A 72,089-nucleotide genomic window follows, 5' to 3' on the forward strand; every position below is an offset into this window, starting at 1 on the left:
CTCGGCTGCTAATACTTGAGAATATTCTTTGGCTCCCCTTGTGTCGAATCAATAAATTTGGGTTCAATAGTCTACCCTCGAAAACTGTTGCGATCCCCTATACTTGTGGGTTATCAATGGTCCTTAAGCTTTGAAGCCATATGCACCTTGGGTCATGTTTGCCATCGAGCAACTCATCAGTACTCTACCCTCGAAATTTTTTGCATGATGAATGCCATCCGACATAATTATCCATCATTGGTCCATTGCCTATGAGTTCATTTCATATTGATCTTTTCTAAGTTACTTTTCCGTTGCCACTGTTATGATTGCAACAAAACTGCTACTGTTACTTTTGCTACCATTACCGTTACTTCCATGCTACTTTGCTACTAAATACTTTTCTGCAGATATTAAGTCTTTCATGTGTTGTTGAATTGACAACTCAGCTACTAATACTCGTGAATATTCTTTGGCTCCCCTTTGTCGAATCAATAAATTTGGGTTGAATACTCTACCCTAAAAAACTGTTGCGATCCCCTATACTTGTGGGTTATCAAGACCTTTTTGTGGCGCTGTTGCCGTGGAGCATAGTTCTATTCTCTGAGTCACTTGGGATTTATATTTGTTGTTCACTATGAGGAATTTGAAACATACAAGAACCAAGATTTTTTTCCCTGTACTACAAGGGAGGGTAAGGAACTGCCATCTAGCTCTGCACTTGATTCACCTTATGTTTTGAGTAAGCTTGCGACACCTACACCTGCTATTGATTCCGATATGTCGCATGGTATTGATGATGCTACTTCTGCCATGAATGATGCTACTACTTTGCTTGATAATACTGTGCCACTAAGTGAATATCTTGATGAACAACTAGCTAGAGCTAAAAATATTGAGTATGCTGAAGATGATGATATTTCTGAAACTGATGAAATTATTGAAATTGAACACTTTGAAACACTTGTTAAACCTAGCTCTCCTAGATATGAATTGCCTATTATGCCTGAGGGTTATGTTATGGATGGAGAGGTAGCTAGGGACTTTCTTGCTTGTAAGGATATAAATGATCTTAAGAAATTATTATGCAAGTGGAAAGAAAAATCTTTGAATGCTAGAATGCAGTATGATCCTAAGTTTTCTACTTTACCTATCTTTGTTACTGATAAGGATTATGAATTCTCTGTCGATTCTGAGTTAATTACTTTGGGTGAATCTGATCCTTTCCATGGTTATGAATCTGAAACCATTGTGGCACACCTTACTAAATTGAATGATATAGCCACCTTGTTGATCATGAGGAAAAAAATTCGCTATTACTATATTCTTAAGTTGTTTCCTTTCTCACTAAAGGGTGATGCTAAGATATGGTTTAATTCTCTTGCTCTTGGTTGTGTGCGTAGTCCCCAGGATATGATTTACTATTTCTCTAAAAAATATTTCCCTGCTCATAAGAAACAAGTTGCTTTATAGGAAATATTTAACTTTGTGCAAATTGAAGAAGAGAGTCTCTCACAAGCTTGGGGAGGCTTCTCCAATTACTTAATGCTTTGCCTGATCATCCTCTCAAGAAAAATGAAATACTTGATATCTTTTACAATGGACTAACCGGTGCTTCTAGGGACCACCTAGATAGGTGTGCTGGTTGTGTTTTCAAGAAATGAACTTTTGAACAAGCTAAAGTGCTATTGAATAATATATTGAGCAATGATAATGACTGGACTCTTCCTTAACCACCTCCTAAGCCAACTCCGAAGAAAAGATGTATTCTATTTCTCAGTCCTGAAGATATGCAATAGGCAAACAAATATATGAAGGAAAAAGGTATTAAAGTGAAGAGGTTAAGAATTTACCACCTATTGAAGAAATGCATGGTCTTGATAACCCGACATGGGTAGTAGAGGTAAATTCTCTCTATAGATTTGATGACGGTGACATTCCTCATAATAAGTCTGCTAGTCAATGCTTGGATGAATTTGATAACTTTATTGTTAAACAAGAAAACTTCAATGCATATGCTAGTAGACAATTGAAACGTAATGCTTATATGCTTGACTACTTGGGTGACTATATGTGTAGAACTATTAATGATCTCAAGATTATTAGTAAGCGTGCTTCCATGGTAAAAACTCAAGTAGAACAAGTTCTCAAGGCACAAAATGATTTGTTAAATGAGTTGAATAATAAGAACAATGATCATGTTGTTAGAGTTATGACTAGAGGAGGTAAAATGACTCAGGAACCTTTGTATCCTGAGGGCCATCCTAAGAGAGTAAAACAAGACTCTCACAGAATTAATACTGATGCACCTAGTCCTTCTAAAAGGAAAAAGAAAGGTGATAGGACTTCGCATGCTTCTAGCGAACCTGTTATAGACACACTTGAGAATCCAAATGATATTTCTATTTCTGATGCTGAAACACAATCTGGTGATGTACATGAACCTAGTGATAATGTTAATGATGAAGTTCATGTTGATGCTCAACCTAGTAATGATAATGATGTGGAGGTAGAACCTGCTGTTGATCTTGATAACCCACAACCTCAGAATAAAAGATATGATAAGAGAGACATTATTGCTAGAAAACATGGTAAAGAAAGAGAACCATGGGTTCAGAAACCTATGCCTTTTCCTCCTAAACCATCCAAGAAAAGGGATGATGAGGATTTTGAGCGCTTTTTTGAAATGCGTATACGTTTGACTGATGTTATGAAAATGTCTCCTTATGCTAAGTATATGAAAGATATTGTTAGAAATAAAAGAAAGATACCGGAAGCTGAAATTTCCATCATGCTTGCTAATTACACTTTTAATGGTGGAATACCAAAGAAACTAGGAGATCTAGGAGTACCAACTATACCATGCTCCATTAAAAGAAACTGTGTTAAACTGCTTTATGTGATGTGGGAGCTGGTGTTAGTGTTATGCCCTTCTCTTTATGTCGTAGACTTGAATTGAATAAGTTGACACCAACTGAAATATCTTGGCAAATGGCCGACAAATCAACTTCTATACCCATCGGTATTTGTGAGGATGTACCTGTCGTAGTTGCAAATGTTACTATCATAACGAACTTTGTTATTGTTGATATTCCCGAGGACGACAGTATGTCGATCGTCCTTGGTAGACCCTTATTGAATACTGCCGGGGTTGTTATTGATTGCAACAAGGGCAATGTCACTTTTCATGTTAATGGTAATGAGCATACGGTACACTTTCCGGAGAAACAACCTCAAGTGAATAGTATCAATTCTATTGGAAGAATTTCAACAATTACTATTGGAGGTTTTGAATTCCCAATTCCTACTGTCAAAAAGAAATATGATATTCTTATTGTTGGGGAAATGCATATCCCCATTGAGGTAACCTAGTGCTATACTAAAGTTCTCCGGTTTCATGTCATTCGGAAGAAGTTTGTAAACAAGACTTGATCAACCTTGTTAATGGATTCCTTTTGATGGGCATGAGATAGATGAATTTAGTAAACACAACTTTCTGTACCCACTTTGATGCGGAGCATCCCTCGACTACCTGCACTGACACTCCATCACCACCGCAAACACCGAGAGGACCAATGACAAGAGCACGTGCACACAACATCGAAAACAAGGTCACTTCTTTCCTCTCCGAGTTTCGTTCGGTTTCACATGAGAATGAGATTCTACCTCAAAGAGATACGCTATGCATCCTTAGGTACATCGGAGATCAACATGAGGAGGCAAGGATGGAGAACCAAGCTTCCATGGAGCAAGAGAAGGAAGGAGAGGTCGAGAAGAATGAAGGATAGGAGCTCCTGGACACCCCGGGTACCCGGACGGAGGGACCCCGGGTGCCCGAACTCGAAGACAAGGGGAGGTCCGAACCCCCTGGACACCCCGGGTGCCCGGCCATCTCGGCCCCGGGTGCCCGTTCACTGCTTGGGCTGCGCCCCAGCCGCCGCCGGGTGCCCAGCCCCCCACTTGGGCCTCGCCCAGCCCACCCCGGGTGAACGGCCTGCACAGCCCCAGCCACCGGCGGCCACCCCGGTTGCTTGCGCCTAGGAACCCGGGTGCCCGGTCCTTCTCCCTCCGGAGCCCCTGACCGGTCCGGGTGCCCAACCGGTTCTCCCCCGGGTGCCCGGACTCCTCCTCTGTGGCTACGCATTTTAGGGACATTTTGGTCCTTTCTACCCCTCTTTCTCCAAGTTTCGTCCCTAGCCTTTATATACTCTTTACCTAGCTCATTTGGAAGGTTAGAAAAGTATTAGATAAAACATTGTGAGCTTTGCTCCTTGTATTCCCTCCTATTGGAGATCAAGACCCCTCTTGGGAAGAATCCTTGTGGATTACAAGACCTCCCAAGGGAGTAGATCATCATCAAGACCTCACCTCCTCTAGGAGTGGGAAGAACTTTACCTAGTGCTTGTCTCCTTGCATTGATCTTGTAATCTTGTGGATCTAATGTATGCTACTCTAGTGGATGTGATATTTTGGTTTGTTTGAGTGATTTGTGCCTTGTGTTCTTGAGTGTTCTTCCTCCTTTTCCCCCTCCAAGTGTGAAAAAGATCCCCTCTAGGGTTTCACCCTACAACATCTTGGTATCATGAGCAAGGTTGATTCACATCTTGGAGTCCCATCCCCCTATTTGCCAGCTTGATTTTGTTGTTTTTCGTCCAAATTTGAAAATCCCCACAAAAATAGCCACAAAATTTTTCCTTGCAATTTGTTGGATCTTGTGAGATTTGGTTGTTTTAGTCCATGGATTTGATGTTTGGCAAGTAGATCTATCCCCTCCCCAACAATCCCCACCCTTCCCACCACGAAATCCTCAGAATTTTGCATTTCCCTCAAATTTTCCGCCCAAATCGTCGACCACCGGGTGCCCGCACCTCGAACCACCGGGCACCCGCACCCCTGGGCCATTTTCCCCTGACCACCCCGGGCACCTGCACCACCCACCCCCGGGTGCCCGCACCCCCCCCCCGAATCAGCCCAACTACACCACCAATTTGACCATAACTTCCAACTCCCAAGTCCGTTTTTTGTGTTCTTAAGCTCGTTTGGAAGCTCTTGACATCCCCCATCCACTCATATCATTACCACCACCATTAACCTCCATCCAAAAAATCATCACAAAAACACCCACCTTCCGCATTTGACCGATTTTGAGTTGCGATTTTCATTTCCTAAGGTGTTTCGGCTACTTAGGAGCGTGTGACATTGCTACCTCTTGAGCACTGCGTTGGTTTTCCCTTGAAGAGGAAAGGGTGATGCACCAAAGTAGCGTAAGTATTTCCCTTAGTTTTTGAGAACCAAGGTATCAATCCAGTAGGAGGCTACGCACGAGTCCCTCGCACCTACACAAACAAATAAATCCTCGCAACCAACGCGATAAGGAGTTGTCAATCCCTACACGGTCACTTACGAGAGTGAGATCTGATAGATATGATAGGATGATATTTTTGGTATTTTTATGATAAAGATGCAAAGTAAAGAAAGTAAAATAAAAACGGCGCCAGAAATAGCTTGTTGACGGAAGATTAATATGATGGAAAATAGACCCGGGGGCCATAGGTTTCACTAGTGGCTTCTCTCAAGAGCATAAGTATTTACGGTGGGTGAACAAATTACTGTTGAGCAATTGACAGAATTGAGCATAGTTATGAGAATATCTAGGTATGATCATGTATATAGGCATCACGTCCGACACAAGTAGACCGACTCCTGCCTGCATCTACTACTATTACTCCACACATCGACCGCTATCCAGCATGCATCTAGAGTATTAAGTTCATAAGAATAGAGTAATGCTTTAAGCAAGATGACATGATGTAGAGGGATAAACTCATGCAATATGATATAAACCCCATCTTGTTATCCTCAATGGCAACAATACAATACGTGCCTTGCTGCCCCTACTGTCACTGGGAAAGGACACCGCAAGATTGAACCCAAAGCTAAGCACTTCTCCCATTGCAAGAAAGATCAATCTAGTAGGCCAAACCAAACTGATAATTCGAAGAGACTTGCAAAGATAACCAATCAAACATAAAAGAATTCAGAAGATTCAAATATTGTTCATAGATAAACTTGATCATAAACCCACAATTCATCAGTCTCAACAAACACACCACAAAAGAAGATTAGATCGAATAGATCTCCACAAGAGAGGGGGAGAACATTGTATTGAGATCCAAAAAGAGAGAAGAAGCCATCTAGCTAATAACTATGGACCCGAAGGTCTGAGGTAAACTACTCACACATCATCGGAGAGGCTATGGTGTTGATGTAGAAGCCCTCCGTGATCGATGCCCCTCCGGCGGAGCTTCGGAACAGGCCCCAAGATGGGATCTTACGGGTACAGAAGGTTGCGGCGGTGGAATTAGCTTTTTGGCTCCGTCTCTAGTAGTTTGGGGGTACGTAGGTATATATAGGAGGAAGGAGTACGTCGGTGGAACAACATGGGGCCCACGAGGGTGGAGGGCGTGCCCAGGGGGTAGGCGTGCCCCCCTACCTCGTGGCTTCCTGGTAGCTTTCTTGACGTAGGGTCCAAGTCCTCTGGATCATGTTCATTCCGAAAATCACGTTCCCGAAGGTTTCATTCCGTTTGGACTCCGTTTGATATTCTTTTTCTGCGAAACTCTGAAATAGGCAAAAAACAACAATTCTGGGCTGGGCCTCCGGTTAATAGGTTTGTCCGAAAAATAGTATTAAAGTGAATAATAAAGCCCAATAATGTCCAAAACAGAAGATAATATAGCATGGAGCAATCAAAAATTATAGATACGTTGGAGACGTATCAAGCATCCCAAAGCTTAATTCCTGCTCGTCCTCGAGTAGGTAAATGATAAAAATAGAATTTTTGATGTGGAATGCTACTTGGCATAATTTCAATGTAATTCTTCTTAATTGTGGTATGAATATTCAGATCCGAAAGATTCAAGATAAAAGTTCAATATTGACATAAAAATAATAATACTTCAAGCATACTAACTAAGCAATTATGTCTTCTCAAAATAACATGGCCAAAGAAAGTTCATCCCTACAAAATCATACAGTTTAGTCATGCTCCATTTTCGTCACACAAGAATGCTCTCATCATGCACAACCCCGATTACAAGCCAAGAAATTGTTCATACTTTAGTAGTCTCAAACTTTTTCAACCTTCACGCAATACATGAGCGTGAGCCATGGATATAGCACTATGGGTGGAATAGAATATGATGATGGGGGTTATGTGGAGAAGACAAAAAAGGAGAAAGTCTCGCATCAATGAGGCTAATCAATGAGCTATGGAGATGCCCATCGATTGATGTTAATGCAAGGAGTAGGGATTGCCATGCAACGGATGCACTAGAGCTATAAATATATGAAAGCTCAACAAAAGAAACTAAGTGGGTGTGCATCCAACTTGCTTTCTCACAAAGACCTAGGGCACTTAAGGAGGCCCATTGTTGGAATATACAAGCCAAGTTCTATAATGAAAAATTCCCACTAGTATATGAAAGTGACAAAACAAGAGACTCTCTATCATGAAGATTATGGTGCTACTTTGAAGCACAAGTGTGGTAAAAGGATAGTAACATTGTCCCTTCTCTCTTTTTTTGGGCCTTCTCTTTTTTTATGGCCTTTCTCTTTTTTATTCGTCACTTGGGACAATGCTCTAGAAAATGATAATCATCACACTTCTATTTATTTACAACTCAATGATTACAACTCGATACTAGAACAGAGTATGACTCTATATGAATGCCTCCGGCGGTGTACCGGGATAAGCAATGAACCAAGAGTGACATGTATGAAAGAATTATCAACGGTGGCTTTGCCACAAATACTATGTCAACTACATGATCATGCAAAGCAATATGACAATGATGAACGTGTCATGATAAACGGAACGGTGGAAAGTTGCATGGCAATATATCTCGGAATGGCTATGAAAATGCCATAATAGGTAGGTATGGTGGCTGTTTTGAGGAAGATATAAGGAATTTTTTACTAATCTTGAATACCTAGCATATTAGGATTATTTAAGCAAATTACCATGCTATTTAAGACTCTCAAAATAATCTAAGTGAAGCATGAGAGATCAATAGTTTCTATAAAACAAATCCACCACCGTGCTCTAAAAGATATATGTGAAGTACTAGAGCAAAAACTATATAACTCAAAAGATATAAGTGAAGCACATAGAGTATTCTAATAATTTCCGAATCATGTGTGTCTCTCTCAAAAGGTGTGTACAGCAAGGATGATTTTGGTAAACTAAAAAGCAAAGACTCAAATCATACAAGACGCTCCAAGCAAAATACATATCATGTGGTGAATAAAAATATAGCTCCAAGTAAAGTTACCGATGGAAGTAGACGAAAGAGGGGATGCCTTCCGGGGCATCCCCAAGCTTTGGATTTTAGGTGTCCTTAGATTATTTTGGGGGTGCCATGGGCATCCCCAATCTTAGGCTCTTTCCACTCCTTGTTCCATAATCCATCAAATCTTTCACCCAAAACTTGAAAACTTCACAACACAAAACTCAGCAGAAAATCTCGTGAGCTCCGTCAGTGAAAGAAAACAAAAGACCACTTCAAGGTACTGTAATGAACTCATTATTTATTTATATTGGTGTTAAACCTACTATATTCCAACTTCTCTATGGTTTATACATTATTTTACTAGCCATAGATTCATCAAAATAAGCAAACAACACACGAAAAACAGAATCTGTCAAAAACAGAACAGTCTGTAGTAATCTGTGACTAACGCAAACTTCTGGAACTCCAAAAAATCAGCCAAAATAGGACGACCTAGAAAATTTGTTTATTGATCAGAAGCAGTTGGAATCAATATTTTATCACGTTCTGGTGATTTTTAACAATTAGTTTCGTGAACAGAAAGTTTCTAGAATTTCTGCAAGATCAAATAACTATCATCCAAGAAGATCCTATAGGTTAAACTTGGCACAAACACTAACTAAAACATAAAAACACATCTAACCAGAGGCTAGAACAAATATTTATTCCTAAACAGAAGCAAAAAGCAAAAAAACTAAAAACAAAATTGGGTTGCCTCCCAACAAGCGCTATTGTTTAACGCCCCTAGCTAGGCATAGTAGCAAGGATAGATCTAGGTATTGCCATCTTTGGTAGGCAACTCTTTAATAAGACATATATCACCCTTAGGAGTTTCTTTATTTTTATTAATTATCAAAATTTTAGGCACAAGATCAAAAAATTCATTTGTAACAATTGGTTCCTTAATGATACCAAAAAGATTGGGATGAATACTTATAGATTTGAGATCCGCAGTTTCCTTACTAGAGGATTCACCCTTATTTTTAGGAACATACATAAGCTTGGCAATTTTTGTTGGAGGACTTGGAGTATTCTTTACGAAATAAAAAGCGGTTCCCAAGTTGGTAATGATAGCCTCAAGTTTATCGATTCTAGTGGAATCTTAATTTATTCTTTCATTAACTATGGGTTCCTTCTCCTTAATATTTTTCAAAGTGACTCCTACTTTAGATCCATATTGGGTAATTTGGTTGTGGATCTTTTTATCCAAATTTTCAATTAACTCTACGGTAGCAACTTTATTTTCAATAATTTCAAGTCTTTGCATTACATGCTCCAAAGTTAAAGTAGTTCCATTAACCAAAAGAGGTGGTTAGCCAAACAAATCTATCATAGCATTATAAGAGTCAAAAGTATGGCTACCCAAGAAATTCCCTCCGGTAATGGTGTCAAGAATATATCTATACCAAGGATTAGCACCTACATAAAAATTGCAGAGAAGAACGGAAGTAGATTGCTTCCTGGTAGATCTATTTTGGGCATTGCAAATTCTATACCAAGCGTCTTTTAGATTTTCTCCCTCCCTTTGTTTAAAATTGAGAACTTCATTTTCGGGAGACAACGGAGAAGATAAAGGACTAGCCATGACGACAAGGCAAGCAAATGAAAAAGAGGCGAACAGAAAAGAGAGGGTGAATAAAACGGCAAGGGTGAAGTGGGGGAGAGGAAAACGGGAGGCAAAAGGCAAATAATGTAATGCGGGAGATAAGGGTTTGTGATGGGTACTTGGTATGTTGACTTTTGCGTAGACCTCCCCGGCAACGGCGCCAGAAATCCTCCTTGCTACCTGTTGAGCACTGCGTTGGTTTTCCCTTGAAGAGGAAAGGGCGATGCAGCAAAGTAGAGTAAGTATTTCCCTCAGTTTTTGAGAACCAAGGTATCAATCCAGTAGGAAGCTACGCACGAGTCCCTCGCACCTACACAAACAAATAAATCCTCGCAACCAACGTGATAAGGGGTTGTCAATCCCTACACGGTCACTTACAAGAGTGAGATCTGATAGATATGATAGGATAATATTTTTGGTATTTTTATGATAAAGATGCAAACTAAAGAATGTAAAATAAAAACGGCGCCAGAAATAGCTTGTTGACGGAAGATTAATATGATGGAAAATAGACCCGGGGGCCATAGGTTTCACTAGTGGCTTCTCTCAAGAGCATAAGTATTTACGGTGGGTGAACAAATTACTGTTGAGCAATTGACATAATTGAGCATAGTTATGAGAATATCTAGGTATGATCATGTATATAGGCATCACGTCCGAGACAAGTAGACTGACTCCTGCCTGCATCTACTTCTATTACTCCACACATCGACCGCTATCCAGCATGCATCTAGAGTATTAAGTTCATAAGAATAGAGTAACGCTTTAAGCAAGATGACATGATGTAGAGGGATAAACTCATGCAATATGATACAAACCCCATCTTGTTATCCTCGATGGCAACAATACAATACGTGCCTTGCTGCCCCTACTGTCACTGGGAAAGAACACCGCAAGATTGAACCCAAAGCTAAGCACTTCTCCGTTTGCAAGAAAGATCAATCTAGTAGGCCAAACCAAACTGATAATTCGAAGAGACTTGCAAAGATAACCAATCATACATAAAAGAATTCAGAAGATTCAAATATTGTTCATAGATAAACTTGATCATAAACCCACAATTCATCGGTCTCAACAAACACACCGCAAAAGAAGATTAGATCGAATAGATCTCCACAAGAGAGGGGGAGAACATTGTATTGAGATCCAAAAAGAGAGAAGAAGCCATCTAGCTAACAACTATGGACCCGAAGGTCTGAGGTAAACTACTCACACATCATCGGAGAGGCTATGGTGTTGATGTAGAAGCCCTCCGTGATCGATGCGAACTCCGGCGGAGCTCCGGAACAGGCCCCAAGATGGGATCTTACGGGTACAAAAGGTTGCGGCGGTGGAATTAGGTTTTTGGCTCCGTCTCTGGTAGTTTGGGGGTACGTAGGTATATATAGGAGGAAGGAGTACGTCCGTGGAGCAACGTGGGGCGCACGAGGGTGGAGGGCGCGCCCAGGGGGGTAGGCGCGCCCCCTACCTCATGGCTTCCTGGTAGCTTTCTTGACGTAGGGTCCACGTCCTCTGGATCATGTTCGTTCCGAAAATCACGTTCCCGAAGGTTTCATTCCGTTTGGACTCCGTTTGATATTCTTTTTCTATGAAACTCTGAAATAGGCAAAAAACAGCAATTCTGGGCTGGGCCTCCGGTTAATAGGTTAGTCCCAAAAATAAAATAAAAGTGAATAATAAAGCCCAATAATGTCCAAAATAGAAGATAATATAGCATGGAGCAATCAAATATAATAGATACGTTGGAGACGTATCAGACATCGACATCACCGCCTTTCATCATCGCCTCCAAGTCATCTTCATCGCTAACCGTAAGAAAGGATGGTAACCTCGACGACACTTACCCTTGCTTTTGCATTGATAGCCCGAGCCTTTTTGCATTGCTTACCCATCGAGACTAGCGAGTTGAGAATTGCCGGGCCACGCTATTGTGCACCGTAGTGATCTTGTTATCGTCTTAGTGCCATAAGTGTCTCCCGTGCATATCTTACATACTTGTCTCATATCATACTTGGCTCGAGCATCAAGCATCGAAAAAAAGATAGAAAAGCTTTTAAGCAAAAGAGGAGAAACAAAGAGCTTGTAAGCAATAGCATTGAGCCATTTTGCATAGTCATATCATCTTGGTCACTGCATACAAAGCATAGTTGGCATTGAAGATGGCACATTTCTCTCATAGGTTGCTGCACAAGCGTATCTTGCCTATTTGAGCAATCGAGCTAGCGTCTCTCTAGCATTCGCACAACAAGAGCATTTTCCGTGGTTGCACATTTTGAGCTCACCCTTGGTTGTGTGGATCCCATCTACCTTCCGTTTGTGTGTTCCTAGTGATCTCTTAGGGTTTGATCTATTTTCTTTACTTGCATTTTTGTGAACCTTCTCAACCTTATCGATATCTTGACTAACATTTGCATGACATTTTGCCACCATCCTAACCAAGCTACTCCATAAGCCGTTTACTTGTAGGTGTGAGAAACAAAATCGGTTCCAATTCTCCTATTATGGCATTACATTGAGTGACACTTGTTGCATCCTCAATCTTCGGAAAAGGTAACTTCGGTATTGTTCTCTCATTTTCCTACTCACCCTACTTGGTTATGATGGATAGGCCAAGTTCGTCGGCGAACCCGCTTTTCGAGGAGCAAGGTGGTGATGCCGGCTATGTCACCAAGGGCGACTTCTTCATCGCACAATGAGCTCTCCATCAAGAAAGTGAGGCCTTGGGTGAACGCCTTGACCAACTCGCCGCAGACCTTCGTCAATCAGAAGCAAGGAACCGCGACTACATCAACGACAAGTTCACTACACAAATGGAAGAATTCCGCAACATGATCGTGCGGCGCCCGTCTTCCTCATCCTCGTCAACAAGACGGCACCACTCAAGCCACCGTTCAAGCCGGCCATCTTCGGCCTACTCATCTTATGATACAAGTCCTCCCCGAGATCGGGTCCCTCGACGTGATGTTCCCCAAGACCGCCAAGCTCCAGAAAATCCATCCCATGGCAATGGCTTACAAGACCGAGTTCGAGCACGTGAAAGGGCGCGACAACAAGCCCAAGAACCAAGGGAGCAAGAGCAAATACCTCCGCAAGTGCCACGTCAAGAACCTAAAGTTGATGATGCCATCAGTCAAGCACAAGCATTCGAAGCACAACGCGCACTACGCGAGTCCACTAGAGCCGTTGAAGAGCGCAACCGCCATGTGCGAGAACAAGAGGAAGCTCTTCGTCGGGAGATACAAGAAGAAGCCGCGCATCGCGAAGAACAACAAGAAAGGCGCAACCAAGCGCATATTCCTCGTCCTCCTACACGACAAGAACAACACCCAGTGGAACAAGTGCTTGAAGACCCTCCTCCATGCCAAGAGCGACACCTCGAGGAACGAGCATTTGAGGACTTTCCTCCATGGCAAGAGCGACATCGAAACCGCTACTACGATGAAGAACTCTGCTACGGCAAGCTCAAGTTCACCATGCCCAAGTTATCCGGAAGCAATGATACCGAAGATTACCTCTCATGGGCCTTGAAGGTGGACAAGATATTCTGTCTTCACAACTACGACGAGGAGAAGAAGATCGCCATGGCCTCCCTCGAGTTTCAAGACTACATCCTCATTTTGTGGGAACAAGTGATCGAGCGACGACATACAAGAGGCGGACCACCAGTCACAACTTGGATGGAAATGAGGTATGTCATGAGAGCTCGCTTCGTGCCTACACACTACACCCGTGATCTCTTCAAGAAGTTGCAACTCCTCAAGCAAGGCACAAAGACGGTGGAAGAATACTACAAAGAAATGGAGATTGCCATGATACGAGCCAATGTCAAGGAAGACGACGAGCAAACAATGGCACGCTTCTTGAACGGCCTCAACCACCCTGTCAAGCGGATTTCCGACTTCCAACCATACTCAAACCTTCTCGAGCTAGTCCACCATGCAACCAAGGCCGAGTGACAAGTGCAAGATGACTTCAAATACGCCAAGTACTCGTCCAAGACCTATGGCTCCTACTCTCAAGCTCCCACGACTTCGGCAACTCCTACCTCAACTAGAGCATCACCAAGTACTGGCAACAAGTCAAGTTCCAAGCAAGCTACACCTTCCTCGTCTCGCTCTCCGGCAAGCACCTACAAATCCAAGACTCCCTCATCTTCAGTGGCACCGAATGACCCCATCAAAAAAAGTTCTTTCAAGTGCTTCACATGTGGTGGCCGAGGACACAAGTCCTTCGAATGCACCAACAAGCGGACCATGATCTTCAACAATGATGGCACATATGACTCGATGAGTGAAGAAGAAATGGAAGCCCTTGAGCATGTGGCCATGCACCGGCGCGTTAACAAAGATGTCAGGACCCCAATTCCAAGTCACATCGATCTAGCCGGTAACACCTCATATCACTTTGCGGCCTCACACACGGTATTCCCACGGGTGTCGCCTTACCATGGCCCGGGACCGTTTGCGCCTTTTGGCTCACGTATATGATAGTGTCGCTAGCATCCATATGACAGAGAACCCGGGCCGACATGACTAGTTGTGAACCCCAAGTGGCACTAACTTACAGGGACAGGCATACACGAATCAACATCGAGCATGTCCGTCAGCAGCGTACGAATCCGGGCTGTAGCACTGGGCTAACAGGACTCCGGTGAACCGGGCTGTAGCAGGCTAGGCAGGACTCCGGATGTCACCGCGTGACATTTCCCCGAAGGGACAGACACAGGAACGAAGTGAATCACATGTCGGCCAGTCAAGTGTTCCCGAGCAGTAGTGCTGGGCTAGCAGGACTCCGGTGAACCAGGCTGTAGCGGACTACTATGGCTCATGGAAGCACAAGACTACATTTCCCCATAATAGAGGCTACCAAGGATAAACAACTAGGTTGTCGGATCCCACACATACCAAGCATTTCAATCATACACACAATATGCTCGATATGTGTAAATACAACATGGCATCACAACATAACTCTATGACTCAAGTATTTATTCAATAGGCTCCGAGGAGCGAGATATTACAAACATGGGTCTCATGACCCAACATTCAGAGCATACAAGTCAAAGCACATGCGGAAGCGTAACATGTCTGTGTACAGACATCTACAAATGAAAAAGGCTGAGAAGCCTGACTATCTACCAGATCCTGCCGAGGGCACAAGATCGTAGCTGAGGTATCAAGCTAAACGTCGAAGTCCACACGGAACTACTAGCGAGACCGACGTCTCTCTGCAAAACATAAAATAGGCAAACGTGAGTATAAATGTACCCAGCAAGACTTACATCAGAACTAGCTAGATATGCATCATTATCAACAAAGCGGGTGGTGGAGTTTGACTGCAGCAAGCCAGCTTTGACTCAGTGGCTATCCTAAACTATGACTGCAAGTAACTCTTTTGAGGTGGCGCACACGAGTCCACATATTCACCATATCAATACACCACTATGGATCCACTCCCGTCTCCCCACGAGAAGGCCATCCATAGCACTCACGCTTATCTTGCGAGTTTTAAAGTATCCACTTTCACTTGTCTATGAACTGTACAGGCAACCCAGAAGTCCTTTACCGCGGACACGGCTATTCAAATAGATCATTTATAACCCTGCAGGGGTGTACTTCTTCACACATGTTTCCACCACTTAGCGTCTGCACACGACATGTGCTCGACAGACTTCAAGCGAAAGCCGATGTGGGTGTAGACCACGACCTAACTAACAACACAAGTCTCTAGTCCAGGTTTATCGCCTATTCGGGTTCCATCCGCGAGGAGATCCGGCCGGGGTTTCGCTCACAGCCCCAAACAATGTGTGCAGGGTTCCCGAGACACTAAACGGGCGCTCGATACACCGTGCCACAGTGTATCTACCACATCATAGCCCACCCCTAGGGTCAGTGCTACGCACGGCCTCCAACACATATCCTACAAACACCAAAAACTAGTTGCAACTCCTGGACAGAGGACAGGGGTGGTTAATAAGTCGAGCGGGGTCATATTTCAGGGCCCAACGTGTGGTAGTAGATGTTCATGGATCACAAACACATAACTCAGTTCCTGAGGACAGTTTCAATGAGACAACCCACCATGTACTCCTACATGGCCTCTCACCGCTACCTTTACCAAATCGTGTTCACACACTTAGCTCACACACAGTAGGACGTGTTCATCACCATTCCAATTCATCCCCGATGAATCAGACCTGACTCAACTCTAAGCAGTAGCAGGCATGACAATCAAGCATGAATGAGTAGGCACATCAGGGCTCAAACAACTCCTACTCATAATAGTGGGTTTCATCTATTTACTGTGGCAATGACAGGTCATGCAGAGGAAAAGGGGTTCAACTATCGCAGCATGTAACAGTTGAATCGTTGTTGTCCTAATGCAGTAAAATAGAGCAGGAGCGAGAGAGTGGGATTGTATCGGAATGAACAAGGGGGTTTTGCTTGCCTGGCACTTCTGAAGATAGTATAGTTCTTCATCGGTGTCATCGAACTCATCGTCGGAACGTCGTCTACTAAGAGGGGACACGTACCGGCAACAGAGAAGGAAAACGATCAATGCAATGCAACAATATGATGCATGAATGTGACATGGCAATATGCTGTGATTTGAGCTAATGCAACTAGCAATGATTTAAATGGAGTTGGTTTGAACGCAAGATTCAAATTCAAACTCCACATAAGGCATTTCAAATGCCATTAATTCAAATTGTCATATACAGTAGCTTTAGGTTTCTTAAACATGCATGAAAATTCCATAAACAGATTCTTTGGATTTTTTTGATAAATTTTCATATATAATTTGTTTCATTTGGAGTTACGGTTGATTTTATATGATTTTTAGAAGTTTTGGATATTTTCTAAATTAAATAAATCATTTCTGATTTATTTTAAATCCCATAAAATATTTACTGTGTCAGCACAACGTCATGCTGACCTCAGCAGGTCAACATACCAGGTCCAGGTCAAATCTGACCAGTGGGACCCACTGGTCAGTGACCCAGTGTCAGTTAGTGACACAGACAGGTGGGTCCGGTCAACAGCCACGTCAGCGAGGTCAAAACTGGCGCGTGGGGCCACTGTGGTTAGTTAATCCTAAGCAAGAACTAAACCAAGTTTAATTAGGCAGCGGGGCCCGACTCTCAAAGTCACTAGGTGTTAACTAACTGCGTCATTAGCCCTAACTAACCTACCACGTCACCGGATTAACTCCGGCGATAACCGGAGCGCGGCGGCGATGCCCGTCCGGCCAACTCCGGTGTCGGCTGGACGCGCGGCTGGGCGCATTTGAAAGCTTGCGATGCAGCGCATCTAATGGTGGCCGCGGTGTGTGCTGCTACGGCGTGCAACAGTGGCGGTGACGAGCTGGGCGGCGGCCCGAGCTCGGGTGTCGACCGAATCGACGAAACGGCGTGCGGGAGGACCAGCGGTTTGCACCTATGGGATCTACGAGAGCACATGAACCCAACGGAGGCACGCACGGGACCATTTGGTCACCGGAGCCTCGTCGGCGATGAGCTCGTGCGACGGCGGCAAGTGCTCGGCCATGGCGAGGCTGCGGTTAGAGGACGGGAACAGAGGGGGCGAGCACGGGAGGAGGTGTAGGAGCTCACAGGGATCGGTAGAGAAGGTCAGCGGGCTTGGGGACGCGTCGGAGACGGCGAATCAACGGAGAAGGGCGCCGAAGCCGAAGCTTGAGGACGAAGATGATGGCGGCTGCTCGGGGCCTCCGTGCTTCCTTCCTTTGGTGCAGAGGTGAAGCGCGAGGTGGCGGAGGCTCTGGATAGCTGAGGGGAGGCAAGGCGACGGCGGTGGGCGCGGCGGACGTCGTCGGTGGCGACGGCAGCGCTCGGCTGTGGGGAGGAGAGCGAGACAGAGGAGGGAATGAGGACGAGCGGCGGGCGAGAGGGACCGGGGTGGCGCGTGGCGGCTTCTGGAGCCTCTCCTGCGTCGGCAGAAGCAGGAGGTGGCCTCGCGCGTGGACGCGCGCGGCGAGCACGCGCCCCTCATCCTCCTGGCGGGATGTTGGGGGTGACTGGCTGCTGTGGGTGGGCTGGGCCGCCAGGTGGCTGGATTGCCAGGTGGCTGCATAGGAGGTAAGCGCCAGGTAAGGTTTTCTCCTCTCTCTAACATTTCTTTTATATTTTCTATTTTCTGTAGTTTGTTAGATTTGATCTGAAGCATCAAATCATTTAGAACTTTCTGTAAAATTTTATGTGAGCTCAGGAAACTAGTCCAAGGCCACATGCAACTTACAAAAATTATTTGAACTTTATCTCTTATATAACAGAAATAAGTCCAACTCAAATATGTTATTGATTTAATTCAAAGGCCCAAAATAAATATTTTAAAGCCTCCAAAAATATTGGTTTGAATTTTATCCTTGCCAATATTTTTCAAGGTTTAACAAGAACATTTTCTTGGGCTTCTTTGAGAAGATTTTAATGTTGATCATTTTTAAGAGGTTTCTGAGGCTTTGAAAATTCCTCAATTCAAATTTCATTTTAATTTAGACATGATGACATGAAGATCAAGCAAAGACAACAGGGGCTGAGCTAGGGTTGTGACAGAAGATGAAGATGATCAAGTGTTTGGTGACAATGATTCAAGTCCCTCTCTCGTGGTCTCCAAGGTCTTGATGCTCCAACACCATCAAGATGAAGACTAACGGTGCCACATATTCCACACCAAGGCCGGCATCAACGGGTGTTCCGTGAAGGTCATCATACATGGAGGAAGTTGTCACAACTTGGCAAGCGAAGAGCTATGTTCCAAGCTGCAATTGGTCAAGAAGAAGCACCCTCATCCCTACAAGGTGCAATGGCTAAGCGACTCCGACACTATTCAAGTGGAGCATACGGTGAAAGTTTCCTTCAAGATTGGGGCCTACGAGGACACCTTGGAGTGTGATGTAGTTCCTATGTCTGTGTGCCATCTTCTCTTGGGACGACCGTGGCAATTCGATCGCGGAGTTATCCATAATGGAAGAACCAACCACTATAGCTTCAAGATGAAGGGCAAAGAGTAGGTGCTTCGACCAATGTCACCAAGCCAAGTGATCGCTGACATGCAACCATCCACCCATCATGGAGATCCTAGTGAGAGAGTGACCCACCAAAAAGAAAGTGAGCGCCACAATCCAAAATTGAGCGACTCTTCGCCAAGAGAGAAAAACTTAGTCCTTCTAGCCACAAAAAGAGAGATGAGAGAAGTGTGTGAGAACCCATCTAGTGTCATCCACTTTGTCCTCCTATGCAAAGATGAGGTGGCAAAAATAACACTCCTAATCCTCTTCCTCTAGTGTTTTCTAACTTGTTGCAGGAATTCGAGGATGTCTTCCCGATGAGCTACCTCCTGGTCTCCCTCCTCTACGTGGCATCGAACATAGGATCGGCCTCATCCCCGGAGCACCTCTTCCGAACAAGGCTCCCTACCGCGTCAACCCCGAAGAAACTAAGGAGATCCATCGGCAAGTACAACAACTCATCGAGAATGGCCATGTACGTGAAAGCTGAAGCCCTTGTGCCGTTCCGGTTATACTTGTGCCCAAGCAAGATGGTAGTTTTCGCATGTGCTCCGATTGTAGACCCATCAATGCCATCACCATTCGTTATAGGCATCCCATACCTCGCCTAGATGATATGCAAGATGAGCTTATGGTGCTACCATTTTCTCCAAAATTGATCTCAAAAGTGGCTATTATCAAATCCGCATAAAAGAAGGTGACGAATGGAAAACTGCCTTCAAAACTAAATTTGGCTTGTATGAGTGGTTAGTTATGCCTATGGGTTTATCGGAAACTCCCGGTACTTTCATGCGACTTATGCATTTTGTGCTTCATCCTTACATTGGAGTGTGTGTTGTGGTCTACTTCGATGACATACTTGTTTTTAGCAAATCCATCAAAGATCATGTAAATCATGTTAGGGCCGTTTTGCAAACTCTTCACAAGGAACGTCTTTATGCAAACATGGAAAAGTGCACTTTTGGAGTTGACAAGCTTGTTTTCTTGGGTTTCGTTGTTTCCTCAAAGGGTGTCCATGTTGATGAGTCTAAAATTGAAGCAATTAAAACTTGGCCACAACCCACTAATTTGCAACAAGTGCGTAGTTTTCTTGGCCTTGTGGGTTTCTATCATCGCTTTGTGAAAGATTTTAGCTCTATTGCCGCACCTTTGCATGCCTTGAGTAAGAAGAATGCACCCTTTGTTTGGGGAACTTCGCAATCAACCGCTTTTGATGAGCTCAAATCCTTGCTTACTCATGCTCCGATTCTTGCTTTGCCTAACTTTGACAAAACTTGTGAGGTCCATTGTGATGCTAGTGGTAATGGAATTGGTGGAGTTTTGATGCAAGAAAAACGAGCTATTGCATATTTTAGTGAAAAACTCTCCGGTGCTCAACTCAATTACCCCATATATGACAAACAATTGTATGCTTTAGTGCGTGTGTTGCATGTTTGGGAGCATTATCTTAGACCGCATGAGTTTGTCATACATACCGATCATGAGACATTTAAGTACCTTAAAGGTCAAACCAAGTTGAATAAACGTCATGCTAAATGGAGTGAATTTATTGAATCTTTCCCCTATGTGATCAAGTACATTAAGGGCAAAGAGAATGTTGTGGCGGACGCCCTTTCCCGCAAATGCATGTTACTTACTCAACTTGAATTGAATGTAGTTGGATTTGATCATATCAAAGATTTGTATGAGCATGATGTGACTTTTGCTATTCCGTATGGTAAGTGTGTGACGCATACTTCTTGGAAACGTTACTATATCAAAGATGGTTATCTTATGAGAGCTAACAAACTATGCATTCCCGAGTCTTCTCTTCGTTTGTTACTTTTGCAAGAGGCTCATGGAGGTGGACTCATGGGACACTTTGGACGCAACAACACTTTTGCCACGCTCTCCAAGAACTATTTTTGGCCCAAGATGTTTCGCGATGTCACCCGCTTCACCAACCGGTGCCCTACTTGTTGCAAAGCTAAGTCACAATCTCAATCCCATAGTTTACATATGCCTTTACCTATTCCACATCAACCTTGGGAAGATATTAGCATGGATTTTGTGCTTGGATTACCTAGGACTCAAAATGGCAAGGACTCCGTATTTTTTGTAGTGGACTGATTCTCTAAAATGGCTCATTTTATCCCATGCAATAAGATAGACGATGCTTCACATGTTGCCAATTTCTTTTGTAGGGAAATCTTGAGGTTGCACGGTGTGCCAAAGACAATTGTGTCGGATCGAGACATCAAGTTCTTAAGCTACTTTTGGAAGACACTATGTGCCAAGTTCGGAATCAAGCTACTCTTCTCCACGGCGTATCATCCTCAAACCGATGGCCAAACGGAAGTCACCAACCGGACGCTTGCAACTCTCCTATGCGTGTTTTTGACAGAAAGACTGTAAGGGAACCCCTACAATATAATTGGTGCAACAAACCCAAATTGCAAGTACCATGCCTTGAACTTTGGTGGGCGGGAAGGCATCAGCCCCTTCCGACCACTAGGCTATGCCTTAGTCTGCTCTCCTACGCGTGTTGATAAAGAAGAACATCAAGAGCCTTCCCATCACCGAGTACGCCTACAACCACGCGAGACACTCTACCACCGGCAAGTCCCCCTTCGAGGTTGTCTACGGCTTCAACCCTTTGTCGCTGTTGGACATTCTCCCTCTACCGCTTCAAGAATGAGCAACCATGGACGCTAGCGCAAGGGCCACCTACCTCAAGAAGATGCATGAAGAAACACATTCCATGATCGAGCGCCAAGTACAATGACTCACCTCCAAGCTCAACATCAACAAGTCTCCGATGGTGTTCCAACCGGGTGATCAAGTATGGATACATCTCCGCAAGGACTGCTTCCGAAAGGAACACAAGTCCAAGCTACTCCCGAGAGCCGACAGACCATTCGAGGTGCTAGCACGCTACAATGACAATGCCTACAAGGTCGACATACCACGTGACAAGTACAACGTAAGAGACATCTTCAACGTCAAAGACTTGGCCAAGTACCATGGTGATGAAGAGCATGATCCGTGGACGGATCTCTCCCATGGGGAGGGGGGAGGGAGATGATGCGGAGCATCCCTCGACTACCCGCACCGACACACCATCACCACCGCAAGCACCAAGAGGACCAATGACAAGAGCACGTGCACGCAACATCGAGAACGAGGTCACTTCTTTCCTCTCCGAGTTTCGTTCGGTTTCACATCATAATGAGATTCTACCTCAAAGAGATACACTATGCATCCTTAGGTACATCGGAGATCATCGTGAGGAGGCAAGGATGGAGAACCAAAGCTTCCACAGAGCAAGAGAAGGAAGGAGAGGTCGTAAGAATAAAGGAGAGGAGCTCCTGGACACCCGGGGACCTGGACGGAGGGACCCCGGGTGCCCGGACTCAAAGACAAGGGGAGGTCCAAACCCCCTGGACACCCTGGGTGCCCTGCCATCTCGGCCCCGGGTGCCCGGCCACTTCCTAGGCTGCGCCCCAGCCGGCCCCGGGTGCCCGCCCCCCCCTGGGCCTCGCCCAGCCCACCCCGGGTGCCCGGCCTGCACCGCCCCAGCCACCGGCGGCCACCCCGGGTGCCCGGCCTAGGACCCCGGTTGCCCGGTCCTCCTCCCTCCAGAGCCCCTGACCGGTCCGGGTGCCCGGCCGGTTCTCCCCCGGGTGCCCGGACTCCTCCTCCGTGGCTATGCGTTTTAGGGACATTTTGGTCCTTTGTACCCCTCTTTCTCCAAGTTTCGTCCCTAGCCTTTATATACTCTTTACCTAGCTCATTTGGAAGGTTAGAAAAGTATTAGATTAAACATTGTGAGCTTTTCTCCTTGTATTCCCTCCTCTTGGAGATCAAGACCCCTCTTGGGAAGAATCCTTGTGGATTACAAGACCTCCCAAGGGAGTAGATCAGCATCAAGACCTCACCTCCTCTAGGAGTGGGAAGAACTTTACCTAGTGCTTGTTTCCTTGGATTGATGTTGTAATCTTGTGGATCTCATGTATGCTACTCTAGTGGATGTGATATTTGGGTTTGTTTGAGTGATTTGTGCCTTGTGTTCTTGAGTGTTATTCCTCCTTTCCCCCTCCAAGTGTGAAAAGATCCCCTATAGGGTTTCACCCTACAACACACTTTTTATTTTCTGCTATTTAGAATAAATATAGCAAAAATACTATTATTTGTCTCTTTTCTGAATTATTTGTGCAATAAAAAATGTCCCGAAAATAAAAGTTCTCCAAATGCCCTGAAAATTTAGTATGATTTTTTAAAGAATATTTGAGAATTTTTGGCACTGAAAACACACCAGGGGGGCAGCATCAGTGGGCCACAAGCCAACAGGGTGTGCCCCCTAGGTGCGCCTAGAGGGCTTGTGGATCCCACGTGGGTCGCCCTCACTTTTTCTAGCATCCATTTGTCGGCATCCTAGGAACGGGGGTCCCCATACTTGCCTGCCTACGGTCCACGGCGTGGCTCCACCGGCGGCCCTGTACGACCCATCTTCACCAGCAAACACTCAACACCCTCGTGAGGACAACGCAAGACCTCCTAGGGAGCAGCCTCACTAGGCTGGCTCGCGAGGGGCGGAGAGATCAAGGCAAGGGACAACTCGCGAGGTTCCTGTGACGCAAGCCATGACGACTAGAGCCAGGCGGGCGCCAGCGCGCGCAGTGTCCTCGTTTCCTCTTTGGTGCTAAAGGGGCAAGCGCAGGCGAGGTGTCCCGAGGCATCAGGCAAAGGTTTCCATATCGGTGCAACGAGAACATGACCAGTAGGACGGCAGGACGGAGGTCACCGTGGAGCCCAAGACGGCGTCACCACCAGAGCCTTTGGCAGGCGAAGACCACCTTTAGTCACGATAACTTTTACTAGTTGTCTCCCTTCAAATTTCACCGTTGTTGGCTCCCTTCCCGCTCAATATTTGGGGAGAGGACGAGGGCCTCTATAAATAGGACTAGCCACCACAGTAGGAGGGACTCAGCGAAGAGAGGGATTGAGATCATCCTCACCCACACAAGTTCACCAAGCACAAGAACACCTCTCCTCAAGAGGCTGTTCTTCCCTTTGTACTGTTCATCCTCAGCCCAGGAGGCAATCCACCACACCACACCGGAGTAGGGTATTACACCACAACGGTGGCCCGAACCAGTATAAATCTCGTGTCTCTTGTGTTGCGTGTTCGTTGAGCTAGGCCTTGAGATCGCGGTGAGGCTGAGGGCGTGATTAGGTAGGAGGAGATCTTCGTGCACACCCCAGTGTTCGAACCTCAAGGGTTTTGCCGGAACCCGAAATCTGACATTTGGCGCGCCAGGTAGGGTTGCGCCGAAGCTTTCCTCCCGTTGATCCGCGTTCTGCCGCTTTGTCGCATCCATGGCGGACGCTCGTCGAGCCCGCGCTGAGCGTTGGGCCGCCCTCGCCGCCCGCGTCACTCAGACCGCTCCTGTCGGCGGGCCTCCCCGTCGTTCCCCGTTGCCTGCCGCCAACCCCGTCACCGGCCCGGCGGGGAACGAGCAGCAAGCATCCTCGCTGCACCCTGATAATCCCCAAGTGCAGGGAATCATCGTAGCAATTTCCAAAGGTGGAAGTGATAAGTATGGAGTGTCGAACCCACAAGGAGCTAAAGGTAAGATCAATATTCTCTCAAGCCCTATCTGCCACTGATACGACTCTACGTGCACCAAAAGCTTGCTTCCACTAGAAACGAGAAGTAAAACTACGTTGTGGGTATGAAGAGGATAACTTTCTATGATATCGGAGAGCTAAAATATAAAAGTAGGTGCTGTTATCATAAAGTTAGAATATATTACTAAATATTATAAATTGCGAGTGTGGAATAATGGTGGATCGGTGTGCGGAATTTTCCTAGGCAATTGTTAACAAGACCGGTAATCACTATTGCAGTTTCACATGAGGGAGAGGCATAAGCTAACATACTTTCTCTACTTGGATCATATGCACTTATGATTGGAACTCTAGCAAGCATCCGCAACTACTAAAGATCATTAAGGTAAAACCCAACCATAGCATTAAAGCATCAAGTCCTCTTTATTCCCATACGCAACAATCCCTCTTACTCGGGTTTGTGTTTCAGTCACACACCAACCCAATATAAGCGAATCATGAACGTATTGCAACACCCTACAGCGGAACCCCTCACGCTTGCGCGACACGGAGGGCACCATAGGACAGCATCAAAGTAAAACATACAACTCATACCAATCTAGATCATCAATCAACCCATAGACAAAAGATATCTACTCAAAACATCATAGGATGGCAACACATCATTGGATCATAATATGTGGCATAAAGCACCATGTTCAAGTAGGGATTACAGTGGGGTGCGGGAGAGTGGACCGCGTAAAAGAGATGAGGATGGTGATGATGATGTTGATTAAGACGATCACCGTGGCGATGATTCCCCTCCCGATGGCACTCCGGCGCCACCGAGAGAGAGGAGGAGAGGTTCTCCCCCTTGTGCTTCCTCCTCCATGGCCTCCACCCTCTGGTCCTTGGCCTTCATGGTGATGATGGCCCCTCCGGGATACTCCTCCATGGCCTCCGGTGATGATCGCCCCCTCCGGCAGGGTGCCAGAGAGGGCCTAGATTGACTTCTCGTGGCTACAGAGGCTTGCAGCGGCGGAACTTCCGATCTAGGTTTCTTTCTGGAAGTTTGGGTATATATAGAAGAGTTTTGCGTTGATTTCACGTCAGGGGGGTATCCGGGCTGTCCACGAGGCAGGCGGGCGCGCCCTAGGTGGGTGGGCGCGCCCCCACCTTTGTGGGCAGCCCGGGACTCTTCTGGCCTGCTTCTGGTACTCCGTGGGCTTCTTCTGGTCCAAAAATGATCTCCGTCAAGTGGCACGTCAATTGGACTCCGTTTAGTTTTCCTTTTCTGCGATACTCTAAAACAAGGAGAAAACAGAAACTGGCAGTGGGCTCTAGGTTAATAGGTTAGTCACAAAAATCATATAAAATATCATATAAATGCATATAAAGCATCCTAGAAGGATAGTATAATAGCATGAATACTTCATAAATTATAGATATGTTAGAGACGTATCAGCATCCCCAAGCTTAATTCCTGCTCGTCCTTGAGTTGGTAAATGATAAATGAAATAATTTATGAAGTGTGAATGCTAGCAAGTGCTTAAGTTTGATCAATGATAATTCCAATCACTTTTTCTAGCATCATTATATGTCATAACAATAGCTCATCTCATAAAACTTCTCATGATAAAGTAACAAGCTATTCACATTTTAAAGTATAGATCATAAACTTTCTTGAAACTAACAAACTATATCCTCAGTCATCAAACAATTGCAATTCATCTTATTTTCAGGAAGGGTCTATGTCAGAGCTTTGATTTAGCAAACTCCACATACTCAACTATCATTTAATCTTTCACAATTGCTAACACTCACGCAATACTTGTGGTTATGGAGTTTTAATCGGACACAGAGAAAGATAGGGGCTTATAGTTTCGCCTCCCAACCTTTTACCTCAAGGGTAATGTCAACAATAATAGCTCATGCTAACTTACATACAATTAGATATATATATATATATATATATATATATATATATATATATATCAGGATCCTTCCAACATCCTGTGCTTGCCAAAGGATAAAATGTAAAAAGGAAAGGTGAAGATCACCATGACTCTTGCATAAGGTAGAAGGTAAAAGCAAAAGATAGGCCCTTCGCAGAGGGAAGCAGAGGTTGCCATGCGCTTTCAGGGTTGGATGCACAAAATCTTAATGCGAAAGAACGTCACTTTATATTGCCCCTTGTGATATGGACCTTTATTATGCAGTCCGTCGCTTTTATTTCTTCCACATCACAAGATCGTATAAAGCCTATTTCCTCCACACCAATCAATCATACATATTTAGAGAGCAATTTTTATTGCTTGCACCGATGACAACTTACTTGAAGGATCTTACTCAATCCATAGGTAGATATGGTGGACTCTCATGGCAAAACTGGTTTTAAGGGTATTTGGAAGCACAAGTAGTATCTCTACTTGGTGCAAAGAATTTGTCTAGCATGAGGGGAAAAGGCAAGCTCAACATGTTGGATGATCCATGACAATATACTTTATTTCAGATATAAGAAAACATAACCCATTACGTTGTCTTCCTTGTCCAACATCAACTCTTTAGCATGTCATATTTTAATGAGTGCTCCCAATCATAAAAGATGTCCAAGATAGTATATTTATATGTGAAACCTCTCTTCCTTCAATATTCTTTCATGAATTTTTCAAGTGACCAATTCTGCGTTTGCTAACTTTCAATAAGTTTACTACCTATACTTATTATGTGTGAAGTCATTACTCTCCATGTTATAAGCATATGAAACATATATAAATTCAGATTTATGACATTCAATTTATTCAACCATTTACTCATAGGATATACATGAAGCACAAGAGTAAATGACAAACTACTCCAAAAGATATGAGTGAAGAACACTGAGTAGTCAAATAATTAACTAGCCATGGGAGAATTATTTTTCATTCAATATTTCAGATCCGATGATTTTATTCAAACAACAAGTAAAATTGAAAATACGCTCCAAGCAAAACACATATCATGTGACGAATAAAAATATAGCTCCGAGTAAGGTGTACCGATAGTTTTGAAGACGAAAGAGGGGATGCCTTCCGGGGCATCCCCAAGCTTAGGTACTTGAGTCTTCCTTGAATATTAACTTGGGGTGCCTCGGGCATCCCCAAGCTTAGGGTCTTTCCACTCCTTATTCTCCTCATATCGATATCTCACCCAAAACTTGAAAACTTCAATCACACAAAACTTAACGTAACTTCGTGAGATAGGTTAGTATGATAAAGAGCAAACCATTCACTTTGGTACTGTCAAAGACAAGGTTCATAATTGCTCTCACACAATTCCTACTGTACCATATCATTTCTACAATTTATATTGAAGAATATAAGCCATAGAAACTAGAAAACAAGCAAACTATGCAATGAAAACAGAATCTTTCAGAAACAGGACAGTCTGTAATGATCTGAACAATAACCATACTTCCGCTACTCCAAAAATTATTAAATAAATTGGTGGACGTGAGGAATTTGTCTATTAATCTTCTGAAACAAGAATCAACTCAAAAGCACTCTTCTGTAAAAAATGACATATATTCTCGTGAGCGCAAAGTTTCTGTTTTTTACAGCAAGATCACATTAACTTTTACCCAAGTCTTTCCAAAGGTCTTACTTGGCACTTTATTGAAACAAAAGCTATAAAACATGATTACTACAGTAGCTTAATCATTTAAACACACACAAACAGCAAGGGTAAATATTGGGTTGTCTCCCAACAAGCGCTTTTCTTTAATGCCTTTTAGCTAGGCATGATGATTTCAATGATGCTCACATAATAGACAAGAATCAAAACACAAAGAGAGCATCTTGAAGAATATGACTAGCACATTTAAATCTAACCCACTTCCTATGTCTAGGGATTTTGTGAGCACACAACTTATGGGAACAAGAATTAACTAGCATAGGAAGGCAAAACAAGTATAACTTCAAAACTTTAATCACATAGAGAGGAAACTTGATATTATTGCAACTCCTACAAGCATGTATTCCTCCCTCATAATAATTTTCAGTAGCATTAAGGATAGCTACTTTGTTCTCATACTCAATTGGAACCTCTTCCGAAATAGTGGAATCATTACTAGCTAAAGTTGACACTCTTCCAAATCCACTTTCATAAATATCACACTAAGATTCAACACCCTCCAAAATAGTGGGATCACTAATTCCTAAAGTTGACACTCTTCCAAACCCACTTTAAACTATAGTATTATTCATACTCCAAAAGATATAAGTGAAGTTCATGGAGCATTCTACAATTAACATAGACTAACCAATATCCAAGCTCAAAATATATAAGTGAAGCACACGAAGCATTCTATAAAACCATACTCAAAAGATTTAAGTGAAGCACAAAGAGTAATTCTATAAGGTCATACCTAAAAGATTTAAGTGAAGCACATGAAGTATTCTATAAATCAATGAAGGGCTATCTCATGCTAGCATGGTTCTTAAAGGAAAAACAAAAACACAAAGGACACAAATCATGTGAACAAAACAAAAACCGAGGTATACCGATATTTGTTGAAGAAGAAAGATGGGATGCCAACCGGGGCATCCCCAAGCTTAGATGCTTGAGTATCCTTTGAAATATTTACTTGGGGTGCCTTGGGCATCCCCAAACTTGAACTCTTGCTTCTAATTATTCTTCTCACATCGGTAACTCCTCGTTCTTCGAACACTTCATCCACAAAAACTTAACAAAAACTTTGTGAGATCCGTTAGTATAACAAAGCAAATTACTAGTATAAGTACTGTTGCAAACCAATTCATATTTTGTTTTTGCATTATAGCTACTGTAATATAACTTTTCCATGGCTTAATCCACTGATAGAGACCGATAGTTTCATCAAAACAAGCAAGCAATGCATCAAAAACAGAATCTGTCTTAAACAGGACAGTCTGTAGTAATCTGGAAGTTTAGAAAACTTCTGTAACTCCTAAAATTATGAACTAAATTTGAAAATTTGAACAATTTGTACATAAGTAATGTGCAAAAAGTTTCAGACCCATTTTACTTTCCAGTAAAAAATGTAAATTCACGCACTACAGCCAAAGTTTCTGTTTTTGTTCTGCACATAGTAAACAAGCAATCTAATCATCCTAAAACCAAAGCTTGGCACATTATTTTTATAATACAATGAATATATACAAGGGGATAATTATTTACAGATAAACTTCCATGAAAAATTCTACATTGTTTCCGTGAGCATGAACACAAGTGCTCAAGGTCGACCCTCACTTCTTCAATGCAAAACCTTCCAATCACTTCTCTTTTTTTTGAAAAACTTTTTAGGCAAGTACTTTTAATTTTTTTGTATGTTTCACCCACAACTAAACAGAAATAAAAAGGAAAAAAATCTACTTAGTGAAGAAATCAAACAAGCACACATGAGAATATCAACCCCACGCTATTGCTCCCCGGCAACGGCGCCAGAAAAGAGCTTGATAATCCCCAAGTGCAGGGAATCATCGTAGCAATTTCCAAAGGTGGAAGTGATAAGTATGGAGTGTCGAACCCACAAGGAGCTAAAGGTAAGATCAATATTCTCTCAAGCCCTATCTGCCACTGATACGACTCTACGTGCACCGAACGTTTGCTTCCACTAGAAACGAGAAGTAAAACTACGTTGTGGGTATGAAGAGGATAACTTTGTATGATATCGGAGAGCTAAAATATAAAAGTAGGTGCTGTTATCATAAAGTTAGAATATATTACTAAATATTATAAATAGCGAGGTGGAATAATGGTGGATCGGTGTGCGGAATTGTCCTAGGCAATTGTTAACAAGACCGGTAATCACTATTGCAGTTTCACATGAGGGAGAGGCATAAGCTAACATACTTTCTCTACTTGGATCATATGCACTTATGATTGGAACTCTAGCAAGCATCCGCAACTACTAAAGATAATTAAGGTAAAACCGAACCATAGCATTAAAGCATCAAGTCCTCTTCATTCCCATACGCAACAATCCCTCTTACTCGGGTTTGTGTTTCAGTCACTCACCAACCCACTATAAGCGAATCATGAACGTATTGCAACACCCTACAGCGGAACCCCTCATGCTTGCGCGACACGGAGGGCACCATAGGACAGCCTCAAAGTAAAACATAGAACTCATACCAATCTAGATCATCAATAAACCCCATAGACAAAAGATATCTACTCAAAACATCATAGGATGGCAACACATCATTGGATCATAATATGTGGCATAAAGCACCATGTTCAAGTAGGGATTACAGCGGGGTGCGGGAGAGTGGACCGCGTAAAAGAGATGAGGATGGTGATGACGATGTTGATGAAGACGATCACCGTGGCGATGACTCCCCTCCTGATGGCACTCCGGCGCCACCGAGAGAGAGGAGGAGAGGTTCTCCCCCTTGTGCTTCCTCCTCCATGGCCTCCACCCTCTGGTCCTTGGCCTTCATGGTGGTGATGGCCCCTCCGGGATACTCCTCCATGGCCTCCGGTGATGATGGCCCCCTCCGGCAGGGTGCCGGAGAGGGCCTAGATTGACTTCTCGTGGCTACAGAGGCTTGCGGCGGCGGACTTCCGATCTAGGCTTCTTTTTGGAAGTTTGGGTATATATATAAGAGTTTTGCGTTGATTTCACGTCAGGGGGCTATCCGGGCAGTCCACGAGGCAGGGGCACGCCCTAGGGGGGTGGGCGCGCCCCCGCCTTCGTGGGCAGCCCGGGACTCTTCTGGCCTGCTTCTGGTACTCCGTGGGCTTCTTCTGGTCCAAAAATGATCTCCGTCAAGTGGCACGTCAATTGGACTCCGTTTAGTTTTCCTTTTCCGCGATACTCTAAAACAAGGAGAAAACAGAAACTGGCACTGGGCTCCAGGTTAATAGGTTAGTCCCAAAAATCATATAAAAATCATATAAATGCATATAAAGCATCCTAGAAGGATAGTATAATAGCATGAATACTTCATAAATTATAGATACGTTGGAGACGTATCACACCCCTCGGTGCGGCGGGACGGCCGCACCGCCACTTCGTCGCTGACACCGGCCGGCTCGTCGTCTCACGCTCGTCGTGCTCCCAGGGACGCGCAAGCCACGCTGCTCATGGCACGCGAGCTCCTGCGCTACCGCCCCGTCGACGACCTCTATGAGGATTGGTTGGACTGCATCGCCGAGCTCGTCAGCGCCGTAGGGGGCTCCCCTGCGCCATCCCTCTCGCTGCCTCGCCCTCCGCCAGCTGTGGGTGACGTGGCTCACGGACCGCCTCCACCACCTCTGCACCAAGACGGCGTCCTGGCGCCAAGGCGTGCGGCCCCTCGGCATGACCCACCGTGCCGGGCGCCCGCACCAGAAGAAGGAAGTGTCCAAGAAGTTCCCCGGCTGCAAGAGAACGCGCCTGCGCTCCCAGCACCACTGCGATGGACCGTGCGCCGCCGCAGGCGACGGGGCGCGGGCATCAAGGACAGGCTCCGCATCAACAAAGGGTCCTGGTGGCCACCGCAGGCTGCCACGCCTTCACTCCCGAGCTGCATAGCGTCGCCTGGCCAGGCAAGTTCAAGCTAGACCTGCGTCCTTGCTACGACGGTACCCCCGACCCCGCGGAGTTCCTGCAGCTCTACGAGCTGAGCATCGAGGCAGCCAACGGCGAAAAAAAAGTCATGGCGAACTGGTTCCCCATAGCTCTCAAGAATGGCGCTCACTCGTGGCTCCTGAACCTGCCCCCGGGCTCCATCGCCTCCTGGAACAAGATGCACGACTGCTTCGTCGCCAACTTCCAGGGCACTCGCAACCGCCCTCCGGCCGCGGTTGACCTGCGCCGCATCAAGCAGCAGCCAGGAGAGACCCAGCAAAAATACATCCAGCCAACAACGTTCGCCTCAAGATCCCCAAGGTGACGGACGAGGCCATCATCTCCGCATTTTTTGACGGCGTCCGTGATGTCAAAATGAAGGAGGAACTCGCCATTCACGAGGAGCTATGCATGACCTTGGAGCTGTTCAACCTGGCGACCAATTGCGCAAGAGCTGAGGAAGGCGCCTTTCCCTCCTAGAGCTACTAGCTGCTGACCCCGAGGAGAAGAAGGCCAAGGCCAAGGACGTGAAGCGCAAGGGAATAGCCGTGCTCGCGGCGGAGCCAGACACGAAGCGCGGCTAGGACATTCCCGAGTTGTCGGTGTACAAAATGAGGGGTGCGTTTTTGTACCCCTATACCTGTGCACGGGCAGTCGGAGCGGCGCCTACGGTCACGCCAAGCAGAACAGGGGAGGTGAGCCAAGGTAAGACCGAAGCCCAAGATAACAAGACCAAGACCAAGACCAAGACCACAAAGAGCAGAGGGACGAAGCAGGTTGCCCCGGCAAGACCCTTGTCGGGGCAGCCTCAGCAGCCCTGGCAAGACCCTTGCCGGGGCAGCTCGCCCCACACCAACAGAGCGAGCAACACTTGAGCCCACAGTCCCCAACGCCATCATCCATGTGGGGCTAGGGCTCCGGAAGGCACCTCTGTGGTGGCATGCAGATCTTTGTGAAGACATATTCAAGATCAGATGAGGATTAGAAGACGACGATCCTCGGCAAGATCCTAGCCCAGGAAGGCCACCAGACCCCCGGCAAGGTCCTTGCTGGGGACGACAACGCGCCGCGGCAAGACCCTTGCCGAGCCACACGGCAAGACCCTTGCGGGGCAACCCAGCAAGGCCCTCGCCAAGGACGCCAGCGGGGCCACCGCCAAGCTCGCGCCGACCAAGCTTCCACCACCGTTCACATGCAACTGCCAGCCCGACCAGCTGGGCAGGCACCTGCGTGGCAACATGCAGCTCCCGGGCCAACTCATCGAGCGCCTGCGTGGCGGCATGCAGATCTTCGTGAAGGCTCCGCCACTGCGCCACCTCAGCTGCCTGCCTGCCTACATGGCACCACGCACCTCACTGGCTAGGGCACGTGTCAAGGCGAGGAGGAGCGGCGACGGACGGGACGGGCCTCGCCCCCATCCCCAATAAAGCAAGGGGACACCTAAGCTACACATTAAATGCGTCTTGTCCTGTAATATGAGCGATAAGCTCAGGGCACTATACGCCTTTCCACCTCCTGTGTGCCACTGTGGCAGCCCCTTCCGACTATAAAAGGAGGCCCATGGCATACTGGAGGAGGATTCGGCTCTTTCGAACCACGCACTGACCACAGCTAGTTCGAGAGCTCAAGAACTCTCTGAAATAGACCCACCAAAAGCAGGACTAGGGTTTTACGCATCCCCGCAGCCCGAACGTGGGTAAACGATCCTTGTGCTGTCTACTAGCCCTGCTCTTCTCGCAACCCCGCGCCCCGGCAACCGTAGTAGGGATTCTTGTGATCCCATAGGTGTCGTTCCACATCGACATATTTGGCGCGCCAGGTAGGGGGGCGCAATTGTGAGAATCTGGCCTAGTAGTTAGCCTAGCAGTTCTTCATCGCCATGGCTCCTAAGAAGAAGACGGCCATGGCGATTGGCTCGATGGGAGCCGAACGGCCCGTGCCGGTGCGGACGAGCAGTGGACCGGTCGCAGACAGGACCCGGGCCGCGGTCCGCGAGCACCAGCATCGCCCAGGCAGTCGGAGCCTGGCGAGCGGCGTCGTTCGCGCGCCAGACGACCGGCTACACGTCGCTGGATCCAAAGACGGAGCTGGGCCCCTGCAGGCGGTGCGGGGCCCTCCAGGGGACGTTGTGCCACCCCGGGGCTGCGCAGCGACCTCCAAGACGCCCACACCGGCGACCACCGCACGCTCTTCCCATGGTGTGCGCGCCGAGCAACGTCACCACGTTGGTGACCCTGGGCACCGCCGTGGGAAGAGCCATGTGCGTCATCCGCAAGATGAAGGGGTTCAACACGCTCGCCGAAGCGCTGGCGAAAATGGCACGCAGCCGCTGGGTCGTAACGGAGCTCCTCCTAACGTAGTTAGAAGTCGAAGCGTGCCGCGATCCACGCAGCTGTCGCCGCCGCCCACGCCAGCGGAAGCTTTGGCGCGCGCGCAGCTGCTCCTCGACTTCCCTCCTACTGCGGAGAAGCTCGACGAGTGGAGGGCCACCATCCGGAGCCTCGTCGCCGTCGCCAACAAAGATGATCCGCGACCGGCGGGGCCCTTGGGTCGGCGCTCCACCGAGCCACCACATGCTGGCGACGGGAGGACCGGGGGAGCTGCAGCCACGGTGCACTCTCCCCCTCCTCGCCAGCCGCCGCGGGCGTCGGCCTGTCGTGACGACATTTGTGATAACATCTCCATAGCGTCGTCCGACCCACAGACCCTCCGCAACCAGCGCCAGGTCCTTCGGGAACGAGCACACGAAGACGCTCGAACTACCGTCGAGCGTCGGCGCGAAATGCGCCGCCAGTCGGACAAGCGGGCGGGACCCGCTATGGACCACCCGACACCGGGGGGCTCCGGCGGCCTACCTTACGTGGTGGGCTGCCCGGCCTTTACCCGTGAGCTGCGGCAGTTCCAGTGGCCGTCCCACCGCATGTTCAAGCCCGACGTCGGCGAGAAGTACACTGGCATGACCCATCCGTCCGAGTTCCTCAGCATCTACACCATCGCGATGCAGGCTGCTGGGGCTCGCGATGACAAGGTGCTTGCCAACTATTTCCCGCTGGCACTCAAGCCCAATGTGATGTCTTGGTTGATGCACTTGCCGGTGGATTCCATTTCTTCTTTGTCGGATATGTGCCATGAGTTTGTTGGCGCCTTCACAGGAGGCCACCAAGCTCATGGCCAGGACAGTGATCTGCATATCATTCCCCAGAAGGAAGGGGAGACCCTGCGCAAGTACATCCAGAGATTCAGCCGGGTGCAGTACAACATCCCCGACGTTCATCCCGCCGTTGTGATTAGCGCGTTCCACCAGAACATGCACAATCGCAAGATGCGCAAGAGCTGGCGATGACCAAAGTTAAGGATGTAACCGAGCTCTACGTTCTGGCCGATAGGTGCGCCCGGGCTGAAGAGGGAAGGAAGTACCCCGGCGAAGACGCCGGCGCGGAAACCGACTCTACCGATGAAGACGCTGCTACCCCGACGAAGAAGGGCCGGCGTCGCAACAGGAAATGCAAAGGCAAGGCCGTGTTTGCCGTTGAGGGATCTGACGACACCGGTGCCAGCAAGATGGTCAAGGCAGACGCCCCCGGCAAGGAGATTGCCGGGTGCGCCGCCTGCCGGGCCTTGGCGGCTACCGACAAGCCAGGAAGCTCCGGCAAGCAATACTATAAGATCCACCGCACCAAGGGCCATGACCTCCAGAACTGCCGACAAGTCGAGCTGCTTGCTGAGAAGCAAAAGGCTGAGTACGAGAGGCAGGACAAGGAGAAGGACCAGGACGGTGCTGAGGGATCTGGCAAGAAGCGTGGCGGCCAAGGAGGCCGCCTCGCCAAGGACAACCGGCAAGAGAGGCCCGCCCTGGGCTGCGGCAAGAAACAAGAAGACGATGACCACGACGAGGACGACGAGTCTGGTGAGCAAGGGCTCCAGAAGGCTACGGAGGCAATGTGCGTCGATGGCGGTGCCTCTCTGCATACCTCTCACCGCCAGCTCAAGCAGTGGGCGCGTGAGATTACAGCAGCAGAGCCGTCGTTCGACGCTCAGAAGCCGCTGAGGTGGTCCAGCACGCCCCTCATCTTTGACGCCGAGGACCACCCTGACCGCACTACCATGGTCGGGTGTTTGCCATTGTTGGTCTCACCAACGATACGCAACCTCAGGGTGAACAAGATGTTGGTTGACGGCGGGGCCGGCCTGAACCTGATCTCGCCTGTCGTGATCAAAAGGTTGCAAATCCCTGATGGAGACCTCGAGGAAACGGGCACGTTTCAAGGGGTCAATCCGGGGAGGAGCCAGCCGAAGGGAAAGGTCACACTGCCCATGACATTTGGAGGAGAGTTGAACTACAGGACAGAGAGGATCGTCTTCGACGTGGCCGAGATCCCCTTGCCCTACAACGGGATCCTCGGCCGCCCGGCACTAGCCAAGTTCATGGCGGCATCACACTATGCCTACAACATGCTAAAGATGCCCGGGCCATTGACCATCATCTCCGTCCCCTCCGACAAGAAGGACGCGCTGATTTGCGCCGACCAGCTCTACCGGGAGGCAGTTGCAGCAGCTGCCGCCAAGGCACCTGCTCCTGCCGTTGAAGCCCCGATAGGGAGGAAGAAGCCCGGCAAGACCTCTCGCACCCACTCCGGCAAGCGCACCACTTTAGAGTGTTGTGCTATCGTCGAGGACGTGCCAGAGAGCTCTACCGACAAGAGCAAGAGATCCAGAGCCGAGCCACCACAAACCAAGAAGGTGTCCGCCAGGGAGGATGGCACGGGAGAGGCCTTCACCATAGGCTCCACCCTCGACAGCAAATAGGAAGGCGCGCTCGTCACCTTCCTGCGGGCGAATGTCGACGTGTTTGCATGGCAAGCATCCGACATCCCCAGTGTTCCCAGGGAGGTGATTGAGCACCACCTAGCTGTCTGCCCCCATGCGCGGCCCGTCAAGCAGAAGGTCAGAAAGCAGGCTCTGGAAAGGCATGAGTTCATCCCAGAGGAGATCAGGAAATTGGAAGCAGCAGGTTTGGTGAGAGGAGTGCTCCACCCGACGTGGTTGGCCAATCCGGTAGTGGTGCGCAAGGCGAATGGGAAGTGGAGACTGTGTATGATTACACAGATATCAATAAGGCTTGTCCTAAGGACCCCTTCCTGTTGTCGCGCATCGACCAGATTGTTGACTCCACAGCCTGGTGTGATCTATTATCATTCCTCGACGCCTACTCAAGCTACCACCAGATCTTCATGACGAGAGACGATGAAGAAAAGACAACATTCATCACCCCATGTGGTACGTATTGCTTTTTACGGATGCCTTTCGGGTTGAAGAGTGCTGGCTCAACGTTCGCAAGAGCAGTCCAAATTGGTTTTGAACCTCAGCTCCATAGAAATATGGAGGCCTACATGGATGACATAGTGGTCAAAACCAAGGACGGGCCAACTCTTGTGCAAGATCTGGAAGAGACATTTGCTAACCTGCGCAAGATCAACCTCAAGCTGAACCCTGAGAAGTGTGTCTTCGGCGTTCCATCCGGCAAGCTTCTCGGGTACATTGTGTCGCAGCACGGGATCGAGGCAAACCCAGACAAGATCAAGGCTATTGAGCAGATTGAGGCACCCAAGCGTATCAAGGATGTGCGTCGGCTCACCGGCTGCGTTGCCGCCATGAGCCGATTCATCTCCAAGTCCGCCGAGCGCACCCTTCCCTTCTTAAAAATCTTGAAAAAGGCAGGCTCAATAGAGTGGACCCCAGAAGCCAAGGCAGCATTGCAGGATCTGAAGAAATACCTTTCCTCCATGCCAATACTGGTTGCGCCTAAACCAGAAGAGCCGTTGCTGCTATATCTGGCGGCGACGAATCAAGTGGTCAGCACCGCGCTGGTGGCACAGAGGGAGGTCAACGAGGAGGCACTGACGGCGGCAGAACCAGCAGGTGGCAAGCCCAAAATTCCCCCGACAGGGCCTGGTGCCGGCAAGGTGAGGCCCCCGGCAGAGTCTGATGCCGCCGAGGCAGTGCCCGCGCAGTCAAGTGAGGTGGTGCAGAAGAAGAAGATGATGCAGCACCTGGTTTACTTTGTCAGCTCCCTCTTGCAGGGAGCTAGATCGAGGTACTCCGGTGTGCAGAAATTGCTCTTCGGCCTCCTTATGGCCTCGAGGAAGCTGCATCATTACTTCCAAGCCCACGAGATCACTGTCGTCACCCGCGTCCCATTACGACGGATACTGCATAACCCAGATGCAACTAGAAGGATTGTGGAATGGGCCTTGGAGTTGTCAAGCTTTGTTCTAAAGTTTGAAAGTACCTCGACAATTCAGAGCAGAGTCTTGGCGGAGTTCATTGCAGAATGGACCTCGACGCCTGACGAAGAAATCCAGGAGACCACTCTCCCCGGCAAGGAAGCAGACCGCGACTGGATCATGTACTTTGATGGGGCTTTCTCGCTGCAAGGCGCCAGTGCCGGTGTGCTGCTCGTCGCACCCACCGGAGAGCACCTCAAGTACGTGATCCAGATGCAGTTCCCCAGGGAGATGTCCACCAACAACACTGCTGAGTACGAGGGATTGCTTGCCGGTCTCAGGATCGCGGCAGACCTCGGGGTTAAGAAGCTCATCGTCAGGGGTGACTCGCAGCTCGTTGTCGGACAGGTCAACAAGGATTATCAGAGCCCATTGATGGAAGCTTACGTAGATGAGGTGAGAAAGCTGGAGGAACGCTTTGACTGTATCTGGGCGGAGCACGTCCCCCAAGCGGAGAACGACATCGCCGATTACCTGTCAAAGCGTGCCGCATTCAAGCTACCTGTGGAACCATGTACCTTTTTGCTCCGGTTAACTCAACTATCCGTCGAACCATCAGCGGGGCAGAACAAGCGGAGGAAATCAAGTCCCGGCAAGTACTTTCCTGCTGAGCCCCCTGGGGCTGCTGGCAAGGGTGCTGCCGTGGATGCTGAGCCTGCCCAAGAGCAACTGGCTCCGGTAGGGCGTCAAGCCCTGGCCGTAGAGACAACCGCTCCCATGGAGGAAGAAATGCCTTTGGTCCTTGCCGTCGAGCCCCAGGCTCCGGCATGGGCGCAGCATACCGTCCAATTCCTGCAAACAGGGGAGCTTCCTGAGGAGCAGGAAGAAGTGGAAAAAGTAGCCCGTCGGTCCGCCCTGTACCAGTTCGTCGATGACATCCTGTATAGGAGAAGGCCAAACGGTGTGAAATTGAAGTGCATCCCCCGGGAGGAAGGACTGGAGCTGTTGGCAGAGATACATGGAGGCATATGTGGCTCCCACATAGGGTCGAGGGCCCTTGCCGGGAAGGCGTTCCGGCAAGGTTTCTTCTGGCCCACCGCCCTCGAGGATGCAACGGCACTAGTAACCAAGTGTGAAGCGTGTCAGTTCCATTCACAGAAGCTTCATCAACCAGCCCAAGCCCTTCAAACAATACCTCTCTCCTGGCCATTCTCGGTCTGGGGGCTCGACATACTGGGCCCTTTCCCCCGCGCTGTCGAGGGCTTTGAGTACTTGTATGTTGCGATCGAAAATTTCACAAAGTGGCCGGAGCTGGAAGCAGTGGGAAAGGTGACTGCTCAATCAGCTGTCAAGTTTTTCAAGGGACTGGTTTGCTGGTTTGGTGTGCCAAACAGAGTCATCACCGACAACGGCACGCAGTTCACGAGCCGCACCTTCATGCAATACATTCAAGACCTCGGCAGCAAGGTCTGTTTTGCTTTCGTGGCACACCCATGGAGCAACGGCCAAGCGGAGAGGGCGAATGCTGAAGTGTTGCGAGGCCTAAGGACAAAGACTTTTGACAAGCTGCGCAAGAGCGGAAGGCGCTGGATTGATGAATTGCCGGCGGTTCTTTGGCCGATCAGGACGACGCCTAATCGAGCCACCAGCCAGACACCTTTTGCCCTGGTCTATGGGGCAGAAGCAGTTCTCCCCACGGAACTCATATACAGGTCACCTCGAGTGCTCGCTTATGATGAGCTTGAGCTAGAGCAGTAACGTCAAGATGACGCGACGCTCCTTGAGGAAGATCATCTTCGGGCGGCTGTGAGAGCAGCGCGCTACCAGCAAGCCTTGCGCCGCTACCATAGCTGCAAGGTTCATGCCCGAAGCTTTGAGGAAGGCAACCTTGTTCTTCGGCGCGTTCAGTCGGCCAAGAATACCAAAAAGTTGACGCCGAAGTGGGAAGGCCCTTATCGGGTAATACGAGTCACCAGGACCGGCGCAGTCCGCCTGGAGACTGGTGATGCCATCACAGTGAGCAACTCCTGGAACATCGAGCATCTTTGCAAGGTTTACCCATAAGGCGTGGCTTGCCGGGCCTCCCGGCAAGCCACCTTTTGTACAAGCTTTGCCGGCAAGGCATGTAACCCTTCGTACAAAGCCAGGCGCAGACCCTGAGCATAAACAAATGAAGCGCTGGCGCCCTAAGTTATAGCATGCATGCTAGGTCGAGTCTCTTCCTTGGTTAGGGTTGATAGTGCTCAGCAGCGACTAACCCCTAGCTTAGAGGTCGAGTGCGCGTCTATCTGTTTCTCTTCTGTTCTCCTTCGGTTCGCAGGGCACATGAGGACTTCTGCCGGGCTACTCGGAAGAAAGAAAACGGACCGGCGTCCCGACCCCGGCAAACCAGAGTTGCCGGGGGCTGCAAGCACAAGGATCCAACCACGGCAAGATGAGATTGCCGGGGGCTGCAGATCCAGATAAGTCTTTTATCCTCTGTCATGCATTTCGGAGCAGGACTGGGGCATGTGGAACCTCGTTTTTACCTCTAGGTTGCCGTGCTCCCATTTTTCCTATACCTAAGGATTATTTCCTGGGTCCAGATTTGGTTGTAGCCACAGCGGCAAGGGGGTAGAACAAGGATCCTGAAGCCCACTTCATCCCTGCCTCCGCCAAGAGCGCGGGAGCGGTTGAGTGGAGTGGGGGGACAGCAAGGACTGTTGCCGGGCGAAAAACGTTTATCTTAAACAATAACAAGGATTCGCTCCTTGTCGCGGGATTTACCCACGAACGAAAAACCCGGCAAGCATCCCTTTTTCATTAAAAACATCCCATACAGGTACAGTTCGTACGAAATGAAAAACATGAACAAAGGGGATTACAAGATTTAAATTTAACAAGGCCTGAAGGCTTACAGATTAAAAAAGAGATAGGGTGCCCGTGATTCCTTTCTTGTCTCTCTCCTCAGGAGGCAGGTCAAGGAGGCGAGAGGACAAAAGGGGCGCCTAGGCGAGCTACGAGCAGCAGAAAGCACCAAGAGAACAGCTCGGTGGCCGCCCACGGGTAGGCCGGTAATGACGGTGCCGGGAAAGGAGCTGGAAGACGAGGCGGCAGGACCGGCAGTACGCGACGAAGGCGTCAGTGCCCCGCGTACTCCGAGTTGACGGCCTTGCCGCCCGCTGTCTTCCTCTTCCGCAGCCTCCCGACGCCAGCCGCCCAAGGAGACGGCCCCGAGAAGTTCAAGGAGCTACCCACCCCCGGTAAAACCCTGCCGGAGGAGCGGCCATGTGTAGATGTTGCTGCTGCTACACGCGCCCAGGCGCGGGGCATCCGGCGCCTAGTCGGACTCATCCCCGTCATCTCCCCCGCTGTCCTCCTCATCACTTTCGCTCGAGGAAGAGCTTCCATCGTCGGAATCTCCATCGGAGGAGCTCTCCACGCAGCACTTCAGGCGAGTCCCGAACTCTTCGAAGACCTTGACGGAGAGCAGGCCGTCCTCCATCAATTTGAAGTAAAAAACGAGCCCCGCCGTCAGGCTGTGGATGCGAGCGAACGTCTGCCACCCACGACGGAGGTACATGACCCGAGGAGCCAGGAAGTCGACGTCGACCCGCGTGCCCCCATTCCCGCAACCCCTCATGTGCAATCTGAGGGATTGGGGCCGGTCAAGCTCCATCTCCCGAGCAAACGGGGCGGGAAGACGGAGACGGCGAAGCGGAGGCCAGTGTAGCCTAATGAAGAACTCACGGGGCTGATCTCCGACATGGCCTTGCATCGGGAAAGGCACCATTGGCGGGGGCGAAGCCGGCGCGCCGCCCCGTCCTCCTCTTCCCCGAGCACTACGACCTCTGCCCCGGCCTCGCCCCTCCCCCTTCCCCTCGCGGCCGGTTCCACCACCACGGGCTCAGGAGAAGGAGGGACGCGCTGTCGAGCGGCGACCCTCGCCGCCACCGTCGAGGGGCCCGGATTCCCTTTCTCCATGGCGAGTGAAAGGAAGAAGCAGAAGGAAGATGAGGCAGATGACATAAGAATGCGGGACGTCATCCCCCCTCCCCCCTCTTTATAAAGGGGCGGGGTCGGGGCTCGGCCGCCCCGCTCGGCCAATCCAACCACCAGAGGCGCAGGGAATCAGGACCGACCCGCTGCCCCAACCAGCGACGGCCCGGTTTCCCGCCTCCACCGCTTGCCACCCCAGGCGCATGAAGGACGCGTGGTGGATGTGCAGAACTGAGGGGACGGGTGAAGCGACCTCTCCCCACCCCGTGATCATGGGGAGTGGATGCCTTGAAGACCGCGACCCGGCCCCGTTCAGTAAATGAGCCGCGCCTCCACGCCTCCCTCTTTTTACGGGCAAGGCGCGAGCCGCCTCTTTACTGCGATATGACGCATGCGTGTGGAAACCGCCCCTCACATGCCGCCCACATCACGCACACCCCTCCACGCCGCGCCGCGCGCGCGGCTCGTGCGAAGCGCAACGCGCGAAAAGTCTTACCACGGTAAAAACCGCCCCGCCTGCCCGCGCACCATTTTTGGCCTGGCCCAACAACCTATCGCGCTTATGTGTGGCCCAGGCCCGGGGGATCCTGTCGGTGTACAAAAAGAGGGGTGCGTTTTTGTACCCCTATACCTGTGCACGAGCAGTCGGAGCCGCGCCTACGGTCACGCCAAGCAGAACAGGGGAGGTGAGCCAAGGTAAGACCGAAGCCCAAGATAACAAGAGCAACGCCAAGACCAAGACCACAAAGAGCAGAGGGACAAAGCAGGTTCCCCCGGCAAGACCCTTGCCGGTGCAGCCTTGACAGCCTGATTTTTGGCCCTTTCTTTTTCTTTTGTTTTTCTGAGGTTTTTGCTTGAGTTTTCTTTTTCCGTGGCCTTGTGGTCTGGAAAGTGAAGAAGATGAACTCTTCTTTGCTTCCAGAGTGGCTTGTCATACCCAAATCCTTCCCTAGACCCTGTCATTTTCATCCTAGCCCAAATCCCAATATTCTTTTTATTGGGAATATTCCTTTTCTATTAAAGGAATAACTCAAATTGCCCTAGGTTGTGAAGCAACCTTTATTTCTATCACTCCTAAAATTCTAAAATAATTCTCATAATTTTTTTGGGTCATATCTTTCTCAAATATGACAAAATATTTCACTTGTCATGTTTATCATCATGCTCAAATAATTCATTTCCTATTCTACCCTGAATGGCACATTGTGAAGCAAGTGCTATTTTCCTTTTCCCAATCGACCTCAAACTCCTTGGACACCTTTTCCTGTACTTATCATTGCCACATGCCAAAATACAACCTCATTTTCTTAGTAATAATTTAATTATGATTTTCCAAAGTTTCTATCCAGAAAGAAGCTTTGTGAAGGAGGTGCAAGCTAGGCATATCCAAATGAGTTGCCATTTTGCATGATCCCTCATATCATAGCCCTCCACCAAAGTAGAGCTCATGTCAAGCCTCCATGTGAGCTCATCTTCAATTCCTTGATTCTGTCAAAAATTTCAGTTTGTGAAGCAAGTATATTTTATCTTGCTCCATTATGGCTGCCAATTCTTCTAGGCCTTCTATTATCCATATAACTTACCTTCAGCAATTTTGGGCATGGTTCATCAAGCCATTATTCCTCTAGAATTTTTGCAAGTTTCTGTCCAGAATGAAGATTTGTGAAGCAAGTGCCACTTTGGTATTTCCAAATGGCATGAAATCTTTACAGCAGCTTCATACCATCATATAACCCCTCTATGCCAAACTTCAGCTCACAGAGATCAAGTATGTGAGTGTATCATCCAAATCCCTAATTCCAGCCAGTTTTGCACTTTCTACAGCAACCCTCATCTAAACTCCTCCTCTTAGTCTTATTTTTGGTGATCAAAATCACCTTAGTGTGTGATCATCGCCAGACAAACTCTTTACCATGTTACCTAGCTGGTTTAACCACAGAGAGTTACAAACACCTTCTTACTGATTTACTTTGGAACTAAGTGCAAATCTCTTCTTTGCCTTTGGACCGATTTATTTCCTCATTTTGACTAAGGGCACAAAGGTAAATCTACTGGACGTGGTCGGCCACGCCAAAGCATGGCGCTTGCTCCAGTGCACGCGGTGATCATGCTTGCATCATGGCAAACTCGCGCTCTGGCTTCTTCTTGCCCCTGTGGTCGTCTCCTCCCTCCTCGTCTCGACGTCCAACCATGTCCTAGAGATTCCCCGTGATTGACTGCATCTCCCTGCATCGGTGCCTTGTCGTGGTTCATCATTAATGCGCCGCTAGAACAGTGCCCGTGCCGTGCTCAGCCCTGACCTCCATTAGTGCACTGCTCTAGCTCGGTTGTGAGCTCCAGAGCCCTCCCCTCGGCTATATAAGGCGTTCCCGACCCCTCCCACACCTCACACATCTCTCCCTCGCCCCATTTGGTCACCAGGATCGCCACATCTCGCCGTTGTTCGCCGTCTCCCTCCATGGCCGGCTCGGCCTCGGCTTGGGTCCGGCCAGCACATGCCTCCTCTCCTCCTTCCACCATGTCCACTGGGTTCCCCTCGTTCCACTCAGCCGCCCCACCCCCTTGACCCCTCACCGGAGTGGCCGCAGCGTTGAGCCCCTCCACCATCGGCCGCCTCTGTCTCCCCTCGGTCCTCCTCCGCCCCCGCGTCCTCCTCTCCTTCCCGGGGCCGGCCGACCCCCTGAACTGACGCGCTACGCCGGGCCGCACCCTCCGGTGGCCTCGCCCTGGCCGGGGACGGCCGAAGCCGGCCAGGCCGCCGCCGCTCCCCTGCTCCTCTCCTCTGTTCACGTGAGAATAGGAGCGAGAGGAGGAAGATGACGTGCGCCCGTGCCTCCCTCCCCTGCCCCTGGGCCCGGCCCGTCAGTGGCCCAGGTGCCCCCGCTGACGTGTCAAGTGGACACGTATTCCGGTCAGTACGTTTTCTTCCTTCAAAAGCGTATTCCATTGTACTTCAGCCTAAAGTACGCTTTTACTATTCTGAAAACGTATTTCCCTCAATACGCTTCTGCCTTATCCACTCAGGGACTTGTTTGTGATGATATTTTTGCAGAAAAGTTCCTGAACTTCAACCCTTCATTTATTTTTAACCACAGCTCCAAATGAGGTGATTCCAAAGCCCACGTCTTCGATTCGTCGAGCCCGTTCTGTTGGTATCATTTTCACTATGCTTTAACATTCTGAAAATGACCTTTTTGCCCTTGCACGTAAACAGCCCCTCCGAGAGAGAACTGTTTCCGGCAAATCTTTTCGCGGCTTCACCGCACTCCTTCCCGGTGCCTTCTTCACCCCCAGGAAAGCCACAATACCCACTTGCATGATAGTCATGCAGTAGCCATGGTTTTCAACTTGAATATTTATTAAATGTTTGCTTGTTTAAAATATGGTTATCGTTGTTTTGGTAATGCTTCTAGGTTAGTGCTTACCTTCTTGCTATGTTGTTATGCACCTGGTAATCATGCCCTGCTAGTTGCTAGTATCCCTTTCATATGCTTATGCTTGCTAGTAGTACCTGTTGATGTTGGTGATGGTCTTTGGTGCATAACTGCCATCTGTCCCGAGTACCGTTGTTATACATGTTTCATTGCATCCCGTTGGTTAAATGCTTGCATTGTTGTTATGTTCTTGCATGATATTTATTGTTGATGCTGGTGGTAATGTTATGCTATGAGTAGTGTTGCACTTGTAATATTTATGCTCGTCATTATGCCATGTTCAGTTGGAGATTATTCATAGTTGATATGGTGGATAGTTATGTTGCATCCCGTGCTTATGTTGATATCCTGCTCATGCATTGTAGTAGCATCATGTTATTTTATCATGGCTCAGCATATTTGCATTCAAGTTTAACCGGATTAAATTGAACTTGAACAACTGTTGGCTGAGTCATGGTGCCACCATATCGAAACTGACCAGTGCAACCACGCTTACCTTATGGGAAGGTCCTAATTGGGTCTATTGTCGTGCCCCTCGTCGGTGCCTCCAACTAGGGAAGGTTATTGGCGTGCTTACCCTGATCAGGTAGGCAGACATAACCTTGTGTGCCCGTAGGTTGGATGATAAGCGCTTTTGTCCCTGTTTGGGACGAACCACGACGGTGGTCGTTGTGTCTTTGGTAGACACGGGGCCACCCAGGACTAGCCCAATGGGGAGTGAGTCGGAGTGGCTGGGAGAGTGCCATGGCAGTAGATCGGTTTTGTCGGATCGCCGTTGGTCCACCCGAATGGGAGTGCGAGGTCATGGGATCCGTGGTGTGGGTACAGTGTACTAACCTCTGCAGAGTGTATATTAAATCTATCGATAGCCGCGCCGGCGGATAAGGGCCCAGTTCGTGTTGGTCCCACCGTGAGTCAACAGTATTAATAATAACTTGATTAATGACAACCCCGGTTCGACGATGAGATAAGTTGGTTGTGATCGTCGGAAAGATCACCGTTTGAGACCAAGTGTTGGTCATGGTTGTGATTGTCGGAATGCATCGTGGTATCGAGGATACCGAGTTGTTGGATATTCGTGATATTGTGCGAGAATCGTGGGTAAGGATCAAGCTCCTTGTGGTCATTTAATGATTACTACGGTAGTGTTTATACCAAGCTTGATTTGATCCTGAGATAATCGTGTGATGTCCAAGGTTGGTAAGTGATGCATGTGATGGTTACGAGGTAATCCGAGCAGAATAAATGGTGCATGTAGTGTCATCATGTTGCATGCTAGTATCATCAGATTTATATGTTCATGCCACGCTCATATTGTTCTAGCAGTATTATGTTCATGTTGTTCATGCCATGTTATCCTGATGATCTCATGTTAATTCCTGCTTAACCAGTAAATGCCATGCTGATGTTTGTCTTGAATGCTTCTGGTTATTGTGAGCTTGCAAGTACATTCAATGTACTGACCCGGCGTGTCATGCCAGCTTGCAGGTCGTGCCTGGATTGCTTGCTTGTTTGGTGTTGTTCCTGTGTTCGCGAGCTAGGATAAGCGTTCCAGCCAGAGTCCCTGCGGAGTGGAGTTCACCACCGTCGTCATTGTTCCATTGCTAGAAGTTTTTCTGCTGCTTCGAGTTGTTTTGCTGCTTGCATAGAGCAACTGAGGATGGCGTAGTGTCGCCGTGCCGATGTTATTCATTGTAATATCGGAGACCTTGTATTCACATTCGTGTAATAATAGAATGCTGGTTTCTTCTATGCTAAGCAGTGCCGTATTCCAGAAGACTTCTCCTCGATCTCTGGGCTGGAATACGGGGTGTTCTGGTTTCTCTGAGCCGGGGTGCCACAGGCTTGGTATCAGAGCAGGTCTAGTTGTAGGATGCCCTAGCCTGCGCGAACGTTAGAAATCGGTAGTATAGACCCCAGTTGGTTTGTTGCACTTGATTGTTGCATTTGTTTGTCGCATAGCATGCATATAGATTGTTATTTTGTCACTAACGGTTAATCTTGTGAGTGTAGGTGGCATCGTTTTCGGTCCACCACCTGCACCATCTTTCTTAGCATGCCTGCTCCTTGGTGTGATGCGACCACATCATCATCCATGCCCTCCATCTCGTCCCCTTGGCAACCCTTGCTGATCTTTGTTATCAGAAAAGGGCAATGCCAATAAACCCAGTCTTCCACTGTTATCTTGCCATGTCATTTCATTCTTCGGACGGGTACGACTCCCTTCGTACGCTTGATGATGAGGTGGTCGTGACTTTTGTGTCTTGCTACTTGATCATCAAGTCTGTTCTCACCTGTGTATCCATCCAGATCCAGCCACTGTTCAGCCAGTGCTTGGTGTAGCTTCGGTTACGCCAACTCCTTCCACACATGGATATAATTTTCGTGCACACCGCCACAGCATATTAGACCGTAATACCAGAGTTTCTGCGCGATTTGTGTGCTTAGGTGTGCATGCATATTATGGTGTGAGTAGCAGTAATATCTGATGATTGCTTGATTAATTAAATTAGTAGTATGCTTGTGTGCTTTTGTTTTAGTCGTTTCTTTTGTTTCTTTCTTTGGGCCTTCGGTGTTACAAATTATTCCCCTATTAAAGTTGCTCGTCAGCCGACACCGGACCCGAAGAGTCAGCAAGAAATGCATATATTTGGAAACTCAGCTAAACAGAATGGAATTGTCAGCAGACTGCAGTGAAATTGGAAATAGCTCGTCTGAATACAAAAGAAATCCTGGATGGAATGTCAGTATAAAGTTTGTATTAACGTGCACTCCTCATAGCAGAATTGATCAAATCAGCAAGAAGATAAATTGTGTGCAACGTTGACAAAATATTATCAAAGGTATGGCTCAGATACAAGTGTAATTTTTCGTTGAGGATGATTTTGGAACCCGAGGTACCTGGAAGCAAGCAAAAATCGCCTCAGAAAGGAGGATAGTCCTACAAAATCCCGTTTCATACAAGAAATCAATAACAAAATTTTTAAGATGGTTATACATGTGGAAATCGGTCCGGATATCACAATAAGAAGCTTCTGGTGTAAGTAACCCAATCTTCCCTCACAAGATACCCGAGAAGCTTCCAAGGCAAGATTCATCTATCTTCTTCAGTATGATACATGGATGATTTCCCGTACAAGGTACTCTGCCTTCTTCAGTAAGCAACCGCAAAAGCTTCTGGCATAAGGTACTGAGTCTTTCCCCAGCAAAGTCTTTAAGGGGGTAAGCTTCTGAAGCACGATACCCAGTCTTCTTCAGCAAGCTGTCCGATGAAAGTTTCGAGCACAAGCCAGCCAATATTTCTCAGTAAGACATTGGTAGAAGGTAGTACGCTGTGAATTGACAGCATATGGCAGTGAATCCCAAGAATCAGATCCGCAACATTTTGTTCAGAAGCAAAAATAAGTCAGAACTTGAGGGGAGTTGAAGCTGCCATTTAAATGGGGTACCTTGTCAGAAAAATGAGGATAGGCTACGATTGCCGAAAAATTGTACCGACCGCACCTATGGTGATACAAAGAAGCAATATGACCCAGCTCTTTCAGCCAAGGATCCAGACCAAGAAAACGATAATGAAGGAGCAAGACCAGTGATGTGGGTATGAAAATTGTTGGAGGACCCGCGTGGTGCAGAACCACCGTCAGTCAAGTCTGTAGATATTATCCTACAGGTCAAACTCTTATGCTAGCCACGACAGGCGACAATCAAATATTTGGTACGGATCCGATACTCAATACAGTGGAACCAGTTAAGATGATTCAGAAACTTCCGCAATAAGCTAGAAGCTGTCGGGAAAGCGGTTATGACCCAACTCACTGTTTGTAACCCGAAGGACCTGCATTTAGTGGAGAAACCCAATGCAAGGAGTTAGAGCTTGGGTGTGCACTAGAAAAAAAATCTGATCACCACTTCATGAAAAATTGTCAGTGCCGGATGACACACCCAGCGGAAATCACTCTTGGATTTGTGAGACCGACATATATTTCAGTCGGGAGGATCAATCACAGTCAGCTAAGTCAGAAAATCTAAAAAGAAATTGGAGCCTATATAAGCATGAACAAGCAAGGTAAGATCAGTCAAAATATGGATATATTAAAGCAAACCACCCCAGGGCGAGTCAGATAAAAATTTAGGGGGAACAAAAATAACAAAAAGGATACCCGAGTTGGAAACGGTTTCCTTAAGTCAGTATCTTCATACTTGTTCCCTGAGCAACCAAATCTCGAGGACGAGATTTCTTTAAGGGGGTAAGGTTTGTGACAGCCTGATTTTTGGCCCTTTCTTTTTCTTTTGTTTTTCTGAGGTTTTTTCTTGAGTTTTCTTTTTCCGTGGCTTTGTGGTCTGGAAAGTGAAGAAGATGAACTCTTCTTTGCTTCCAGAGTGGCTTGTCATACCCAAATCCTTCCCTAGACCCTGTCATTTTCATCCCAGCCCAAATCCCAATATTCTTTTTATTGGGAATATTCCTTTTCTATTAAAGGAATAACTCAAATTGCCCTAGGTTGTGAAGCAACCTTTATTTCTATCACTCCTAAAATTCCCAAATAATTCTCATAAATTGTTTGGGTCATATCTTTCTCAAATATGACAAAATATTTCATTTGTCATGTTTATCATCATGCTCAAATAATTCATTTCCTATTCTGCCCTACATGGCACATTGTGAAGCAAGTTATATTTTCCTTTTCCCAATCGACCTCAAACTCCTTGGACACCTTTTCCTGTCCTTATCATTGCCACATGCCAAAATGCAACCTCATTTGCCTAGTAATTATTTAATTATGATTTTCCAAAGTTTATATCCAGAAAGAAGCTTTGTGAAGGAGGTGCAAGCTAAGCATATCCAAATGAGTTTCCATTTTGCATGATCCCTCATATCATCATATCATAGCCCTCCACCAAAGTAGAGCTCATGTCATGCCTCCATGTGAGCTCATCTTCAATTCTTTGATTTTGTCCAAAATTTCAGTTTGTGAAGCAAGTATATTTTATATTGCTCCATTATGGCTGCCAATTTTTCTAGGCCTTCTATTATCCCTATAACTTACCTCCACCTATTTTGGGCATGGTTCATCAAGCCATTATTCCTCTAGAATTTTGCAAGTTTCTGTCAAGAATGAAGCTTTGTGAAGCAATTGCCACTTTGGTACTTCCAAATGGCATGAAATCTTTACATCAGCTTCATACCATCATATAACCCCTCTATGCCAAACTTCAGCTCACAGAGATCAAGTATGTGTCTCATCCAAATCCCTAATTCTGGCCAGTTTTGCACTTTCTACAGCAACCCTCATCTAAACTCCCCCTCTTAGTCTTATTTTTGGTGATCAAAATCACCTTAGTGTGTGATCATCGCCAGACAAACTCTTTACCATGTTACCTAGCTGGTTTAACCACAGAGAGTTACAAACACCTTCTTACTGATTTACTTTGGAACTAAGTGCAAATCTCTTCTTTGCCCTTGGACCGATTTATTTCCTCATTTTGACTAACGGCACAAAGGTAAATCTACTGGACATGGTCGGCCACGCCAAAGCACGCCGCTTGCTCCAGTGCACGCGGTGATCATGCTTGCGTCATGGAAAACTCGCGCTCTGGCTTCTTCTTGCCCCTGTGCTCGTCTCCTCCCTCCTCGTCTCGACGTCCAACCATGTCCTGGAGCTTCCCCATGATCGACTGCATCTCCCTGCATCGGTGCCTCATCGTGGTTCGTTATTAATGCGCCGCTAGAACAGTGCCCGTGCCGTGCTCAGCCCCTGACCTCCATTAGTGCACTGCTCTAGCTCGGTTGTGAGCTCCAGAGCCCTCCCCTCGGCTATATAAGGCGTTCCCGACCTCTCCCACACCTCACACATCTCTCCCTCGCCCCATTTGGTCACCAGGATCGCCACATCTCGCCGTTGTCCGCCGTCTCCCTTCATGGCCGCCTCGGTCTCGGCTTGGGTCCGGACAGCACAGGCCTCCTCTCCTCCTTCCACCATGTCCACTGGGTTCCCCTCGTTCCACTCAGCCGTCGCACCCCCTTGCCCCCTCACCGGAGTGGCCGTAGCGCCGAGCCCCTCCACCACCGGCCGCCTCTGTCTCCCCTCGGTCCTCCTCCGCCCCCGCGTCCTCCTCTCCTCCCCGGGGCCGGCCGACCCCCTGAATGGACACGCCACGCCGGGCCGCACCCTCCGGTGGCCTCGGCCTAGCCGGGGACGGCCAGAGCCGGCCAGGCTGCCGCCGCTCCCTCCCCTGTTCCTCTCCTCTATTCACGTGAGAACAGGAGCGAGAGGAGGAAGACGACGTGCGCCCGTGCCTCCCTCCCCTGCCCGTGGGCCCGGCCCGTCAGTGGCCTAGGCGCCCCCGCTGACGTGTCAAGTGGACACGTATTCCGGTCAGTACGTCTTCTTCCTTCGAAAGCGTATTTTTCTTTCCTTTTACTCAAAATACGTTTTTCCCTCTAGAAAGTGTATTCCGTTCTACTGCAGTCTAAAGTACGCTTTCACTATTCTGAAAACGTATTTCCCTCAATACGCTTCTGCCTTATCCACTCAGGGACTTGTTTGTGATGATATTTTTGTAAAAAGTCCCTGAACTTCAACCCTTCATATCTTTTTAACCACAGCTCCAAATGAGGTGATTCCAAAGCCCATGTTTTAATTTCATCGAGCCCGTTCTGTTGGCATCATTTTCACTGTGCTTTAACATTCTGAAAATGACCCTTTTGCCCTTGCACGTAAACAGCCCCTCCGAGAGAGAACTGTTTCCGGCAAATCTTTTCGCGGCTTCACCGCACTACTTCCCGGTGCCTTCTTCACCCCCAGGCAAGCCACAATACCCACTTGCATGATAGTCATGCAGTAGCCATGGTTTTCAACTTGAATATTTATTAAATGTTTGCTTGTTTAATATATGGTTATCGTTGTTTCGGTAATGCTTCTGGGTTAGTGCTTACCTTCTTGCTATGTTGTTATGCACCTGGTTATCATGCCCTGCTAGTTGCTATTATTCATTTCATATGCTTATGCTTGCTAGTAGTACCTGTTGATGTTAATGATGGTCTTCGGTGCATAACTGCCGTCTGTCCCGAGTACCGTTTTTATACATGTTTCATTGCATCCCGTTGGTTAAATGTTTGCATTGTTGTTATGTTCTTGCATGATATTTATTGTTGATGCTAGTGGTCATGTTATGCTATGAGTAGTGTTGCACTTGTAATATTTATGCTCGTCATTATGCCATGTTCAGTTGGAGATTATTCATAGTTGATATGGTGGATAGTTATGTTGCATCTCGTGCTTATGTTGATATCATGCTCATGCATTGTAGTTGCATCATGTTATTTTATCATGGCTCAGCATATTTGCATTCAAGTTTAACCGGATTAAATTGAACTTGAACAACTGTTGGCTGAGTCATGGTGCCACCATATCGAAACTAACCAGTGCAACCACGCTTACCTTATGGGAAGGTCCTAACTGGGTCTATTGTCGTGCCCCTCGCCGGTGCCTCCAACTTGGGAAGGTTATGGGCGTGCTTACCCTGATCAGGTAGGCGGACATAACCTTATGTGCCCGTAGGTTGGATGATAAGTGCTTTTGTCCCTGTTTGGAATGGACCAAGACGGTGGTCGTTGTGTCTTTGGTAGACACGGGGCCACCCAGGACTAGCCCAATGGGGAGTGAGTCGGAGTAGCCGGGAGAGTTGTAACACCCCGGATCTAACTTTCCATATTTGTAACTCCGACTCTTGCCATTTTCGGCTATGTGTTATGATATTTCCTTCGTGGTCGGGTTTTGTCTTTCGTTTTGCATTTTGTTCATGTCATGCATCTCATATCATGTCATCATGTGCATTGCATTTGCATACGTGTTCGTCTCTTGCATCCGATCATTTTCCCCGTTGTCCGTTTTGCAATCCGGCACTCCCACCTCCTCCGGCGCGCCCCTTTTCGTTTGTTTTTGTGAGCGGGTGTTGAATGTTCTCGGAATGGACCGAGGCTTGTCAAGTGGCCTTGGTATACCACCGGTAGACCACCGGTCATGTTTCGTTCCATTTGGAGGTCGTTTGGCACTCCAACGGTTAACCGGGTAACCGCAAAGTCCGTTTGTGTGTTGCAGAAAAACCCCTCTCTAACCAGCCCAAAACCTAGCAAACTCACCTCCATGCTCTAGGTCGTTCGATCACGATCGTGTGGGCGAAAACCGCACTCCATTTGGAGCCTCCTAGCTCCCTCTACCTATTTATATGTGAGTCCCCCGAAATTATCCGCAGATCAAATCCTAGAATATTTCCCCGCCATCACTGGACGTGTCCACCGCCGCCGGACGAACCCGCGCCGCCGCCCTCGCGCAATCGCACGCCGCCCGTACGCCCGCGGCCCGTGGAGCCCATCCGGGGCCCGCGCGAGCCCGCCGCGCCGCCGCCTGGCCCGTCCGCCGCCCGGGCGCCTCGCCTCCCTCTGCCGCGGCCCCGCCGCCACGTCGCCTCGCTGCGCCGACATCCTTCCACCGCCGACCGCCTCCGCCCGTCGGCGCCGCGCCCCGCGCCTCTCCCCCGAGCCTGCCTCCGGCCGTGCCACCTCCGCCGCCTCCGCCCAAGCTCCGGTCGCCGACCGCCTTCTCCCTCCTCTCCTCCGGCCGCCGCGGTCGCCTCTACTCCGGCAGTCTCGTGCTCGAGCTCGGGCGCCAGATCTCGATCCAAACCACAGTGCGTTGACTTTCCTCCCCTCTAATATCTGCCAAGTCCCGTAACTTTTACAATATGTGCACCTGTTCACCGCATCATAACTCTCTGCATGTAGCTCCGTTTCGTGCGTGTAATATATCGAAATGTTCGTCTCGTGATGCTACTCATTTTGTTCCATTGCACCATGTTCATTTGAGTCCATCTTGAAGCCAAAATGTCTGGTGCAAGAATGCTAGTTGCTGTTATCTGCTGTTAATTATCAGAACTTGAGGATTTGTTATTTTTGTTGCATTTAATCTGTGCATCTTATGGGCATGAGCTCTACAGGTGTTTTGATGTATGCCATTCCATCTTTACAGAGGTGTATGCCATGTATTTTGGTAATCTCTGTGGTGACTAGTACAAGCATGCAAACTAGGCTCCGTAATGTTTCTGATTTCAGGGACTTGGTAATTTCCCCAAGTCTTTGTCTGCTGTTATTTTGTTGCCATGTAAACTTGATGCTACAGAGAGATCCATGTATATTTTGGAGATGTTCAGTAAGGATGTTTTGTAGCTATGGTTGTAATTGATCCATTCCTGCCCTTATTTGCAATTATGGAGTGCCATAGAATGACTCAATCTTGCTCTACTTTTGCTATAAAATATTTCTGGTAGATTCTTAACATGATATTCAATTTTGCCAAGCTTGTTGTAGTTGTTTCATACATGATATGTATTTGGTCTTGCCATGGATAGCTTCATAAACTTTCCATCTTGCTGTAGGTATGCTTTTTTTGTCATGCATTACTTTGTGGTAAGTGCATCAAGCTTACCAAGATGCCTTCATAATGTCTGTTTCTGCCAAGTCTGAAACCTGTTAACAAAACTTGCTATGTTTACATGGTTGCCATCATATCTTCTGGTCCTTTTTGGCTTATGGTCAGTAAGGGACTTTTGTGATATGCATTTAGTAGAATACTGCCATGCCTTGCTTTACTATGTTAAGTTCCTGTAGCATGTTGATTTCGTGCTCTGAACATTGCTACCTGATGCTGTTTCAGGCATGTCCAGTAATTTCAGTCTGTGAACTTGTTATCTTTTGCACTTTTGCCATGCTTGTTTGAACCTACTGTGGTGTGATCTAGCCGTAGCTCAGTGTTCATCTTTTGTCAAGCTTCTCCTGTATATTACTGTCATATGCTTTGTTGCTACGTTGGAGTGTTGTAGCATTGTTACTTGTTGCATTCTAGGTGCTATCATGCTGTTAATCGCAGATTCGTGTCATTCTTGTTTTGCTTGCCATTTGCAAACCGTGCATCCGTTTCCGGTGATCTTTATATCGATTTCAACCGAAATCATCTCATCTTTCCCGTGGTATGCTTGGTTTGCCAAGTTACTGCCTTGTTCATCATTTTCCTTGCGGAGCACGCATATGCATCGCATATCCCATCTCGCATATCATTCATGTTTTGCATCATGTTGCTTGTGCATTTCCCGTGATTGATTGTGGTTCCGTTTGCTTGTGTTCTTGTTGTGGGTAGAGCCGGGAGACGAGTTCGTGAACGAAGAACCTGTTGAGTATGCTTACGAGGATCAAGATTTCGACAACTCTGAGAACCTTGTAGGCAAGATGACCATACCCTCGAAATCACTTCTATCTTTGCTTTGCTAGTTGTTCGTTCTATTGCCATGCTGCGCTACCTACCACTTGCTATATCATGCCTCCCATATTGCCATGTCAGCCCCTAACCATCCTTTCCTAGCAAACCGTTGTTTGGCTAAGTTACTGCTTTTGCTCAGCCCTTCTTATAGCGTTGCTAGTTGCAGGTGAAGTTGAAGTTTGTTCCATGTCGGAACATGGATATGTTGGGATATCACAATATCTCTTATTATATTAATGCATCTATATATTTGGTAAAGGGTGGAAAGCTCGGCCTTATGCCTGGTGTTTTGTTCCACTCTTGCCGCCCTAGTTTCCGTCATGCCGGTATTATGTTCCTTGAGTTTGCGTTCCTTTCGCGGTTGGGTGATTTATGGGACCCCCTTGACAGTTCGCCTTGAATAAAACTCCTCCAGAAAGGCCCAACCTTGGTTTTACCATTTGCCACCTAAGCCTTTTCCACCGGGTTTTCGCGAGCCCGACGGTCATCTTTATTTTAACCCCTCGGGCCAGTGCTCCTTCGAGTGTTGGTCCGAACCGAGCAGCCTGCGGGGCCACCACGGGGAAACTCGAGGACTGGTTTTACTCGTAGCTTGACTTATCTGGTGTGCCCTGAGAACGAGATATGTGCAGCTCCTATCGGGATTTGTCGGCGCATCAGGCGGCTTTGCTGGTCTTGTTTTACCATTGTCGAAATGTCTTGTAAACCGGGATTCCGAGACTGATCGGGTCTTTCCGGGAGAAGGTTTATCCTTCATTGACCGTGAGAGCTTATAATGGGCTAAGTTGGGACACCCTGTAGGGTATTATCTTTCGAAAGCCGTGCCCGCGGTTATGAGGCAGATGGGAATTTGTTAATGTCCGGTTGTAGAGAACTTGTCACTTGACTTAATTAAAATACATCAACCATGTGTGTAGCCGTGATGGTCTCTTCTCGGCGGAGTCCGGGAAGTGAACACGGTTGAGTTATGAGTGACGTAAGTAGGAGTTCAGGATCACTTCTTGGTCATTACTAGATGACGACCGTTCCGTTGCTTCTCTCCTCGCTCTCTTTTGGCGTATGTTAGCCACCATATATGCTTAGTGCCTGCTGCAGCTCCACCTCATTACACCATCCTTTCCTATAAGCTTAAATAGTCTTGATCTCGCGGGTGTGAGATTGCTGAGTCCTCGTGACTCACATATTCTACCCACACAGTTGCAGGTGCCGACGATGCCAGTGCAGATGATGCAATCGACCTCAAGTGGGAGTTCGACGAGGAACGTGGTCGTTACTATGTGTCTTTTCCTGATGATCAGTAGTGGAGCCCTGTTGGGACGATTGGGGATCTAGAATTTGGGGTTATCTTATTTTTCATTTGGATTTGACCATAGCCAGTCTATGTGTGTATTTTGGATGATGTATGATTTATATTTATGTATTGTGTGACGTGGCGATTGTAAGCCAACTCTCGTTATCCCATTCTTGTTCATTACATGGGATTGTGTGAAGATGACCCTTCATGCGACAAAACCACTATGCGGTTATGCCTCTAAGTCGTGCCTCGACACGTGGGAGGTATAGCCGCATCGTGGGCGTTGCAAGAGTGTCATGGCAGTAGATCGGTTTTGTCGGAACGCCGTTGGTCCACCTGAATGGGAGTGCGAGGCCACGGGTTCCGTGGTGTGGGTACAGTGTACTAACCTCTGCAGAGTGTATATTAAATCTATCGATAGCCGCGCCCGCGGATAAGGGCCCAGTTCGTGTCGGTCCCACCGTGAGTCAACAGTATTAATAATAACTTGATTAATGACAACCCCGGTTCGATGATGAGATAAGTTGGTTGTGATCGCTGGAAAGATCACCGTTTGAGACCAAGTGTTGGTCATGGTTGTGATTGCCGGAATGATCACCGTGGTATCGAGGATATCGAGTTGTTGGATATTCGTCATATTGTGCGAGAATCATGGGTAAGGATGAAGCTCCTTGTGGTCATTTAATGATTACTATGGTAGTGTTTATACCAAGCTGGATTTGATCCTGAGATAATCGTGTGCTGTCCGAGGTTGGTAAGTGATGCATGTGATGGTTACGAGGTAACCCGAGTAGAATAAATGGTGCATGTAGTGTCATCATGTTGCATGCTAGTATCATCAGATTTATATGTTCATGCCACGCTCATATTGTTCTAGCAGTATTATGTTCATGTTGTGCATGCCATGTTATCCTGATGATCTCATGTTTTCCTGCTTAACCTGTAAATGCCATGCTGATGTTTGTCTTGAATGCTTCTGGTTATTGTGAGCTTGCAAGTAATTCAATGTACTGATGTGGCGTGTCATGCCAACTTGCAGGTCGTGCCTAGATTGCTTGCTTGTTTGGTGTTGTTCCTGTGTTAGCGAGCTAGGATAAGCGCTCCAGCCAGAGTCCCTGCGGAGTGGAGTTCACCACTGTCGTCGTTGTTCCGCTGCTTCGAGTTGTTCTGCTGCTTGCATAGAGCAACTGAGGATGGCATAGTGTCGCCGTGCCGATGTTATTCATTGTAATATCGGAGACCTTGTATTCACATTCGTGTAATAATAGAAAGCTGGTTTGTTCTATGCTAAGCAGTGCCGTATTCCAGAAGATTTCTCCTCGATCTCTAGGCTCGAATACGGGGCATTCCGGTTTCTCTGAGCCGGGGTGCCACAACGAGCCACCCTTGAGCCCACGGTCCCCAATGCCATCGTCCACGCGGGGCCAGGGCTCGGGAAGGCACATCTGTGGTGGCATGCAGATCTTTGTGAAGACATATTGAAGATCAGATGAGGATTAGAAGACGATGATCCTCGGCAAGATCCTTGTCGAGGAAGGCCACCAGACCCCCGGCAAGGTCCTTGTCGGGGACGACAACGCGCCGCGGCAAGACCCTTGCCGAGCCACACGGAAAGACCCTTGCTGGGCCACCCGGCAAGGCCCTCGCCAAGGACGCCAGCGGGGCCACCGGCAAGTCCGCGCCAGCCAAGCTTCCACCGCCGTTCACATGCAGCTGTCAGCCCGACCAGCTGGGCAGGCACCTGCGTGGCAACATGCAACTCCCATGCCATCTCATCGAGCGCCTGCGTGGCGGCATGCAGATCTTCGTGAAGGCTCCGCCACTACACCACCTCAGCTGCCTGCCTGCCTACATGGCACCACGCACCTCACTGGCCACGGCGCGTGTCAAGGCGAGGAGGAGCGGCGACGGATGGGACGGGCCTCGCCCCCGTCCCCAATAAAGCAAGGGGACACCTAAGCTACGCATTAAATGCGTCTTGTCCTGTAATACGAGCGATAAGCTTAGGGCACTGTACGCCTTTCCACCTCCTGTGTGCCACTGTGGCAGGCCCTTCCGACTATGGAAGGAGGCCCATGGCATACTGGAGGAGGATTCGGCTCTTTCAAACCACGCACTGACCACAGCTAGTTCGAGAGCTCAAGAACTCTCTGACATACACCCACCAAAAGCAGGACTAGGGTTTTACGCATCCCCGCGGCCCGAACCTGGGTAAACGATCCTTGTGTTGTCTACTAGCCCTGCTCTTCTCGCAACCCCGCGCCCCGGCAACCATAGTAGGGATTCTTGTGATCCCATAGGTGTCGTTCCACACTGACACGAGTCGTCCAAGAGCAGCCGCCCATTATGCGCCTTCCACAACGTCCGCAGCCACAACACTAATGACTATCAGGAGCTCAGGGCCATTCGAGACGGACGCCTCGGTCGACGCCACGAGCGCAGCGACCGGGGCTACGGCCGAGGAGGAGGACGTGGTGGAGGACGCTGGGACGATCGTGGCCCACGCCAGGAGTGGTGCGACCGACCTCGCTAAGATCACTGGCAGGACCAGCCTCGTGAGGGCGCATGGAGGGATCAGCCTCGCGAGGACTGCCCCCAAGGCAACGCCGGCCTTCCTCCGCTGCCGCCACCGCCAAGAAGGAACGACAACCACCATCAGGACGAGGAGGCTGGGGTCTTCCAAGAGCCGCGCACTATCGTCTGCATCTTGGGCAGAGCTCAGTTCCCAGCCTCTCAGCACGTCTTCAAGCAGTTTGCTCGTGAGGTGAACGTAGTCCTCCCCAGGGTCGAGGCGACGCGCCCGCACAGGTGGTCCAAGAGCGCAATCACTTTCAGCTCAGCAGACCAACTCAAGTGCGCGGCCACCGCTGGCGCCCTCCCGATGCTTTGCTCACCCGTCATCAGCAACGTGCAAGTCACCAAGACCCTCATCGATGGCGGCGCAGGGCTTAACGTCCTGTCCGTCGAGATGTTCGACAGCCTTCAAGTGCCATACGACCAGCTTCAGCCTACCAAGCCTTTCTCAGGAGTGACAGACGGCTCCGCCACCCCGATAGGGCAGGTCCACCTCCCTGTCACCTTCGGACAGCGCGACAACTACCGCACCGAGCTCATCGACTTCGACGTCGCCCACATCCGTCTGCCGTAAAATGCCATCCTCGGGTATCCGGCCCTGGCCAAGTTCATGGCAGTGACACACCACGGCTACAACGTCCTCAAGATGCCAGGGAGCGGCGGGATCATCACAGTCCCCTGCGAAGAAAGAGATGCGGTGTGCTCCCTCTAGCGCGCCTTCCAAGCTGCATCAATCGAAGACCCCGATAACAATGCAGCGCAGTACCCTCCTGAGGTCGTCCTAAAGAAGAAGAAGCAGCTACTCCGCACAGGGCCTCAGGGGAGCGGCGCCTCAAGTGGAGCCACGTCAGGATCTGCGCCCGTGCCTGGGGCGCCTCCCTCCCTCGCATAGGAAGGCGCGCCCGGCGCCCTCCTCAGGCAGGGCTCGGGGGCTCTCTTCTTGAGGGCCTCAGACCTAACCAACATCACGAGGGAGGCGCTCGGGCACCACATGGAGGCGTGCTTTGCAGCACGTTTCCCTCGGGAGGACACCAGGCGAGGAGCGCCCAGCGCTCAGGAGTTCATTGCCAAGACCACTCAGGAACTATAGGATGCAAGAGCCATGCGCGGCGACCGCCGCTCACCTGGCGCGGCACCCCATCCAGGCGAGGATGGCGGGCTGCGTGTCTGCGTCGACATCCCATGGCTCAACAGGGCCGCATCTCAGGAGCTTTTTTGGCCTTCGCACGTGGGACGTTGCGAGGGCCCACCTCACAGCTACATTTGCATGCCGTTTGGCATGCCGAGCGTGGCGTCTGCCTTCCTGCGCAACCTGCAGAGCATCCTGGTGGCTCAGGAGGCCAGGCATCACGCAGTCCTGACGGAGGTGGAGGCGGTCCTCAAGGAACTGCCTGGACCCCCAGAGCCTCCCGAGGCTTGGGGTCCCGGTGGCTCGTGAGGAGCAACCCCTTCGCCACGCTTCTTCAGCTGCCCCAACATTCCTTCAACAATAGAACCAGGTGACATTTTCAAAGTTTATTTAGCTGGGAGCGCCCCTCGGGCTGCATTATTCCCAGGCCGCGTAGGTCTGTCCCTGTGGCATGTATCCTTTTAGGTCTTTGGCTTACTCTGCTGGGGGCGCCCCTCGGGCTGTACCATCCCCAAGCCGCTCGGGTCCAGCCTAGTGGCATGTATCGTTCTTGTGTTTACCTAATCTCGTCCGCTTTCCATGCATAATCAATCTATGGTTATCACGTGCTTGTTGTCACCCACCATGGGAGCCGCGCGTCGAGCGTCTTTCTTCAGGATCCTTCGCATAAGGAGGCTAGGCACGGCGTCTGTGCTCGGGCCTGTCCCTTCAACGTCGATAAATCCAACGGCTGAGCTCTGTTTGGCGGGCTAGCCCCGTTCACGTCACCTCCTGGGGTCGTTGGTGCTTGGCCTTCTCATGCGATAGCCTCAGGAGATTCGTTCGGCGCAGGTTGTCTAACCATCTCGCCGGACCACCACAGCCATCAAGAGCCAAGACCAGGCGCAACCCGCCTTGAGGTAGGGCCTCGTGAGTCCCGCGCTGGCTCACGAGTGCCCAGACACACCTCATCTTGCCCTGCCGTGCAAGCCATGTGTCAGGGCGGGGCTGTACACGCCCCGGGGGCTCTCCGCAGAAGGGAGTCCCCTCCCACGTACCAGTGGAAGCACCATGCTCCGCGCTGGCCGTCAACACTGCCGAGGAGCAGCTATGCCCGTGCAAGTGCGGAAGCGCTATGCTCCGCGCTGGAGATAAACAACTGAGGGCGGCCTCAGGGCCGTATCAACCTCAGGGAGCCCTTGAGCTCAGTGTCTGTCCTCATCGCAACACCTCCCCTCGGGAGAGTCGCGCGAGGGGGCTGGGCACGGGGGCTGCGCTCGGGTTATGCCCGAGCGTACGCCACCCAGCTAGGTCCCCAGGACCTGGTCGGCGCACGCCCCTCCTAAGCCGAGCCTCGGTGAGGGCGAAGGTAGGAAGGTTGTTTGAGCGTCAAGGGGGACTCCTGAGCATCGCGACTCAGGAGCCTAACTGGCCACGTAGCCCCTCACTCCTTGGTCTTGTCCTGGAGATCCGGACGACCCAATGGCGGTTGAAGTATGCGCGGGGTCGGGCCCTGCCGACGTAGAACAGTAGACCTACCCCTGCATCTCCTTCCCGTGAGCTGTTTGCATGTCAAGGGGGGCTCCTGAGGATCGCGACTCTGGAGCCTAACTGGCCATGTAGCCCCTCACTCCTTGGTCTCGTCCTGGTGATCCGGACGACCCAACGCTGGCTGAGGTATGCGCGGGGTCGGGCTCTGCCGACGTAGAACGTAAAGCAATGGGAAGGAAATTGCAAATTCTGAAAGCAAATATTACAAGACATATTGTTCTCCAATACCAAACGCAAGTTTAAACGCCCCCATGAGGCACGATACATGTTGCAGGAGTTCAAACAGGAAAAGAGCCGCAACGAAGTCATCCCTGGACACCGCCGTAGCCCGCAAGGGATGCTCCTTCCTTGGTGGCGTCGCCTTCACCTACATCGCCTGCCGGAGTGGCAGGATCAGTAGCACCACCGGTCAAAGGCGCGGGAGCGAAGGCGCGGAACTTCTCCAGCGAGGCCTCCACCTGGCTCTTCACGGCTGCGGCGGTGGCCGCGCAGTGCTCGTCGTCCACAGGCTCCAGCAGCTCGTCAAGGCGAGCGGCGGGATCGCGAAGATAGAGGTGGCTGAAGACGCGTGTCAACGCGGCTGAGGAAAGAACGTGGGCTTCCCCCTCTGCCATGGGGCCGATACCGCTCACGACGTCCTCAAGCGCATCAACCAGATAAGGAAGCAGCTGGGCGGGGCCCTCGTTGCTGGCGGCCAGCGGCTCTTCCAAGCCCTTCTCGTAGAGCGACTGCAGCGCCGTCCGAGACCTCACCTCGAGGAGCTTGAAGGCCTCGCGGTCCTCAGCCAGGACCTTCACCTTGGCGTCAAGATCAGCCTTCTCCGCCTCCACCTTCTGCTCCAGCTTGTTCAGCCGGCTGTGTTCCACGGCCTGCGCTTTCGCCAACTCCTCCAGCTCGGCGTCGCGACCATTGATGGCGTCCTCCCGGGCCTTCATCTTCTCCTCCTCCGCCTTGCGGCTGTGGGCTTCTTCCGCACGCTCGTTGCACAGGGTCTTCAGCTCGGCCTCCAGCACCCGGCAGCGATCCTGGGTGGCCTCGAGATCCTTCTCGGAGGTCGCCGCGGCCTGGCTCAGCGCCGCCCGAACGGACACGTTAGTATGAAGCCAGCCAGAGACCAGCTCCAGGCCCCCAGCTACTAGGTGGGGGTCGGCGCCCTGAAGATCTTCTCGCACCTGGGTCATCTCAGAAAGAGCGCGCTCCAAGATGGCAATGGAGGCAGAAGGACCTGGAGCCAGTGGTGCAGTAGGAGGAGGAGGAGGCGGCATCGTTACCATAGCCTGGGAGACTGGAGGCTCCTGAGCTTTGGGGACCTCAGCAGCCGAGCCGGACACCGGTGCCTCCGGAGCCAACAGGGCCACGGGAGCTGACTCCTCCCGAGGATGCTCCCTTGGGCCTCGCGAGGATGATCGAGCCGGAGAGGCGTGAGCGCTAACGCTGCCCTTCTCCATGGAGGAAGACATAGCCGCAGCAGGAAAATTGGTCCCGAGCAGCACCACCGCTTCCTCCCTCCTCTTCTTCGCCGCGGTCATTGGCCTAATTACACAATGGAGTAGCGTCAACGATCAGCGGCATAAGCAAGAACAAAACAGGACAAGAGCACTTACTGGCCTACCGCAGCGTAGTCCCTCCGCTTCGTAAGCTTGAAGCCGGAGAGCCTCGCAGCCTGTGGCGCAGACGCACGGGCGCCAAGAGTGGAAGGAGGGGCAGTGGATGGACCAGTAGCAGCCCCAGGCGGAGTCAGAGCGGGAGCGTCATCTCGGGAGATCAACGCCGACCTACCCCTCGTCGGGATCACGGGCGGCTTCCCCCTCTAGAGGACATCGGCCTCGTCGTTGTCAGGCAGGGCGCGGAGGATGTCGGCCTTGCGCAAGGGGGAGGTCTCCCCCATCCCCTCGGGGGTCGCCTCCGAGTCGTGCTCCTCATCTTCCTCCTCCTTGCGGGAGTCGCCAGAAGACACGTCCACCGGCGCCGTCGCCTCCGGGACCACAAGGGGAGCCGGCGGCACTGTGACAGCCTGGTTTTTGCCCTCCTTTATTTGCCTGATTTTTCATTTGAATTGATTTTGAAATTTGGAGTTTTTGAATCTTTTCATATGGACTTAAACACTTGGGTACCCTTGGCTTTCACCCAAGTGCATCATTTCTCTCCCTAACCATCATTCCCTCTCCGATCCTACCCAAAATAATATTTGGAATATTTTTCTTAAATGAAAAATATTCATTTTTTCCTTTCTAAAACCCCAGCTAGTTCAATGAGCTCCAAAGAGACCCCAATTTTTCTGGCTCACAAAAATCTGAGAAAATTCACAAATATTCTTTGAACCCTAGGGCACCTTCCTGAGAAAAAAATATTTCACCACTTTTTGGAATATTTTTGCTACAGAAAATATTTTTTGTTCTGGACAGAAATGGTGGTTTCTACAGCAACTACCATTTTACTTGCTCCATTGTGCCTGAACTTTCTTGTGCATCATCACCTTAGTAGATGATGGCTAGCCTCCAAAGCACAGCCCCCAACTCCCAGCCATTTGACGTCAGTAACCTCTCAAAGTTACTGATCAAAAACTTACCTGGCTTGTAAAATCTTCTCTACTGCATCTGGCGCCAAACCAAAGCGTGGTAATCTTCAAAACTACCACGAACAACAAGCCAGACATGATCTTTGGACGTTGGTCAGCCTGAGGGAAGAGTTGACGCGGTGACTACGCGTGTCCATGATGCCAGCATGCATGTTGACGCGCTCCGAGTGCCGCTGAGCGCTCTGTTTCGCGCGTGCTCGCTTCCCCGACTGCCCGAGCGTGCCAAACTTCGCCACCATCTTCGTCTCAACTCCCTTAACTCCCCCCTGGCACTCGCCGACGCCGGAGCTCACTGCAGCGAGCACGGGCGCGGTTCGGCCAATGCCACAGTGCGCTCTGCACTGTGCTCGTCGCCTTCCTCTTGATCATGTGCCCGTCCCCGTTCGCCCACAGTCCCCGCGTGAGTTGCGTCGCCTTCTCCTCCTCTCACTGACGCCGCTCATCGCTGGGCGCAGTGTCCAGCTGTCGACGACGGAGCTCGATCCACCCCCCGACGCTCGCCTATAAAAGGAGCCACCCCCAGCCTCCTCGAGCACCATCCTCCACTCCCACACACTCCACAAATGTGTAGATAGCCGTCGCCGGGCCGGGCAGGCCGCGGGCCGCCGTCCCCGAGCTCGAGCTCGCCGGTGATCCCCTCGGGTCCTCGCGGTAGCTCCAGCCCCTCCCAGGTCAGGGCGACCCTTCGAGAGCCTCCGCCTCTCTCCGGTGAAGCCGTCCCGTCCATTTGGAGCCCCTGGAGTTGCCTCTGCTTGCCGTCTTCCTCATCTCCGGCGGCCACCGCTCTCTGCCTCCGCTTGCGAGGTCGATTCCGACGCCGTCCGACCACCCCTAGCTACGCTACGGGTACGGGCAGGTGCGCCTCCATCCCCTCTGTCGATCCCTCCCTCTCGTTTGGGCTAAGGAGCCCTCGTCGCCGGCGAGAGCTCCGGCGAAGCCGCGACCCCCTCGTTTCCTCCTCCCTCTCCCCCTCGCCTGACTAGCAGGGCCCGCTAGTCAGCCACTCTGTATGCGCGCGAAGCGGTACGAGTGGTGGCGCCCTGAGGCTTTACGCCTTCGACGTCACCCCCCTAGTTTGTTTTATTTAAATTCAAATTCATGTAATTTACAGAGAGCTTCAAACAGCTATAACTCTTCAACCATAAGTCCAAATGAATTGATTCTTTTTGCATTGTGTTCTTTGCAAAGAAATCTAGCAGCTCACCAAAGATGAGATTTTTCTGTGCTGCCTAGATTTTCTGGTGATTTCCAGAAGGGTTCTTGATATTTTCTTCTTGTGTTTAAACTTATTTTCAGAGGGTGAGGATTGTCTTGAGGATCACCAGAAGGATTGTGAACCTCATCTGCACTAAGGCAAGCCACAGCAACATTTTCATGGTGCCATTTCAATATTTATGATTTTCTTACCTGAATGAAAAGTTTAATCCATGCATTTAAATAACTATTATGTTATTTTCATTCTGTTAAGTGCTTGTTTCAGCTAATATGCTTGATTTACAGAATGTTTGAAACTAACTTAGCTGGTAAAGAATCTAGGATTCATTTGTGATGATGAAAGAATAATATTGTGATACAAATGAGGAATTACTTAAAGTTATTTTCTTGCATGAGTAAAATAATAAATATTTGCTAGAAAATATTCTGGTTAAAGTAAGGTTTTTCCTAACCAGAAAAGTGGCATAAGTTGTTGATGATTATGCTTAGTGTGAATATGGTTGACTCAGTTATTTCCATTAATATGTGATGCATAGGTTAAGTTGCATTTCATGGCATACTATGACACCGGTTATTTTTACTTTAAGTTGAACCTGAGTATAACTCTTGAACATATCGTTGGCCGGGTCATGGTGCCACTGAATCGAGTTTTTCCCAGTGCAACCACATTTGCCTTATGGGAGGCCTTGATTCGGTCCGTTGTCATGCCTCTGGTCGGTGCCTCCAACTAGGGAAGGTTATGGGCTTGCTTACCCTGGCCCGATAAGCAGACCTAACCTTGTGTGCCCGTTGTTGAGATTATGGTACCGAGTCTCCTTCTGGGATCGCTTTGGCCACGACGGTGGTCGTTGTGTCTTTCGTAGACACGGGGCCACCCAGGACTAGGCCAGTGGGGATTGTGTCGGAGTGGCCGGGAGAGTGTCATGGCAATGGAAGGATTTCGTCGGAATTCCGTTGGTCCACCCGAATGGGAGTGCGAGGCCATGGGTTCCATGGTGTGGGTATAGTGTGCTACCTCTGCAGAGTGTATAATCTATCGATAGCCGAGTCCACGGTCACAGACACGCTCGTAGTAGGTCCCACCATGGGTCAACGTTTAATAAATTTTGCACACTAAGTTATGAACTTTGCACTGTTAATGATGGCGGAAAGGCCATCGAGATGTTCGAGACCAAGCATTGGTCGTGGTTGTGATCGCCATAAGGATCACGAGCCACCCATGTCAAGACCACGATGGTGGTTTGTGTGTGATTCGAGAACGATCATGGTTGGTAAGTCGGTCCTGAGCGACGTTTATCACAAGAGCATGATCATAGCATGTTGAAACCTTATTGCATTATTAATTGGTTAATTATCATGGTATTGTTTGTCATTATGATTATGCCTATTGTGTGCTTGCAAGTACATTCAATGTACTGACCTGGCGTGTCATGCCAGATTTCAGGAATGTCTCGTTGGAAAGGAGCGCTGCTCGAGTCTAGATCGTGTCCACATCGGTGTCCCTGTGCTATGGAGTTTCCGCTACGACGTTGTTCCGCTGCCGCGTAGTTGTTATGATCGAGGCCCCTTTATGTTCACTAAATAATGTACATATTGTTCAGCCGCACCGTGTGTGCCGGTTGGCCTCGACTCCGTTGTAATATAAACCCTGGTCCGCTAGCATCAATAAAGCGGTTGTTTTTTGTACCAAGATGTTGTGTGTTGCCAGAAGACATGGTCTCTGGGCTGGCAATGCGTGGTAAACTGGTCGCTCTGAGTCGGGGTGCCACAATGCTTGGTATCAGAGCCGCGCTGACTGTAGGCCACGCTAGACTACGACGTGTTAACTTGACGTTAGATACGAGTTTAAGTTGAGTGCCGGTAGCAATTGTAGCTGGTTGTTGCATTGCCTGCACTTGCTTTATTTTTTTATGCTAACCTGCTAATGGTTGTGAGTGTAGATGGCTCCGGTGCCGTATCCGTGCCAGTTGCAGCTGATGCCGTACACGTCGCCGCACCTCCTTCGCAACGTGTGGCGTTGGTTGTACCCCCTCGGAGACGATCCAGTCTATCAGGTGTACCGGGAGAGTCTAGCTGATTCAGTGTATGAGTATCATGCAGTGGTTACTCTGCGCACTAGTTCTGATTCCAGCTCTTACACTCGTACTTCTCGGAGCGGTTATGCCTCGACCGCTTCTCAGGCTGTCCAGTTTGCTGCATTCAAGGTCCTTGTCGAGCTTCGCTACAACGAGGTCCGAATGCAGAGCCACCCAGGTTTCTATTACTACCCTTCTCTGCATGACAATGGTCGTGTCCGTTTCGCTATCATTGATCCGGAGTCTGATAGTGCTGCTAGCCACCTTGCTCATTATGTCACTGCTAGCTATCTTATGATCCACGAGCTGGCTCGAGAACTGACTCGTGCTCGTACTGCTTTAGCCGCTGGTTTAGTCACTACTAGATCTGCCACTACTCCATCCTCTCTGGGATTTACTCCTTATATTCCAGCCAGTTCTAGTTCCCCTGTTTCACCGGTTACTCCCCCGAGTAGCTCGGGCACCTCGACGGTGAACCCTCTCAGTGCCCCTGCTGAGTGGGTTACACTTCTCGCTACTCCTGTAGCCCCGATGATTCACCCTACCCCTGCCCTTGACGGAGAGCCCTCTAGGCAGCGTCGTCATGTTACCTTTAACCCGGAGGTCTCAGTTAACCTCGTCAGTTCAGGATTCGAGTCCGCATCAGGAGAGGACCCCGCAGCACCAGCAGAGCAGTAGAGCCTCTAAGTATCCGCAGTCATTGGGATGATGTCCGGATGTAGTAGCATGAGTCATGATGTTTCGTTGCCTGTATGAGAGTAGTTGAACCTGGCATGTTGGCTATCTTTCATGTATGAGTCTATGTATAATTATGTTGTAACTCTATTTTTATTCGCCGTGTTTTCCTTGTCATTTCGGTTTTTCTCGGGCTTTTGTTGCTGGCTTTTCCCCAATTTATTTTGAATGTTTCTCATCTCGGTTGCGTTGCCTTGGGAAAAATCATAATAGGATGCCGCGGGGAGGCAGCAGCAGCAGCAACGTTCGCGAGGGTACCCCTGTTCGTCATTCCGCACGACAGGCAGGACACTCCCCCGAGCCATACGTTCCGCCACCGCCTCCACCGCCAAATCCGCCCTCCACCGAGAAAATTATGCGTATGTTTGAGGAAAGAAGGAACAACGATCTGATTGAAATATTAAGAAGTGTGCAAGCTATGGTTGGGCAGAATGGAAATCAGAACGGTCATTACTCCAAGATGTTAGATTTTCAAAGGACCAAGCCACCCAGTTTCAGTTAGGTTGTTGATCCCTTGGATGCAGACGATTGGTTGCGTACCATTGAGAAAAAGCTTGAGATTGCTCGTACTGAAGAAAATGATAAAGTTCCATTTGCAACTCATTATCTTGAAGGCGCTGCTGCCATATGGTGGGAAAATGCAAAAGCCATGTGGCCTGCTGATGAAGAAATCACCTGGGAAAAATTCAAGTAGTAGTTCCAGAAATATCATATCCCTACTGGAGTTATGAAGACTAAGCAGCGTGAATTTCTTGCACTCATCCAAGGAAATCAGTCTGTGGGTGAATATTTGCAAAAATTCAATCATCTGGCCCGTTACTCCCTTCATGACGTGGCCACCGAAGAAAGAAAGATTGACAGACTTCTTGGTGGATTAAATCCGCAACTCCGATGTACTCTCAGTATGTTTGATTTCCCAGATTTCCAAACTCTGGTGAACAAGGCTTTCGTTGCTGAAAGGGAGCACAAGCTGGTATCAGATACTAGGCCTGTTAACAACGACAACAAGCGTAAGTTTGAGCCAAAGAAGGATGGGCAACCAGTGCAAAAGGCTCGTACCTGGCAGCAGACTCAGGTGGAATACAAGCCCAATTGGCAACAGAATGTTATCAGGCCACCACTCAAGTCAAGAATGTCGTGACCAACCTAGTGCACGAGGAGCGCCAGCGCAACAATTCTTGCTTCAGTTGTCGGCAAAACGGACATTACGCCAGACAGTGCCCCAAGAACACCAAAGCAAATGCTCTAGTCAGGCCACAAGTCAACTATATGGAGTCATGTCCGACCCAGCAAAACTTTACTGGGTACGTACATCACCTCTCCGCCGATGAAGCCCAAGAGAATCCCGAAGTCGTCATTGGTATGTTTTCTGTTAATAACATACCTGCCGTAATTTTATTTGACTCTGGGGCTTCCAACTCTTTTATTTCTCGGAGTTTTGTTGCCCAAAACAACTTTCCTTGTTCGATTTTGGGCAAAAATATGCTGGTACAAACCCCGGGATCTTTAATCAAGAGCAATCTGGTCTGTCGCAATCCGGAAATCAATATCAACGGAGTCGGTTTTCCAACTTCTTTGATAATTCTTGAGTTCGACAAGTTGGATGTTATATTGGGTATGAACTGGTTGACCCAATATCAAGTTTGCATAAACTGCGCAACCCGAGAAGTCAATTTGACCAGTCAGAATGGGCAGACTACCAATTTCTATGCTCGCAGAAGCATACCCAAGAAAGAGATGGTCTTCACCGCTGTGGCTAAATTGGAATCAATTCCTGTGGTCAGTGAGTTTCCTGATGTATTTCCAGAAGAGCTGCCGGGCATGCCGCCAGATCGAGAGCTTGAGTTTGCAATAGATCTTGTGCCTGGAACCGCACCGTTATACAAGAAGTATTACCGGATGCCCTCATCAAAATTAGTAGAGCTAAAGAAGCAGCTTGATGAATTGCTCCAGAAAGGGTATATCCGTCCCAGCTCTTCACCATGGGGATCACCTGCTATTTTCGTGGACAAAAAGGATGGCAGCCTCCGCATGTGTGTGGATTACCGATAGTTGAATGAGGTCACCATCAAAAATAAATATCGGCTGCCAAGGATTGATGATCTGTTTGATCAGCTCAGTGGGGCCAAGGTATTCTCTAAAATAGATTTAAGGACCGGATATCATCAGCTCAAGATTAAAAAGGAAGATATTCCTAAGACCGCATTCACTACTCGGTACAGTCTTTATGAATATACAGTTATGTCCTTTGGTCCCACCAATGCCCCTGCTTTCTTCATGCATATGATGAACAAAGTATTCATGGACTTCCTCGAGAAGTTCATGGTAGTCTTCATCGATGACATACTCATTTACTCCAAGGGTGAAGATCACAAGAATCACCTCCGAGCAGTGCTACAACGACTCCGCGACCATCAGCTTTATGCCAAATTCAGTAAATGCGAGTTTTGGCTCAAGCAAGTTGGGTTTCTCGAACATATACTATCCGTCGAAGGTATAGCCGTGGACCCGAGCAAAGTAAAGGATGTGCTCGATTGGTTTCCACCAACAAGCGTAACACAGATCCGAAGTTTCCTTGGATTAGCCGGATATTATCATCATTTCATTGAAGGATTTTCCAAGATTGCTTCACCCATGATAGAGCTGCTCAAAAAGGATAAGAAGTTTAAATGGACTGAGGACTGTGAGAAAGTTTCAACGAGCTAAAGATATGGCTGACAACTGCACCTGTATTAACTCATCCGGATATCCACCGCAGTTTTGATGTGTATTGTGACGCCTCCAGACAAGGACTTGGATGCGTACTTATGCAAGACGGCAAGGTAGTAGCATATGCATCGCGACAGCTACGACCCAACGAAGGAAATTATCCTACTCATGATTTGGAATTGGCCGCGGTGGTTCATGCG

This window comes from Aegilops tauschii, chromosome 6 (assembly GCF_002575655.3).
Source record: "Aegilops tauschii subsp. strangulata cultivar AL8/78 chromosome 6, Aet v6.0, whole genome shotgun sequence".
In the NCBI taxonomy this organism is placed as follows: domain Eukaryota; kingdom Viridiplantae; phylum Streptophyta; class Magnoliopsida; order Poales; family Poaceae; genus Aegilops; species Aegilops tauschii.